This window comes from Misgurnus anguillicaudatus, chromosome 7 (assembly GCF_027580225.2).
Source record: "Misgurnus anguillicaudatus chromosome 7, ASM2758022v2, whole genome shotgun sequence".
In the NCBI taxonomy this organism is placed as follows: Eukaryota; Metazoa; Chordata; class Actinopteri; order Cypriniformes; family Cobitidae; genus Misgurnus; species Misgurnus anguillicaudatus.
Window position 1 is genome coordinate 12,425,722 of NC_073343.2, and position 72,089 is coordinate 12,497,810.

General features: G+C 42.2%; 1 protein-coding gene and 1 long non-coding RNA gene across 2 annotated transcripts; one reads left to right on the top strand and one right to left on the bottom strand.

The window, feature by feature from the left end:
* Positions 1-10,762: 10,762 nt before the first annotated feature.
* On the bottom strand, positions 10,763-16,389 carry LOC141365268 (uncharacterized). The gene is made up of 2 exons (XR_012370480.1): positions 16,275-16,389; positions 10,763-13,598 (listed from the first exon to the last, which is right to left on the bottom strand). It is a non-coding gene; the product is annotated as an uncharacterized lncRNA (long non-coding RNA).
* A 16,818-nt stretch (positions 16,390-33,207) lies between these two features.
* LOC141365269 (uncharacterized) lies at positions 33,208-40,737 on the top strand. The gene is made up of 2 exons (XM_073869433.1): positions 33,208-37,518; positions 38,186-40,737. Exons 1-2 carry the CDS (start codon positions 37,163-37,165, stop codon positions 38,841-38,843), a joined length of 1,014 nt encoding a protein of 337 aa, XP_073725534.1. The 5' UTR covers positions 33,208-37,162; the 3' UTR covers positions 38,844-40,737.
* Positions 40,738-72,089: the final 31,352 nt, after the last annotated feature.

Genomic DNA, 72,089 nt, shown 5'->3' on the forward strand with positions numbered 1-72,089 from the left:
CAGACATAAGTAACCAAACTAAGTAATGGATGTGTGCGGAAAGGAAGCTCCTGCCGCCTCACAAACACCTATAATAATAGGAAATAGCTAGGCATTAGCTTGTGGTGTTGACTCGAGGACGTGAGAACCTGGAGTAGCATGAGCATCTAAACTATACAATTTTATGAATGTATGCGGAGAGGACCAGCCTGCCGCATCACAAACACTCTGTAACGGGGCACCTCTTACTAGAGCAGTAGAGGAGGCTACCCCTCTGGTGGAGTGGGCTCTCAGGCCTACTGGCGAAACTTGACCGCGCGCCTCATAGGCAAGAGTAATAGCATTCCTGACCCAATGTGATATAGACTGCTTGGTGGCCGCGGCACCTCTGTTGCGGCCCCCAAAACAGACAAACAATTGCTCTGACTTACGCCACTGGCTAGTGCGGTGGACGTAGGCCTGAAGAGCACGGACTGGACACAACTTATGGTATAACTCTTGCTCCGGTGTGGCAAACGGCGAAGGGCAGAAAGTCTCAAGGATGACCGAATGTGCAGTCGAAAAGGGAACCTTAGGCAAGTAATCAGGATAAGGATGCAAAATCACCTTCACCATACCTGGGGCAAAATCTAGGCAGGATGGCGAGACCACCAGAGCCTGCATATCCCCAATTCTCTTAAGAGAAGTTATCGCCATTAGAAAAACCATCTTTAGTGTCAGAAGTCTATCAGACGCTGACTCTAGAGGTTCAAAGGGGGTCTGAACCAGACCCTCAAGGACTATAGCCAGGTCCCAAGAAGGAATCTTAGTTCTTGTTGGAGGCCTCAATCGTTTTGCCCCTCGAATAAAGCGAGCGAGCAGTGGATGCCTCCCGAGCGGCGCCTCGTCCACTAAAGCATGGCAAGCCGACAAAGCGGCCACATATACTCTAAGAGTGGATGGGGATAAGCCCGCTGACAACTTTTCCTGCAGAAAACTCAGAACTGTAGCAATCTGGCAGTTAACAGGATCTGCATTATGTGCCGTGCACCATGCTTCAAAGACACCCCATTTAAGGGCATAACACTTCCTAGTGGTGGAGGCCCTAGCACTTAAAATGGTCTCAATAACATCAGGTGACAGCCCTGTGCCCCTCAGTTGGTACCCTTCAGGGGCCAAACATGAAGATTCCACAGGTCGGGCCTGGGATGAAATATCGTGCCCCCCGCCTGAGACAGAAGGTCCCTCCTCTCCGGAATCGCCCACGGCGAGCCGTTGAGGAGAGATATCATCTCCGAGAACCATACTCTGTTCGGCCAACGTGGTGCTATCAGTAAGAGGCAAGAGCCTTGTTGGCGAACTCTGGCTAGCACCTGTGGGAGCAGTGCAACTGGGGGGAACGCATAGAGGCGCTTGTTGGGCCATGTGTGCGCCATTGCGTCCAGACCCAGGGGGCTGGGGGACTCAGAGAGAAGTAGAGGGGACATTGCGCTGTCTGAAAAGAGGCGAAGAGGTCCACTTCCGCTCTGTAAAACCTGGTCCATATCTGAGAAACTATGTCTGGGTGGAGTCTCCATTCCCCAGTCAATAACGTCTGTCTGGACAGTAAATCCGCTTCCACATTCAGGTTCCCCGGTATGTACACTGCTCTGAGCGACAGGATCTTGTCCTGAGCCCAGAGAAAAATCTGCCTCGCTAACCTGTTCAAGTTGCGCGAGCGCAGACCTCCCTGGTGATTTATGTGCGAGACTGTTGCTGTGTTGTCCACCCGCACTAGGACATGACAGCCTCTCAGTTGAGGGAGAAAATATTTCAGGGCCAGAAATACAGCCATCAACTCCAGGCAATTGATGTGCCAACTGAGCTGATGACCCTCCCATTCCCCTTGAGCTGGACGACCATCTAAGATCGCACCCCAGCCTGTCAGGGAGGCGTCTGTCGTTAGCAGCCTGCAATGACAAGTCGCCCCTAGTGTGGGACCCAAGGCAAGAAACCGGGGTCTTATCCACATAGTCAGTGCACGAAGCCCGCGGCGCGTCACTTTTATTAGCCTTTGAGGGTTGGCCCTTGGATGAAACCCTTTGGCTCTGAGCCACAACTGAAATGGCCTCATGTGCAACAGCCCCAAAGGAATCACCGTGGATGCTGACGCCATGAGTCCTAAGATCCGTTGATACTGTTTTACAGTGAGGTCCTGGCCTAGCCTGAGTCTGCTCAGGGAATGTTGAATGGTCGCGATTCGTGCGGGAGACAGATGTGCCCGCATCGTAATCGAATCCCAAACTATCCCCAGATAAGTCGTTCTCTGGGCAGGAGAAAGAACGCTTTTCTTGGCGTTGAGCCTCAACCCTAGAGAAAGCAGGTGTGCTAACACAACATCCCTGTGTTGGAGCGCCACTTCTCATGATCTCGCTAGTATTAGCCAATCGTCTATGTAATTTAAAATGCGGATTCCCCGGAGTCTCAACGGAGCCAGTGCTGCATCCATGCATTTTGTGTATGTGCGGGGTGATAAGGCTAGGCCGAATGGAAGAACCCGAAACTGGTATGCTTCGCCTGCAAAAGCGAACCTCAGGAACTTCCTGTGTTGTGGCAATATTTCTATGTGAAAATATGCGTCCTTTAAGTCGATTGTGACAAACCAATCGTAATGTTGAATTTGTGCCACAACCGTCTTGACCGTTAACATCTTGAACTTGAGAGCTCTCACTGCTTCGTTTAAAGCTCGAAGATCTAAGATTGGACGCAACCCCCCATCCTTTTTGGGAACCAGGAAGTATCTGCTGTAATAACCTGACTCTCTCTCTGGGAGGGGAACGTGTTCTATGGCCCCTTTCATCAACAGAGATTGAATCTCTTGCAACAGTATTTGTGTTCGCTCCGGTCTCACGGAAGTGAATATCACGCCGTTGAAGCGCGGAGGACGACGAATAAACTGGATTCTGTATCCTAAGTGTACTGTGCTTATTACCCAACCAGAAATACCTGGCAGAAGTTTCCACGCTGCCAGACTTTCTGATAATGGTATTAGTTTCAATACTTTGTCTTGGGGGGATGTTAAAAGACCTGCTTTCTGATTGGGAATGGGAGAACAGGGGGCCTTTAACATTTGGCTGGAAACCGCCTCCCCCCGCAAGCCCAGAGGCGGCGGAGGTGGAGAGGTTTCGTAAGGGCAGCGAGACGGGGCGATCGGATGTAATATGACATGCCCCGACCCGCGAGTGAGCTCTAACGAGTGAATGCAACCGTCAGGACTGCTTTTTCCTGTTAATAACAGTCCTGAGGTCTGCTCTGGGGGGTTGCTGAGGGTGGCGAGTCGATCCCCAAGCTCTTCGCGGGGGAGCACGACTCGCCACGCTCTCTTTCTTTGCGTCCCTGGGTCTTGAGGGACCGGGAAGAGGTCGGGAGACCGTGACAGATAACCCCTCCCTTTGTGTGTGGCGAGGCAAAAACTGCGTAAAAGCCTCCTCATGCTTTTTAACTTCTGTAAATTTAGTGACCACAGAATCAACCGCATCGCCAAACAGACCAGATGGGGAAACAGGGGCATCTAAGAGAAACACTCTATCTTTCTCTTTTATTCCGGAAAGATTTAACCATAAGTGCCTCTCCGTGCTAACCAAAGCAGACATTGAACGGCCGATAACGCGAGCCGTTTGCTTGGTAGCGCGGAGAGACAGATCTGTAGCCCTGCGTAATTCATCGAATGCCTCTTTATCAATGGTCTCGCCCCCACTCTCAATCTTTTAATAAATCAGCCTGGTACGCCTGTAATACCGCCATCGTATGCAGCGCAGCACCAGCCTGACCTGCAGCTTGATAAGCTGTTCCTACTAATGATGAAGTTATTCTACACGGCTTCGTGGGCAGGATAGGTTTTTTTAAAGACGATGCCGAGCCAGGCGAGAGATAACTCGCGAGCGTCTCTTCAACCTGAGGCATCTCTGTATACCCGCGCGTCTTCGCACCCACGATAGTCGAATAAACCGATGTTGAAGGCACGAAAACACGCGAAGTGTATGGTCTCTTCCATGATTTATCTAGCTCACCGTGGAGATCTTCAAAGAAGGGGAGAGGCTCATGTTTCGTCCTCTCCCCTTTGTCAGTAGACAGAAACCTATCGCCTAATTTGCTCTGTTTGGGTGTCTCTGGCTCGCGAGGCCAGTCAATCTGTAATCTGGCCACCGCACGGGTTACCACCTCAAGAAGCTCCTCGACCGACCCATGATCGCGCGAGGAACGCTCGGAGGCTGGCTTATCAAAATCCGCAGAACCGAGAGAGAAATCATCATCATCATCGTTATCATCCCCCACATGAACCGAAGAGGCACCGGAGTGCGCTTCGGGATCATGTGAAGGAATAAATGGATCTGGTGACAAAGCAAAAGAAGAGGACTCGCCCGTCTCTTGCTCGTCAGCCAGATCCATCTGGGAGCCCCATGATTTTAAGTTTTTAGGTGCGGATATAAAGTAATCACGGCGAGCACGAAGCATCTTGATGGAAAATGACTCGCAATGCTCGCACTCATCTGTTTGTAAAGCCGTGACCGCATGCTCCTCCCCCAAACACACAAAGCAGTAAGCGTGTGTGTCGTCCTTAGCGATAGCGCGAGAACAAACACACAACTTAGACTGCTTGTGGCTCTTCTTACTCATCTTTTAGCTTAAACTCTTCTGATATCGGAAAGAGAGAAAAATCTGCACTCTATCTCGTTGGAAACTAACTCCTAACAAAGATCTCGAGTGGAGTTCAAAAGGTAAGAGAGATTTGTTCAATGTTATGCACACACACATCAGTAGCGGTCTGAAAACAAAGGACCTGATGATACAGATGGTGCTCAGTTATTTGTAGCCTAGCATCGGGTGCACTTTGATGTCGTCATCAACCGAGGCTATAATACCTCCGGGTCAATTTTATTGATGTGTTTGCACACTATATTCAGCGGGTCAACAATAAAGGTGTTTCCCCATAGCGCTTAGCAGCGCAGCATTGAGAGTAGCTTTTGAAAGGGAACACAGTTATAATGGTGAGACCATGCACAGAACAATGTTAATAGACCACTGACATATATCATGCCGTAATTCTTGCCGTTGTTTTAAATAGGCTACATACTAATGATTGCTGGTTGCCAACAAAATAAATGTGCCTGTCTTATCAAAAATTGTGTCAAATTTATTTTTGTTCATATCTTTAATTTAATTGAATAAGGTCACGTCAAAGATTGAAATCATAATGAAATGAATGGCTAAAATCACACTTTGATGCTCATTATCTCTGAATTTGATGTTGAAACTGTAGTATGGTTATTACAGACGGGGTCACATATAAAAAAAAATGTTGTCATAATTGTGCTGCTTTTTCTCAGATATTTAGACATTTGTATCCATTTATAATTGAACTATTGTTAGAAAATGGCTGGATGAATGAATGCAGTGTGGATACCTGTATATTATAGACGGTTTCATCGACGCATGTGATACACGTCTGGATCCGAACTTCCGGTTTCGTTTTTTTTAATGGTCTGACTAGTTGCTAAACTGATCTCTTGAACAAATGCCTCATTGAAAATAACAAATGTTTTGGTTTCCTAGGTAATCTATGTGTTTTTTTTGCTTGTTATATAAATACGTTTAAAGTACTTTGTTCTTATTTATTATTAGCGAAGTTTACCGGAAATTACGTCCGGACCGCGACAGCTGCTTGTTTATGTTGTTACTGCTGAAACCGTATATAGACAGATATTTAAACAATATCCACTTCAAGTGTATAGTCAAAATAGTATTGAAATATTTGCCTGCAAACTTAATTTTTAACAAGTGTTACAACTACCCCCCTGCCTGTTACAATTATGCCCACCTATGGGGTAAGTTGTAACGTTTGCACTTCTGTCACGTTTGGTGTAATTGTCCAAGAATGGTAAGTACTAGAAACAAACTTCAAATGTTCATTTATAGAAGAGATGTGTGTTGCTTGTGTAAAAATATAATAATCCCCTACTGTTTCTGGGTTCACGCCTCTGCTCATTTCAAGTGAGACTATAATAATTACAACAGCCATTAAGCTAAGCTTTTATAAACTCACAGAGTACACTACATTATCCAGGCTTACCCAGCATCCCAAACCTGAATATTTTAAATAGTCATAAAAGACAAAACACTGTCTGGTCATCTGGGATTTGGTTTGGAGATCATAATTTTTTCCATAGTTTTGAAGCACAGTGCGAGTGAATATTAGTATTTCTTGTTGTTTGCATAAAGTACATGCCGACTTTTTGGGACTTAAGCTTATTCATCGTATCCCGCAGAGTTAGATAAGTCCATACATATCTTTTCATACTGAGAACTATATACTCAGTTTTATAACAACAAAATTCTCAGAAGGCGAAGTTGCTACTTAGGCAGAGTAATTTGCTCGCAGCACCCGAGAAGCCCCGTGGTGAGGAGCAGAGAGTTTGCACAAGTGTTGCACTAATCACTCCACCAAGTAGAAGTGCTTCACCTTTTGAAAATTTTGTTCCCATTAGGTATACGGTTAAAAGATGGCTGTGTACAGTATATGACCTTGTAATTTGTACACGCTGTGACCACACAAATCACAACATACAAATAGGAAAATGTTGCGAGGAAACATTGGGAGTAGAGCCCGACCGATATATCGGCAGGCCGATAATATTATTAATATTAGGCATTTTCCAAACTACATTCATAATGGCCGATAAATGAATATTTAAAAAAATAATAAAATAAATACAAAAACACGGACAAAACAGCCTTCAACCATGTCACTAGACTTAATTCTGTCACTCGACTCAATATTAATGACATCGAAATATCACCCCAGAGCGATGCCGTTTCAGACCATTGCCTTGTGTCATACACAATACTTCTAGATAGGACCGTTCAGTCTACAACATGCTACAGATTAGCCAGAACAATAATTTCCACCACTAAAGATAGCTTTATTAGCACTCTTCCAGACCTGTCTCAAATGAAACATGTAGCAGATAACCGTGAAGATCTGGATATTATAATAGAAAACCTGAACAACGTCTGCTCTAGCACGTTGGATTCCGTTGCTCCCATTCGAAAAAAGAGAATCAAAGAAAAACCGCCAGCTCCATGGTATGACCATCATACTGCAGCCCTTAAAAAAGTAGCTAGAAAAATGGAAAGAAACTACAGAAGCACAAAGTTAGAGGTATGGCATTCAGCATGGAAAGAGAGTGTTCAACACTACAGACAGGCTATTAAAACTGCCAGATCTACCTATCTCAGTACGCTTATTAAAGAAAATCATAACAACCCTCGTTTCCTATTTAGCACAGTTGCGAAACTGACTAGAAACAAAGAACAAACAGAAACCAATAGTAAACTCCAACACAATAGTGATGACTTCATGAACTTCTTTACTAACAAAATTATGTTTATTAGAGAAAAAATAGAAACTACGCAAGCAGCCACCACTCTACCCAATAGTACATTTTCCACTAGATTACCAAACGAACATCATGAGTCATTTAAACCTACTACAATAGAAGAGCTCTCTAAACTAGTAACGTCATCCAAATCATCGTCCTGTATACTAGACCCCGTTCCCACAAAATTACTAAAAGAGGTATTTCATGTAGTGTCAGACACGGTACTTAATATTTTTAACTCATCTCTAGAATTAGGATACGTTCCAACAGCTTTCAAACTAGCAGTTATTAGACCGCTCATTAAAAAACCAAACCTTGACCAGGGAGATCTTAATAACTTCAGACCAATCTCAAATCTACCTTTTCTTTCTAAAATATTAGAAAAAGTAGTGGCAAGCCAGCTACGCACATTCGTAGAAAATAATAATACATATGAAAAGTTCCAATCAGGATTCAGGCCCCACCATAGCACAGAGACAGCGCTGCTTAGACTTACAAATGACCTCCTATTAACATCTGATCGTGGTGAAATCTCAATACTTATATTACTAGACCTTAGTGCAGCCTTTGACACAATAGATCACAGAATCTTACTCAATAGACTAGAAAACTATGTTGGCATCAGTGGTCAGGCGGTAGCCTGGTTTAGATCGTATCTAACCAATCGATATCACTTTGTTTATGTAAATGAGGAAGAGTCATATCACTCCCCCGTTAAATACGGCGTACCTCAGGGATCAGTTCTAGGCCCTATCCTATTCTTGTTATATATGTTACCTCTAGGAGACATTATCAGGAAACATAACCTAAGTTTTCACTGCTATGCTGATGATACCCAGCTTTACATCTCGTCGCATCCTAGCGAAACCCACCAGTTTTCTAAGCTAACAGACTGCATTAGTAATATTAGGGACTGGATGGCTACCAGTTAAATATCTCATACAATTTAAAATATTACTGATCACCTACAAAGCCTTAAATGGCCTAGCGCCCTCGTATATTAAAGAACTACAATCAGAATACAATCCATCACGTAAACTGCGCTCACAAAATTCTGGTCACTTAATTATCCCTTGAATATCAAAAGTGTCTAAAGGTGGTAGATCATTTTCCTACTTAGCCCCTAAGCTCTGAAATGATTTACCAAGTAATGTTCGAGTATCAGACACAGTCGATCAATTTAAATCTAAACTTAAGACATTCTTCTTTAACAAAACATTCACATAAAATGTCCAGTAAATGTACTTTTCCTGCAGTAGTTAGTTTGTCTAGAACAAAGCACTCACATACCTCATATGGGTAATATACTATTGCCGCAATAGTTAGCCTGTCTGGAACCGAGCTAACTTAAACCACTATAATGTTTGACACTTGCATTACATGCGAAAGGCCCCTACGCTAATAGAACTCTGTTTTGTCTCCCTGTCTCGTCCTCGACCCTGAGGACAATGAGACAAACAGACCCAGTTCCTGTTGCTGTGAAGGTCATCGCACCACTGATCTACTGGCTGTCCTTCAACGTGATGACCAGCCGATGCTCTGACCAACGACCACCGGCTAAACCAGTTTAATCCGCTTACCCGCCTATCTATATCTATATCTATATCTATATCTATCTATATCTATATCTATATATATCTATATCTATATCTATATCTATCTATATATATATATATATATATATCTATATCTATATCTATATATGAAGAGTTTGGTTCCAAAACGCGATAAACGCCATTTTTGAAAAAAATGAGTTACTGCCAAGATCAGTATTATATCAGGTCAGTAGTTAAAAGTAAATTCTTAATTTTACGCAAAATCCAATATCCGCCGTGTTATTCTGTCATCTTTTCTCCCTTTTTTCCCAATATGCGATAAGCGCCACTCCACCTTTTTTACAGAACGCAATAAATCCTGAGTACATGGAGTCCTAGTTTTCCTCATCTACTTTGTACTTCGTGATCAACAAACAAAACAAAATAATACTTTAATTGCATTCATAAACCTGTGGTGGTTTTCTGTGACGGGAAAGAAACGTAAGCCATCAACATCTAATAATTTCCCTGAGAGGCACTCGGGAGACGGATGCTTGTTCTCCCGACAGCATCAAGCTTCTCATGCTAACACATTGACCCCAGAGGATCTTATGAAAAACTTTCCATAATTTTACTCAAAGTCAACGAAAATCGAGCAGGACCAAAACATTTTACAGATGATCGCTGGGAAAAACGTTAAGCGAGGACGTCAAGTATAACCGCAGAAATGACAGTGTTCTTAATATGACAAAGTAAGTATTTTGATTAATGACATTAATGTTTATATTTTTAATTAGTGTGTACAACTAGTCAATTAAATGAATGTAACATGGCAAAGATGAATGCACATTTATATAGGCTATTGATTCAATAGATTTTTAACATTTTGAATAAAAACTTGTCATGGATTTATTGCATTTTGTGGAAAAAATAATTCGTTTTTATAATAAATCTTTGAAAATCAGCTTATGGATTTGAATTTTTTATGTTTATATAACCTAAAGATGCTATGTGAAAGTTTGTAACAGAAAAAAGTTGTTTTCATTTTGTCGCTTTCTTGGTATAGAAAACACGTTTTTACCAAAATTTGTCAAAATGGATCTATTGCGTTTTGGAACCAAACTCTTCATATATATATATATATATATATATATATATATATATATATATATATATATATATATATATATATATATATATATATATATATATATATATATATATATATATATTAATTCCTCCCAAGTGTTTTTGTCCTTCTAGGAGTTTTTCCCATTGGGTTTTTTCCTAGGGGGGTTTTTCTTCCCAGGGAGATTCAGCCAACTTTGGCTTAACTTATCACTTTACTGTATACGTTACATTATTAATATGCTCGCTTGTATGGTTTAACCTTAGCCCCTATCTCTACTTCTTATATTATCTATTGATTTTCTGTGTTCTCCTCTACATCTTCTCATGTAAAGCTGCACAGCAAAAACGTCAGTGTTAATTCAACTCCCATAGTGTTAAATTTAACACTTTTCCAGAGTTTATATAATCGACACCAGTTCAGAGTTAAAATAACACTTTGGATGGTGTTAATATTTTAACACCATAATAGTGTTACAAATTTAACACTCAGAGTGTAGTTTCTTAACACATTTAAGAGTTCTTTTTACACTAAACATGAGTTATTCCTTTTCACTCGGGGTGTTAATTCCTAATATTCACAGTGTTATTTTATGACACTTTAAAGTGTATTTTTAACTCAATATAGTGTTACCCCCTTACTCTTAAAGTGTATTCATGACAATTGTGTTACATTCAATGTTCTGAAAATGCTTTTTCACTACAAGAAAAAAGAAACTTACGAAGAATTCATCGTTTTTAATAAAAGCAAATATCCAAGCACCACACAACTTTAACTCTATGCACATTTACAGAGAAAATAATGGTACAATATAAAGACTTTCATCTCCACCATAAGCACTTTGTAAGTCAAAAGGCTTGTAAATTTGAAGACAGTCTGCTTTTATCACATCTTTTTCATCACATTCAAACACATTGTAGGCATGAAAGTGCTCACTGAAATGGTCAACCATAAGCTTGTTCACTATGAAGTAGATCACACTATTGACTAAAAGCATTTTTTTAATTCTGCAAAACACAGGCATTTCCTGTTCTGTACCATTGCAAATTACTAACCCGGGTCTGTACTCTACCCCACTGATCTTTACCCAGTTAGTAGAGAAAATGTCTTTTGCTACAGCGGGCAGGGCTTGGGCAAACATTTCACCATTTTCATCATTGTCCACATTAAATTTTTTCAAAGGTCCGTACTCAACATGGTTTAAACGAGATGTTTCCCAATTGGATGCTATGGACATTTGATGTTTTTTGGCAAGTGATACTGTGATGTTCTTGAAGTTTTTAAGTGTGCTTTTGAAAACCCTGTGTTTTGCCTCAAATCTCATACTCCACATATGTATTAACGGTCCAATTTTTCGAATACAAGACGGGTAATGTAGCATAAAATGATGTTTAGGAATCAGGTTTCTACTTGGATACAAGTGTTTGAACAAGTCATGATGTTCCATTATTAAATGCTTCAAATGCACAGTCATGCCTAGTGTAATAGATGGAGAGAATATGATGTTAATTATTTGCAATAAGAGCAACAGCAAAGTCCAGTTCTGGTTTCCTTCTGGCACAATGTCACCAAAAATCAAAGGAATGTTTCTTACCAGACAAAGAGTCTGAATAGAGTTGAGTCCAATATTATTGCCTATACTGTCCAAGTTGACCCTTGTCGGACGATTTTTGCGCTCCAAGTAGCCATAGTCAAAAGCATAGATTCGTGACAGAAGACCAGGTTTTGACAAAACATTTTCAGAGAGATATTCAAACAGTAACTTTATCTCATACTGAGCCACCCCTTCAAGTATGTCATGCATAATGTCCAAAGAAAAGTTGTGGCAAACATGGAAGTAGTTTAGGCTGTTAAGAGTTGAATTCTTCTTTAGACCAAACACACACATCTTTTGTGGATCTGATTGCAACTCACTACAGTGCATTTCAAAAAGCTCTTTTCCACGCAAGACTATCTTTGGGTCATCCTCTTTGTAAACATTTTGAGAATCATCTTTTTCAATCAAACACAAACGACAGAAGTGACGTCCACTGAAAGACTCTGTAAAACCCATTATTCCATGCATCCCCAAGTTGTCCCCAGTTATCTGACATATAGTGCCATAGACCTTTTCAGATGAGAAAGGCAAATCAATGCCATGACTCTCCAATATTTTGATGTCATCAATCAAAGGCTGTAAAATAGGATCAAAGCCATATTTTTTCACATCTTCCGTGTGAAACAATGCAACCAAATGAATGTTCATCAATATGGAGTTTAACTTTGGAGGCAGATTTCGGAGGACAAAATAGAGAGCACCAACTTTGTGAACACCACGTTTTGAACCCAGTGGGTTAGCAGTCTCAAAGTCATCATAGTAAAGTTGAATATGCAAAGAAGTCTGAGTTTTTGAGAACAATGGATGTGACTTAAAATAACTTCCATCACAAAAGTCTTCATATCTGTCTTTTGATACACATGGTTTTGAAAGTAGTTCACAAATATAAGAATTGCGGCAGATAAATTTAATGGTTTCCAAAATTGGAATGTAAACAAAAGTGTCTTTCACTGGGACCTGATCATAAGTACCTGTATTTTTGTTTCGCCTTGTATCAAATCGAACTCCTAAATTTTTTTCCACTGGCTCCACAATTCCCCATTTTTTGTTGAAATACTTCATTCTTTTAGTTTCAGTATTAAAACTTACAAATGGGTTTTCAAAATTCTCAAAACTCTTTTCCAGTGTAGATCTTACAGGGTTATCTGTTGGCACAGCGGACAGAATTTCGTGCTTAACTTGGGAGTGCAGTCCACCAGCAAGTTCTTCCAAATCACTAACAATTGATGAAACTATACTATTTGCCATACCACTACCATGGAGTTTGGCAATAATTGTTGCACAGATATCTTTTGTGTTTTCTGTGAAACTTTGACCAGATCCATTGTTGTCAAAAAACCCAGCATCAAGGCTCTGCATAACACTTGTTCCTGCAACTTCTGTACTATTTTGTAAACTGTGAAAATCAGCCTGAAATGACTCTGAGGTTTCTGCATCACCACTTTGACAATAACACTTATGAACACTAACTAAATGGTTTTTTAAACCTGAAAATGTTGAAAACTGACGCCTACAATCATCTTGTGCACAAACTAACTTAAACTTGGTGCCTGGATAGAAACTGTGGCCGATTCGCAAATGAGTTATTAGTCCCTGGCTGGTAGCATGCAATGCATGACAAATGAAACATTTGAACATATTCATATGTCATTTAAAAGTTTGGCCCGCAACTCACGAACTCTTGGAGACTCATCTGTTGTGGTAACATCAATGTTGAAGACAGTTGTCTGCAGAAAAGTGTAGAAATGGACCAAGGACTCGTCATAAGACAAGTTAAAAACGTAGTGGGATTTAAACAGTTCATCAAAAGCACCCAATGAGCTGGTGGCTTGGCAGAGGATGAGCTGTTTGTCAACGGCGATGTAGAAGGTATCAATCGTCTTCCGAGTTCGGCCAACTGCAAGGATGTACGGTTGTTTACCCTCTCTTTCCTGCACATATTCATTGATGCTGCAGCATGACTAAAAGAAAAAGAAAAAAATTATTATAAATGTGTACATCTTCAAGAGAATCTGGTACTTGCTGGTCCATGTTAATGTAATAGACTTTGTAAACTGTCCCTGTGATTTAAGATCATTTGCATCACTGGAAAAAACATTCCTCCCAAATAATTGGGACATACTGGTCAGTAATACCACTTCATTTGGAAGGAACTAGACTTGCTGCGATAGTCGGTGTTACCGGTGTTCAGCCGCAACACCGGTTACGTGCACTTGACCACCACAGCCCCGACCATCGTTTTGATGTTGTATACTAATAAAAATAATTTAGTTCAGTTAGAACTTACACTACAATTAAAAACTGTACATGTCTGCTCCATGCAGTGTAAGCTGAACGAGAGTCGCAGCACATATCAACAGCAGGAGTCAGATTTTACCTCACGGTCTGACAAGACAATGGTGGAAGATTTGGTTTAAAGCAAACATTAAAGTGCATATTTAGGCGAGTTTGTCTTTATACTTAAGAATAATAATTAACCCAACACTCAAGCAATTGTTGCCCCCTAATTGGCGCTAATTTAAAAGTGAAAGTAAAATGGTTACTGCCATTCATAATGGTGCGTTACCACTGGAGGAAACCGCTTTTAGCGATGCACTTAAAGGACAAGTTCGGTATTTTACACTTAAAGAGACACTTCACCCATTTGCATTAATCTTTGTATAGTTAGAACCCAAGTCATGTTTTTGAATGGTCATGCATCATTTCCTCAGTTGGCACTGATGCAGGAGAAATACAAATTTCAGTGTTGCACTTCCTTTTTTCAATTATGTAAAAATCATCATTTTGCATCATTGAAAGAAGGAAGTGCTATATCTTTGTTGAGGGAGTGAGACTACAAACACCCCTTTTCTCTGTCAAAAAGGCACCAAATTCAAAATGTATGTTACATTTCCACTAGTGCTGTGTTCAAAATATCGATACGACGATACATTGTCATGGACGCATGACGATGCGCGCATCGATACAGCACCTTCCGTATCGATTCAGATGCACTTTTGAAAGTAACGTGACGAAACGCTGTTGATCCATATGGAAAGGACGCATGTGTCCCGTGGAGTACGTAGAGTTAAGGTAGCGGGGTATAGTTTCACTTTGCGTGTCTGTCTGGCTGGCGCACGTGTCTGCATAGCGAGCCGCGTACTCGCACTCTCTCTCTTTCTCGCTCGCGCGCATATTTAAAATCAATGAGTTTAGTATGAAAGCGCAGATATCTTAACCTATACTACAGCAAAGGGCTTTATTAGCCACTCTCTTATAAAACAGTACTAACCCATTTGAGAAGAACAAAGATTTGCATGTGAAAAGTGTACGTCTAGAGATACAAAGCTACTTCAAACTATAGCTGTCACATTAATAATCTGATTTCTACTAAATAGTATTAACTCTGACTGGATGTTTATAGATATGTTCAAAGATATAAAATAATTAAATGAGAGACAAATATAATGCCTAGAGTAAGGCACTACCTTTGTAAAACTGCTTTAAAAAACATAAGTACTAACTCTGGGATTTTAAGCATTTCTATGTGACCCCAAAAGCTAATAAATAAATGGCAAAAACACAACTGTTACAACACTGCTTATTCAATGTACAATAAACAGATAATAATAATAATTATGTTACAAAAGTCTGAACAAAAAAATGTAATTCAAAGTAGTCTTGTATCGTGATGCACATCGTATCGGGACCCTTGTATCGGGATACGTATCGTATCGGGGAATTGTTGGCGATACACAGCCCTAATTTCCACTACAAATATGACACACTTTCAATAAAGATAAATGTTTCTATGGGTGAAATGCTCCTTTAAAGTCCTGTTTTCAGAATCTGAAATTTCGACATATGCGGCTGCCCCGAGAATTTTCGTGTGTTTGCCGTTTCACCTCCCACCTCTATAATGGGTTTATAGGTGCACTGAAACTATCCTTCCTAAAATGCATTAAACTTCCATTTACAAAGACGTGAAACTCACCGAGTGGTCAGGGGTGTTCACTGATATGCTCACACAAAAATCGCTGCAAAAGATGCTTTTCAACAGGTTTTATCGTAGTTTTTGTCCAACTCCATTGACTTGTATTAGATGTGCTGTGAGGTACGGTATTACTCTGCGCCAGGAACCTTCTTTGTATTCTTGCAATTGGCAAAGGTGGATTATCGCCACCAACTGGGCTGTAGTGTCTATTATTCAAGCTCTCAGCGGAAGAATATACGGGTGTGAGGGGTTTGGAAAAATAGGTCCACAAGTTTACATCGAATGCTAAAACACTTGTTGAAAAGCATCTTTTGCAGCGATTTTTGTGTGAGCATATCAGTAAACACCCCTGACCATTCGGTGAGTTTTACGTCTTTGTAAACGAAAGTTTAATGCATTTTAGGAAGGATTGTTTCAGTGCACATACACAGCCATTATAGAGGTGGGAGGTGAAACAGCAAACACCCAAAAATCCTCGGGGCAGCCGCATATGTCGAAATTTCAGTAAAAATCATTCTATTTTATCATAAACGATCTGAAAACAGGGCTTTAAGTGTAAAATACTGAACTTGTCCTTTAAAAGCAACATATAGAAAGGAAAATCTATCAAGTGCATATAACTAAAAAATTGCCTGGAATTTACAATTGAGGCATAATAGTGTACCTTATGAAAATGCACCATTTTGTCCACTGCATCACTTGGACTTATTTTGGTCCTCTTCCGTCCAGCTGTGGGTGGCAAGAGATGGAGAAGCAGCAGCATAGAAGCGATGTCACTGCTTTGCAAAAATTAACACTTGTGAAAAGCGGTATATAAATAAAATTGAATTGAATTGAATTGAATTGAATTGAATTGAAGGTCATGAGTGTTGCCATTGTATAGTTTGTCCACCAGAGGGCATTGTATAAACTCCCTGTTGGCAACACTCATGTATAACACCTCACACATCCTGCTGATCCAGCCAGAGTAGGGCAGAGACGACAGCGGTTTAGTTGATGGTGAGTTGGTCACGAGACATACATTGCTTGAATAACAATTAAAAGAACATCCCCATCAGTTCTCTTAACTCAAATAAGCATGACAGAATTTGTGACTATCATGTCCAGTTTTGCTGCTGTTAAATAAGCCGAGAGTGAAGCGGAATTAACTAGTAATGTTACGTTGTTACAGTGTAGTTGACTGACTGTCCTTTTAACTTTTGACAATGTGAATGAAGTATTTCTTTAATAGCGTGACAGTTAAAGCAATGAGATGTATCATCTCTCCTTAGCCTGTTATATTGAAAATTTATGTTTTACAATTTGCAGTGTGACGTTATCCTTTGCTAAATTATGTCTCGTCATAGACAAGCTAATGTCACTATCAGTGGAAGACCGCTAACATTAACGAGCTTGAAAACCACAACAAACTTATTCTGCCTAAATAAAGTAATGATTACTGTATTTATAACTATCTCTGGTTACAGTCCCTGCATTGTAAAATGAAAGTTAGACTTGCGGGGAGTGAACATTTAGACATAGAGAAAAAGTATCAAACGTAGCTTGTGCATAAAAGTAAGCTTTTCTTTTACACGTGTGTGAAATCCACTGACGCCAAGTGTGCATTGCAGACTGTCATTCAGCCGCAGCATTAACATGTCACATAATGGATTTAGATTGCTAAATAGTAGGTTTTAGAAGGCAGGCAGGAACTGATGATTGAAAATGGTTTGATGTAGCTTGATGGAAAGATTTTAAAAAGTGAAGGTAAAGGGATAAGCAAGCTGACATTGTAGTATACCGGAATATAAGACGAGGTGTTTTGTCCTAAAAATAGGTAAAAAAAATAGGGGGTCGTCTTATATTCGCGATATAGAAAAATTCACGGGGGAAAACACAACGGAATTCATCTAAAATAGTGTCTGAAAAGCAACCCATTAAGAAAAAAACAGCTCTCCCTTCCAATATGCATTTAAAATTAGAGCAGCAACATAAAATCTGTGTTTAACTGAATTAAAATGCCGCACGTTTACGGTTAACTAAAACTTGCCGAGCGAGAGAGAGAGAGAGAGAGAGAGAGAGAGAGAGAGAATTGAATTTTAACAAACTTTTATTACAAATACATTTCACAGTATTTTTACACTACAATGTACATAAATATTAAGATCAAGTTCAAAACCAACTCACAATAAGTGTGCAAAAACCAAATCACCTTCTTCAGATACAGAGCACAAAGCCTCATTGTAACACCAAATACCTTCAAAAGTGATAAGGTCATCCATAAGTTTGTAATATGCAAAATCAATCAATATTCTTGCTTTCACCATGTTTGAAACCATTGCAACTACATTCTGTCTCAAATTTTGTTCAACTTTCTTCTTCCTACTTATGTACACAGCCAATTTTGCTTGGCCTAGAACAAAATTCAACAACTGGCATACAAATCTTTTCCTCATCACATATTTAAAACCCAAAATAAAAGACACCGTAGTAAAATTTTCATTGCATCTTTGAAAAATATTTCCTAAAAACAGAAATAAAACCTCCAATCTTACAAATGCATGAAAAATGGAGCAAGAAAAGAAATCTTCACACAGTTCATCAACAGTCTTTAAAAACACTCCAGAAACCTCTTCCAGATTGACTGAAAGAAAAACAAACAAGGAAAAGAGTCTTTAGGCTCCGATTCACAGAGACCATCGCGATACTTGGACAACAAAGTTCTTTCCGTTGCACTAAGACTCGTGTGCCATTTCACCAATAACTGTGCAACTAGGCGGGTTGATCGAATTCCCAGATGCTGATGTAGCACCCTCACACCTGATGAGGGGAGATAATAATGTAAGAGAAAACACACAAGGCACGGAGCTGCTGCTTCACAAGGAGTCTGTGTATTTCTGATAAATCAATAAAACTTTTTCAAGTAATGCAACATGTGTCTCATGAATTATTTCACACAATACAAATAAACATGAATGAAATATAAGTGTTCACATTTTGTTATATAGCAAATGAATTAATCAATTCAAATAAACATGAATAAATTCACTAAAGGTAATCTGAAAATGACAGTGTTTCTTTAGCATCATTAGTCACATGGTATGTATTAGAAGAAAATAGAAACTTACATCAAACATTTCTCTATTGTTTACAACAAGAGAATCATATTTCTTTTACTCTATATTTAAACACATCTTTTCATCATATTGTTTTATCACACTGTTCATACAAGACAATTAACACTATAGATGAACATAAATGTATATAGTTATCTGATTTAAGTGTGTTTTACTATTAAAATACATTTGCAACAATCCATTTACAACTTCAATCTCTCTTTAAAACTTTATCATCTGTAATTATATAATGTAAAACTTCATATATATCAACATATAACATATTATTTTTAACACGTTATCTCAAAGACCACGTGAACACATTAGAATGGCGCACGTGTTCAATCTGAGTAATATACAAGTTGAACGGAGCAAACTTTTAAAGTGCTAAACACAATAACTTTACCAATTTGAGCAATATCACTTTTCTCTGTGATGTTTGAACATCTTAGACACACATTTTTGTAACAGTCATAGTCCATACCTGATGAGGGGAGATAATATATGAGGGTAAAATAACGTCAAAAAGATTTGCATGCACAGGATATTTGTGAGAGTGTACGTGACATTGCAAGCATAAAGTAGATTTGCGTGCGCAAAACCAATTTTGTGGAGGTGTGGATCAGGTTGCAAGCGTAAGAAAACAAGTTTTGCAACATAGTACTGTTAATCGTAAGTGTAATTCATTTCTTGTAAAACTGAAACCTCATATTTACACTAAATAAGTATGAACTGTATGCATCTGACCTCAGTTTTTCCGCGCTTACACTTTTTGCACGGTTTTTGCGCTGAAATACTGCCAAAAGCATTGCAAGTCTGCAAACAGTGGTGTGCAATGAAAAACACACATTCATGAACGGCAAATATGAATTAATCGCGCAGAATCTGTCTCTGTGTGTAAAATAAAACAGTTGTAAATGACTTGTTGCATATGGAGGAGGACTGTTTCCTGGGGTGGCCCGGCATCTGCTGGTCCCTCTGCGCTTGCAGTTTTGTCGCGGTTCTCTCGCTGATTTGAGTTTACAAGCGCGGGTGGGAAGGCGGGGCTATGAAATGAGGCACCTGATGGCTCATTGTTTTCTCTATTCTGATTGGTTCAATATAACGCCAGTTTTCTTCTCAACCCTTGCTTAGTCTTGCTTACTAGGAGACTGCTGCTAGTTTTTACCAAAGGGTATAGAAGCCCAAGAGGCGAAACTCAATAGAACGCTCCATAGCAACAGTTGCCCCATGACGTGACGGCGCGGCCGCCATTATGGACTGAAAACGTCTCGGTTACTATCGTAACCTCGGTTCCCTGAGAGACGGGAACAAGACATTGCGTCCACTGACGCTACGGGTTAACTCCTCCCACTTCACCAGACACTGAAATCTTATTGAACAACGCCATTGGAGGGCACTGGCCAATCGTCGCCAACCGCGTGACCACTAGAAGCGTATAAAAAGCGGTGTTAGAGCGACGAGCGCCAGTATTCTCGACTGAACGAAAATACAGATGGCTAACCGCGAACTCGGCGCGTAACGCAATGTCTGGTTCCCGTCTCTCAGGGAACCGAGGTTACGATAGTAACCGAGACGTTCCCTTTCGAGAGCGGTCTCTCGACATTGCGTCCGCTGACGCTATGGGAACAGTGTTCAAACACGGCGAGAGAGCGGGGAGCCAGCCCAGCAACGCTACGTAGTAAAAGAAGCAGCCAATAAAATTCTGAAACGCAGCGGCCATACCCCTAGGGGGGCGTGTCTGACCAATAAGGTAGCGATATTCCCGAGGTATGAAATTTGCATATCTCAACCTAAGGAACGTGAATCCTCATCACTACACTGCTAGGGTAGAAAGACAAGTAATTTGGGTGTAAATACGAAAAGTAAATAAAACGCGAGTAGTAAATAGCACGGCCTTGCCGGGCAAATTGCAGTTAATGTAGATTCACATCACAGAGTTAACAGCCTTAGCGGTAACGCCGTGTATGCGAGCGTCGTCTTTGCAAAGACGGGAGTGGAGAGAGATTTGGGTACATATCCAACCTTAGGTCTTAGGATAACATTACAGTCAGCCGGACCGAAACGCATGCAGTCCTCGTTGACAGCGAGCGCTTGTAAATCCCCAACGCGTTTCGTTGTAGCTAGGGCGAGAAGAAGGGCTGTTTTGATGGATAGATCTTTGATAGAGCTAGACTCCAGCGGTTCAAACGGTGCCCGAGAAAGCGCATTCAGCACTATGTCTAAATCCCATGGCGGTACCGAAGGGGTACGGCGTGGTCTTAATCTTCTCGCGCCTATTAGGAATCGAACGACGAGCGCGTTCCTCCCTATTGATTGTCCCTCCAAGGGGGGGCGTAACGCAGGAATAGCGGCCACATAGACTTTTAGCGTCGACGGCGAGCTGCCGGCGTCCATTCTATGTTGCAGGAAAAGTACAATATCCGACACAGGGCAATTAAACGGGTCAATGCTGTTACTATGACACCATCTTTCGAACACCTTCCACTTAAGGTCGTACAAGTGTCTTGTAGACGTAGCACGTGCCTCAGTCAGCGTGAACGCCGCTCGACGCGAGAGTTCGCTCGTGTTATCTACGATCCTCTCACCTTCCAAGCGTGTAGATTCCACAGTTCCGGGTTGGGGTGCCAGACTGAGCCCTCTACCTGAGACAGCAAATCCCTCCTCAAGGGAATCTGCCATGGGGGGCTTATTAGCATCTCTCTCAAGTCCGGATACCATGGTTGGTTCGGCCAGTCCGGCGCGACTAAAATCACCGTAGCTCCTTCTTCCCTGACAATACTAGCGGTATGAGCTCTATAGGAGGGAAGGCATACAGACTGACTTTTGGCCAGCGCAACGTCAATGCTTCCCCTTGCAGCAGGGCGTCCGTGAGCGAGAAGAACAGTGGGCAGTGCGTATTCTCGCTCGTCGCAAAAAGGTCTATCGAAGCTCTCCCAAACTGGTCCCAGATCAGCTGAACCGAGTCGGGATGAAGCCTCCATTCTCCGTGGGGAAGGCCGTTCCTCGATAACATATCCGCGCCCTTGTTCAAAGCGCCTGGAATATGCGCTGCTCTGATAGATAGCAAGTGCCGATCCGCCCATTGTAGGAGGCTGGCTGCCTGCTCGAATAGGGCTTTCGAAAGAATACCACCCTGGTGATTTATGTAAAAAACCACCGTCGTGTTGTCCGTCCGCACTAGAACATGTTGACACTCGAGTTGCGGTTGAAATGTCCTGAGCGCTAACATTACCGCTCTTAATTCCAGCCGGTTTATGTGCCAATCTCTCATCAGGTCTGACCACGTACCGGACGCGGGTGTGCCCTGGCAGACTGCTCCCCAACCTGATTTCGATGCATCCGTGGTGACCACTAAGCGAGAGGCTATCTGACCTAGGGGGGCTCCGATACTGTAAAGGGTTGGATCGTGCCATGGTTTCAGAGTGTTGACACAGCTGTGTGTCACGTGAATTCGCATGCACGTCGATGCCCACATATTCGGCGGGACTCGATCTTTTAGCCACATCTGTAATGGACACATGTGAAGCAATCCTAGATGACAAACCGGGGCGGCTGACGCCATTAGACCCAAAAGCCTCTGAAACTCCCTCAGGAGGACAACCCGGCCGGGTCTGAAGTGACGCAGCGTTAATGTTTCTACACGTTGTTGTGATAGATGAGCACGCATCGATGTAGAATCCAACCGAACGCCCAGGTATGAAATGGATTGACTCGGAACGAGTTTGCTTTTCTGAGCATTGATTTGCAGCCCTAACGACTCTAAGTGGGGAAGCAATGCTTTTATGTGACTGATCAACAGATCGTGCGATTGAGCCATAATCAGCCAGTCGTCCAGATAATTCATAATGCGCATCCCACTCGCTCTGAGGGGGGAGAGAGCTGCATCCATGCATTTCGTGAATGTACGTGGGGCTAAAGCTAGTCCGAACGGGAGAACGGAGTATTGATAGCTCGTGCCTTCGAACGCAAACCTCAGAAAACACCTGTGGCGGGGGGATATCTGAATGTGAAAGTAAGCGTCCTTTAGATCTATCGACGCGAACCAGTCCCCAGGGCGAATTTGCGTTAGGATCTGTCTCACGGTTATCATCTTGAATGCACGTCTGCGTAGCGCGCGATTGATGGGTCTCAGATCTAGAATCGGCCGTAATCCGCCGTCTTTCTTGGGTACTAGAAAGTACCGGCTGTAGAAACCGCTCTCTAACTCGCTGTGAGGGACTCGTTCTATCGCTCCTATTGCGAGTAGGTTTTGTACCTCTTGTCTCAGGATTGGGACATTTTGAGGTGCTGTTAATGACGATACCACACCTTTGAAACGGGGCGGTCTGCGTCTGAACTGTAGAGAGTAACCGTGCTCTATTATGCTCAATATCCACTCTGACACGCCGGGGATAGCTTTCCACACGTCTAGAAATTGGCTGAGCGGGCGAAGCGGGCGGTGCGTTAACGCGTGCAACGTGTTTTCTACATTCGCGCCGTCCCTTTGCAACGTTAGAGGTGTGGGCGGAGGAACGGTGCGTAGAAACTGGTTCTCATTTAACGGCTCGTTGGCGGTGTTTGAGTTTGATTGACAAGCACTCTGTATGTTTTGCAAACTCGCGCTGCCTTCCGGCAGGGCATCCGTCTCTGCATAAGGGCTGTGAGGAGGAAATAGCTCTTTTTGTGATGATGTTTGTATCTATATTACATTTGCATTCACACAAACAACATTTACATAACTGAACTTGTCGCCCACAGGAACAGAGGGGGGCAGAAGAACCCGTCGCATTGACGCTTGCCTCTCCACGAGCGGTCTCCTCCTCTCCGTCTTCTCGTCAGGAAGAGGACTTCCTCACCTGAGGCTGCCCGCCACCGCGTCGAGGGCTCCGACCACGTCCGTGACGTTTCCTCGGCTGGAACTGCCAATCCCTCTGTCTTGCGTCAGGCTCGGTACGAGCGGGTGCGGTGTAGCCAGCCTGAGGTTGTTTAGAAGGACGCTGCGCTGATCGCGGGGCAGAAGTAGAACGTGATCTGGTGGTCTCTTGGTAAGATGAGCGTCTGGGGAGCAGCTGGCTCATAGCTCTCGAGCGTTTCTGCGCCTCCGAAAAACGCTCAACAACGGACTCCACGGCGTCACCGAAGAGGCCGGCGGGAGTAATTGGAGCATTAAGTAAAGCCTTTCGCTCGTTGTCCTTCAGCTCAGCTAGGGTAAGCCACATGTGACGGTGAAGGACCACTAAAAATCCCATGGATTTTCCGATGGCTTGAGTGGAGAGCTTCGTGGCCATCAGCGCAAAGTCCGTGGCAGCGCAGAGGTTATGGACCGTATCCGCATCGACGGCGCAGTCCAGCGACTGTAAAATCTTCGCCTGGAAGACCTGGAGAATGGCCATAGCGTGGAGCGCTGCCACCGCCTCCCCGGATGACGAGTAGGCTTTTTCCGCCAGGTGGGCCGTCATCCGACACGGCTTCGACGGCAGTCCGCGATCAGCGCCGAGCGTTGCCGAAGCAGGACAGAGGTGCGCTGCCACGTTCTCCTCGACAGGGGGAATGCGCACGTAACCGTGGGCTTCACCCCCATCGACCTGGGAAAACATCCCCGGAGCATGGACGCGCGCCGACTGGGGCGCAGACCACGATTTAGAGACCTGATCGTGAACGTCAGGGAAGAAAGGTGTCTTCCTCCTCGGAGCGGCCTGCTGGCGGCCCGATTGGAGAAACCAGGAATCCAATTTGCACTTAGCCGGCTCGTCGGGTGAGGTCCAGCTAAGATCCAACTCCTTTGCCGCCAACTCCATAATTCTGGAGAGCTCCGATTGGATGTCCATGTGACTCGGACGCTCAGGCTCCGCCTCCGACCAGCTAGTCGACGCCGACAGGGACATGTTGTCGTCGTCCTCCTCCGTCACTCCAAAAGAGATGGCCACATGAGATGTAGAAGGGGGGCGGAAAGCATCCTTCGTGAAGACGATGGGAGGTTTTGGCGGGGGAACGCTGCAAACAGAGCTACCACCGTCATCGTAGGCGGCGGGCACATCCCCGGCGAGACTTCGAGCAACGGCTCTCCTATTCTTGAGCACTCGAATCGGGAGGTCGGCGCAGTGCTCGCATGTAGAATCCTCGAGCGCCGTCTCGGCGTGCGCCAACCCCAAACAGCCGATGCAGTGCTCATGGGAGTCCGGCTGCTCCAAAGGTCCCGCGCAGAGAAGACAGGTAGTCGATTTTGTAGTCTTGATAGAAGATATCATGCTGAGTGAAGAAGAGAATACTGGCGCTCGTCGCTCTAACACCGCTTTTTATACGCTTCTAGCGGTCACGCGGTCGGCGACGATTTGCCAGTGCCCTGCAATGGCGTTGTTCAATAAGATTTCAGTGTCTGGTGAAGTGGGAGGAGTTAACCCGTAGCGTCAGCGGACGCAATGTCGAGAGACCGCTCTCAAAAGGGAACTGAAGGAAAACGCCGAAAAATAATGAGTCAATGGCACTGAACCAACTTAACATAACAAAAACTTGGCATAACTTTTTTTTTTTCTGGTCGTCATATCTAAATACGAAAACAACGTTGTTATGCATGGCCTAATTATTCTTAGGAAAATAGTATTTTGGGACAAAATATTACTATAAAAGTACGATAAGACTACTATAGAAATACTATAGAGGCTCTAGGATATTTTAGAGGTATCACAGAACATAACATACTTCTGTGATGTTCTAATACCTCTATAATATTTTAAAGCTGCTATAGTATTTCTATAGTAGTCTTATCGTACTTCTATAGTATGTCCCAAATTACTATAGTATTCCTATAAGATTACTATTCTATTTTGTCCAAAAATACTATAAGATTCCTATAGTACTTTTTCGTAAGGGTAGGTCCCCCACCGAATCGGCTTCATTAGCCTACCACTTACGGTTTGCAAAGATACAATTATAAAATTACTGCAAACCTTTAATCTATCAATATTTATGTTCTATTGTGCATTTTCCTTGTTATATGAATAACAGAAATTCATGAAATAATATATAGGCAGACACACAGTAATAAGATATTTATTCAAATGTTGATTTTGAAATGAGTGAACATCACCATATATATGATTTGGAAAAATAAATAAATAAAATTATAAAAGAACATTTCTTAAGAGTTAATCTTTTACATAGAATATCACAAAAATATTAACAAGTTTCTGGTGGACTGATAATTTTTGCAATTTATTGCAGAACACTGCTTGCGTTTTAACCACTTGCTCATATTCACAGTTGTAAGGCGCGCTAACGATTTCAGCAGCTTACAGTCCATAATGGCGGCTGTGGCTCCGCAGCGCCATCTACAGACTGTTACCCATAACACAACAGAGTTTCGCCTCTTGGGCTTCTATACTCTTTGTTTTTACTTAGAACTTTCGTTTATACATTAGAGTAAAACTGCTCACATTAATATGGCTTCATTCATAACCGTAATGATTTTGTTACTTCTGTTGTTGTTTGATTTTTCTGTGATAGTAGGCCTATCTTACAGTAACTTGTTTAGGAAATACGTTAACTAGAATATAGTTTGAATTTGGAATTATATGCTACACTGTTCTACTAAAAATAATGAATACATCCACGTACTCCATCCTAGACCATAATAATATGGCAAGGAATGGAGTAGTCTACTATTTATAACATTAGTTAATAAGAAATGACTCAATGTAGCACCAAATACTCCATTCTGGTATATACTAAAGGCTGCCATGCTTTGTTGTTCTTTCTCTGTTTTCTTTGTTTCTATTTTGTTTGGGGCTGCTTTGGTGTGATGAATAATTGTTGGAAACGCTACATAACTAAAATTAATGAATACATCCATGTACTCCATCCTAGACCATAATAATATGGCATGGAATGGAGTAGCCTTCTATTTATAATATTACTTAATAAGAAATGACTCAGTGTAGCACCAAATACTTCATCCTAGTCTATATACCTAATACATAAACCTTTAAGCTGGCTGACATGTGTAGATTCAGAATTAAGCAGGTGTTGTGATGAACGAGGCGCCCGCCTCGTCCTCCGATCGCCACCAGAGGGAGCCATCCCCTGAGTTTTAATGCTCATTTCGGACTTCATTTCCCATGATTCCACATACTGGGACTGATTACACTCCACCTGTACCTCATCATGTACCCTACTTAAACTAGGACTTTCATTCAGTGCAAAGTCTTGATTTGCCACGGCTGTCATTTCTGAGCGTTTATCCTGTCTGTTTATATTCTGGTTTGTGACTTTGATCTGTTTACCCATTATTACGAGTGTTTGCTGCCTGCCTTGATTTCCTGCCTGTTTAACGACTACGAGTTTGCCTGTCCCTTGCATTATACTGTTGGTGTTTAACCTGTTCTGTTTTATACTGAGAGACAATAAAGACTGCAAATGGATCCTCAGCCTCACGGTGCATCATTACAGAAGACTTTGCCAAACAGTGATCCAGCGTCTGTCTCTCAGCTTACCATGGAACTCTCTGCTCAAGCGCAACAGTTAGCAGGCCATCAACAACAACTGGCACGACTTACCAACATCACGGAGGAATTAGTCACTGCTTTGCAGAGTTTAAGAGGTATTTCTCTCACAGCTAATCCTACCGCTGCCACTCCAGCTCCGCCTCCTCTCACTACAACCACTATGAATGCTAACCCTGGCTTAGCTCTCCCGGACAAGTTTAATGGTTATCCTGGAAAATGTAAGGGTTTTCTGATGCAATGCTCTCTCTTTGTCACACAACAACAATCACTCTATCCCACTGATGACAGTCGAATTGCTTTTGTTTGCTCCTTACTCACCGGTAAGGCGTTGGATTGGGCTACCGCTGTTTGGAAGGAAGATGGATCAATGTTTCTCTCATTTAACCATTTCCTTGCTCAGTTTCACAGCGTATTTGAACACAGCGTTGGAGGAGAGAGCGCAGAGGAGCGTTTACTACAAATTTTTCAAGGAAATCGTTCTGCTGCAGACTACGCATTAGCTTTCCGCACACTCGCGGCCCATGCAGGCTGGGAAGAGAAACCACTGAAGTTGATTTATCGCAAGGGACTTAACCGTGAGTTACAATCAGAGCTGGCTTGCCGTGATGAGGGGAGAGATTTATCTGCATTCATTGACCTGTCCATTCAGATTGATAATTTAATCAGAACCCGTCGTTCACCAGTACAGCCCCAACCGACAGAATCCACTGAACCTATGCAACTTGGGTATACTCATCTTACTCCTGAAGAGAGAGAGCGCCGTATTCACAACCAACTCTGCCTGTACTGTGGTAAACCTGGACATCTGCTATCCACCTGCCCCACCCGACCACCCAACAAACGTAATACTTTGGTGAGTTCCAATATTTTCACCTCACGTTCTCAAAATACCGTGCAAATCCATGTTCAATTAATGATACAGGGGAGACCAATTGAGACCCTGGCTCTCATTGACTCGGGTGCAGCAGGACATTTCATGTCTGAAAAGTTCGCTAAACTGCATGATGTTCCATTAACCGAATGTCTCTCTCACTTGGCAGTGGAGGCGATTGACGGTCGTCCCTTAGGAGAGGGGAGAGTTCAGTTCACCACAGATGATATCAGTTTACAGATAGGTTCGGATCACCAAGAAGTAATACGATTCCATATTATCTCCTCTCCATATCACTCTCTCATTCTGGGTCTGCCCTGGCTACAGCTTCACAATCCTGTAATCTCCTGGAAAGATCATCAGATTGTTCACTGGGATAGTTCCTGCTCTCTACACTGTCAACCCACTGAGGTACCACTCCAAGTATTTTCCACCATAACGACTCCACAGCCTTCTGAAATACCTGGTCTCCCTGAAGTTTATCATGATCTATCTGAAGGATTCAGCAAAGCTAAAGCTACCAGTTTACCACCACATTGTCCTAATGACTGCTCCATCGAACTTTTGCCCAACACCACGCCACCCAAGGGTCGAATTTTCCCCTTATCACAACCAGAATCCGAAGCTATGAAAAAAATACATTGAGGAGGAGCTGGAGAAGGGATTTATTCGACACTCTGTTTCACCTGCTTCATCTGGCTTCTTTTTTGTGAAGAAGAAGGACGGTGGACTACGTCCGTGCATTGATTACCGGGCTCTGAACAAAATTACAGTTAAGTTTCGATATCCTTTACCTCTTGTACCATCAGCCCTGGAGCAACTCAGAAAGGCGAGATACTTCACCAAATTGGATCTTCGAAACGCTTACAATCTCATTCGCATCAAGGAGGGCGATGAGTGGAAGACGGCTTTCTCTACACAGTCTGGACACTATGAATATTTGGTGATGCCCTTCTGGCTATCTAACAGTCCGTCAGTGTTTCAATCCTTCATAAACGATGTTTTCCGGGATATGCTGGATCGCTGGGTCATTGTGTATATCGACGACATTCTCATCCATTCAGAAACCCTTGAAGAACACATTCAACATGTGAGGGCAGTCTTGAAATGTCTGATCCAATATCAACTCTACGCCAAAGCTGAGAAATGTGAGTTCCACCAAACATCTACTTCCTTTTTAGGATACATCATCTCTGCAGAGGGGGTAGCTATGGATGACACCAAGGTACGTTCTCACCTGGCCTCAACCCAAAACCATTAAGGAGCTTCAACGTTTCCTTGGCTTTGCCAACTTTTATCGACGATTCATCAGAGACTACAGTACCATTGCCGCACCTTTAACCTCTATGACAAAGAAAGGCTCTACCCGCCTATCCTGGTCCTCCACAGCGCTAACGGCCTTTCAACGACTCAAAGAATCTTTCACCACAGCACCTATACTCCACCATCCTGATCCCACTCAACCTTTTACGGTGGAAGTTGATGCATCCAACACAGGAATCGGAGCCGTTCTGTCTCAACGTCAAGGTCTAAGTAATAAAATGTTTCCATGTGCATACTTCTCACGCAAATTCTCTCCAACAGAACGAAATTATGATGTAGGGGATCGAGAGTTATTGGCCATGAAAGCAGCCTTCGAATAATGGCGACATTGGTTGGAGGGCGCACAACATCCTTTTACAGTACTCACAGACCACAAGAACCTAGAATATCTGCGCTCCGCCAAACGTATGAACACCCGACAGGCCAGGTGGGCAATGTTCTTTACACGCTTCCAATTTACTGTCACTTACAGACCTGGTTCCAAAAATACCAAGGCAGATGCCCTATCTCGTCTCTATCCTGAACCCAGTGAACATACCGCCACAGAATCTATCATTCCTGAAACCCATATCATTGCTCCAATTCAGTGGGATATCATCACCGAAATCAATCAAGCCAATGCTCTTTCTCCACCTCCTGACGATTGTCCACCAACAAAAACGTATGTCCCAGAGGGTCTCCGACCAACCCTTATTGAACAGATTCACTCTTCACCCAGCACCGGTCATCCTGGCATCACAGGTACCATCCATCTTACACAAGAAACGTTCTGGTGGCCTACATTAAGTCACGATGTCTGTGAATTTGTCAAGAACTGTAACATTTGCAACATTTCCAAATCCTCCCATTAAGCTCCAGCAAGACTCTTACAACCCCTTCCAATTCCACAAAGACCCTGGTCTCACATAGCCATTGATTTCATCACCGATCTACCTAAATCCAACAACAACACTGTAATTCTCACTGTCGTTGACCGTTTCTCCAAAGCATGCCGTTTGATACCACTTCCCAAACTCCCCACTGCGTTTGAAACAGCTGAAACCTTATGTAACCAAGTCTTTAGATTTTATGGTCTACCCGAAGACATTGTTTCAGATCGAGGTCCTCAATTCACATCCAGAGTCTGGTCAGCATTCTTCAAACAACTTAACATCAATATCAGTCTAACTTCCGGCTACCATCCACAAGCCAATGGTCAGACAGAAAGGCTGAATCAAGAAATCACTCGCTTCCTCCGTTCATTCTGTCATCAAAATCAAGCAGACTGGAGTCGGTACCTCATGTGGGCGGAATATGCTCAGAACTCACTCGTCAAACCAGCTACAGGTATCTCCCCTTTCATGTGTATCCTTGGCTATCAACCTCCACTCTTTCCATGGTCAGGAAACCCTTCAGATCTGCCTGCTGTTAATGACTGGGTTCAGAGATGTGAGGAGACGTGGAACGAAGCTTATCATCATTTACAGAGAGCCATACGCAAGCAAAAACTTCAAGCTGATCGACGCCGCAGAGCTCATCTGGTCAGTGGGTCTGGTTATCCACCCGTGATATCCGCCTCCGTCTACCCTGCAAGAAACTCAGTCCCAGGTATGTGGGTCCATTCAAAATTATTAGACAAATAAACCCTGTTTCATATCGATTGGATTTACCTTCTACTTACCGAATCTCTCCCACTTTTCATGTTTCTCTGTTAAAACCCGCTGGTGGTCCGAGAGGAGATCAGGACGAGGCTGCCGGTCCATCGGGTCCACCGCCCCTGCTGGTCGGCGGCGAGGAGGCGTACCAGGTCCACGACATCCTCGATTCCAGATGCCGAGGGGGCTACCTAGAGTATCTGGTCGACTGGGAGGGGTATGGTCCAGAGGAACGCTCTTGGGTAAGGGCGAGGGACATCCTTGACCCTTCACTCACCGACGAGTTCCATCGGAATCATCCAGACAAGCCAGCTCCTCGACCTCGTGGAAGACCTCGGCGTTGCATGCATCCTCGCTTCGGGAGCCGCTCGCAGGGGGGGGGGCTCTGTGATGAACGAGGCGCCCGCCTCGTCCTCTGATCGCCACCAGAGGGAGCCATCCCCTGAGTTTTAATGCTCATTTCGGACTTCATTTCCCATGATTCCACATACCGGGACTGATTACACTCCACCTGTACCTCATCATGAACCCTACTTAAACTCCACTAGGACTTTCATTCAGTGCGAAGTCTTGATTTGCCACGGCTGTCATTTCTGAGCGTTTATCCTGTCTGTTTATATTCTGGTTTGTGACTTTGATCTGTTTACCTATTATTACGAGTGTTTGCTGCCTGCCTTGATTTCCTGCCTGTTTAACGACTACGAGTTTGCCTGTCCCTTGCATTATACTGTTGGTGTTTAACCTGTTCTGTTTTATACTGAGAGACAATAAAGACTGCAAATGAATCCTCAGCCTCACGGTGCATCATTACAGGTGTTTTGTAATATATAATATATAATAATGTAATATATATAAATAAAAGAATATATATAAAATATATAAAAGTGAATTTTAGTTATGTAGCGTTTTTAACAATTGTTTATCATACCAAAGCAGCTTCAAATAAAATAGAAAAAAAGGGAAAGAACAACAAAGCATGACAGTTTTTTAAGTCATTATAGTAGTATTCCTGTAGCCTCGTGGACGATACTGAGAGAACTCCTGGCGTTATATTGAACCAATCAAAATAGAGAAAACAATGAGTCATCAGGTGCCTCATTTCATAGCCCTGCCTTCCCACCCGCGCTTGTAAACTCAAATCAGTGAGAGAATCGTGACAAAACTGCAAGCGCAGAGGGACCAGTAGATGTCGGGTTATTTCAGGAAATAGTTTTCCTCCGTATGCAACAAGTCATTTACAACTGTTTTATTTTACACACAGAGACAGATTCTGCACGATTAATTCATATTTGCCGTTCAAGAAAGTGTGTTTTTCATTGCACACCACTGTTTGCAGACTTGCAATGCTTTTGGCAGTATTTCAGCGCAAAAACCGTGCCAAAAGTCTAAATGCGGAAAAACAGATCAGATGCATACAGTTCATACTTATTTAGTGTAAATATGAAATTTCAGTTTTACAAGACATGAATTACACTTACGATTAACAGTACAATGATGCAAAACTAGTTTTCTTACGCTTGCAACTTGATTTACACCTTCACAAAATTGGTTTTGCACACGCAAATTTATTTTATGCTTGCAATGTCACGTACACTCTCACAAATATGATCCTGCGCATGCAAATCTTTTTTGACGTTATTTTACCCTCATAATAATAATGTAAGAGAAAACACACAAGGCATGGAGCTGCTGCTTCACAAGGAGTCTGTGTATTTCTGAGCAGCGCGCCCGTTAGTGATGCGCGGGTCGTCTCGTAACCCGCGGGCCCCGCGGGTAACCCGCGGGTCGGGTTGGGGCGGGTAAAGAAATTGTAACTTTAATGCGGGGCGGGTTGGGGCGGGTCATTAAAAACAAAATTAAAAAACTGATATGTTGCCTCTAATTCCCTGTAGCATATATATTAAATATTTGGGAATATATATTTTGACATTTAATTATGTTCTTTGATAAGGTTAAATTACGTAGGCCTATATGGCAACGTAACTTCCGCAACGTAACTTGCGCAACGTAACTTGATATCCCCAAACCTTTGACGTCACGGAAGCGCCAAGGAGCTCCCGCTGGCTGCCAGCCACAACAACAAAAACAAACGGAGAATTAAAAGATGAAAGACGATCTGCAGGAGAAATTAAGGTAGGGAATTTGTGAATAGATAATACAAATGCTGCTTTTTTTGTGTGGTGATCTACTTTTAAAATGATAAAGCCGACAAGTTCTACATGTTAAAAACACTTTAAATGCGTGGACTATACTCCATATATCTCTACATTGGATTTAGGGATGTCACCATTACTCTATTTTCTTGAGGAGTTAAAAAAATCCTGGAGCACATGTCGAGTACTGTTTAAAATAGCGGAGATTTAGTGAAACAAACTAGGAAGAAAATTACAATAGTATCAGAAGCATACATCAGCACAACGCTGCCTCTCTCTCTCTCTCTCTCTCTCCCTCGTTCGCTCGCTCTCGCGTGCTTCAGCTCGTGCATGAAAGCAAGAAGAATGCGATGCAATTGCATGCTTGTAAATTTCGGAAGTTTACACGACTGAGCTGCAGCGGGCAGGCATAAGATTTTTAAAAACACATATGAGAAGAAAGGCACAGCAACTCAAAAAGACTTAAGTGTTTCACAATTACTCATAATGCCAATTTTCCCGTGGAGGCATGGAGCAGCATGAGAATACACAGTTAGCTTATGTGCAATCTACCGGCATTGCCTTTGCGATCGATGTATTGGACACCCCTGGTTTATCATTATCCTATCTCTATATTAATATGACCATGCTGGTTTCTATGGCTCATTGGTGTATGTTGTTGCCAGTTTACATGGCGATGTAATCTAATGGCTGTTTCCAAGCACTCTTAGGCTGAAATAAAGCCTCTTTTTATTTACATTACAAATGCCTAATATGTCTATTTTAATGGTCGCGGGCGCGGGGCGGTGCGGGTTGTAAAAATAGATACAGTGTTGCGGTGCGGGTTGGGGCGGGCCAAATATTTCATAAAAGCGGGACCCGCGCATCACTAGCGCCCGTCTCCCCCTACAGGTCAACACTTGCAAGGAAAAGCAATCAAACACTGCAATCATCGATCAAGGCAGAACAAGATAATAATAGTTTCCACAAAGTAATTAAAGGGAAATTCCGCCTTGAAATGATCCTAGGGTTAATAACAAACGTGTACCGAGTTCGACCGTTCACTGGAGTTTGTTTTCATGCTAGTCTAACGTGACCAGTGTTATTGCTAAACGCAAATTAGCATGTTATGGTAGCCTTCGGGGCATCAGTGCATTAAAAACGAAATCGCTATGTCTATACTACTAATAATGCTCAAAATAACCCCACACTTACACTGTAGCACAATGAGGGTCTCTATATGTAAACCAAAGCATTGAGAACTTTGCAAGTGTACAGGCAGTTTATTAAAAAGAAACACTTACCGTTCACGTCTGGATCACATATCCATGCGGGCGCCATCTTGGGAAAACTAAACTCTCGCGTGAAACGTTGTTGCCCGGAACAGGTGTTGTGCTTTCACGCGAGAGTTCAGTTTTCCCAAGATGGCGCCCGCATGGATATGTGATCCAGACGTGAACGGTAAGTGTTTCTTTTTAATAAACTGCCTGTACACTTGCAAAGTTCTCAATGCTTCGGTTTACATATAGAGACCCTCATTGTGCTACAGTGTAAGTGTGGGGTTATTTTGAGCATTATTAGTAGTATAGACATAGCGATTTCGTTTTTAATGCACTGATGCCCCGAAGGCTACCATAACATGCTAATTTGCGTTTAGCAATAACACTGGTCACGTTAGACTAGCATGAAAACAAACTCCAGTGAACGGTCGAACTCGGTGCACGTTTGTTGTTGACCCTGGGATCATTTCAGGGCGGAATTTCCCTTTAATTATTATTAATGTTCTTACTCTCAGACATTTTTCATTCAATATTCAGACATTGTTGCATAAAATTTATAATTTTGATCTCCAAAAAAAATGTATAACACCACATATATTTCAACATTTTTGTAACCACCACACTGAGCCGTATCTTCTCCATTCATAAAATCAAGTCCTGATATTTCCAGTAATTGTCCCAAAGTGGTAATTCTACTGTCAATAAGTGCTTTGTTAAGACCTGGATAAAGTCCACTTGCAGACAAATCCAGGCATGCTCCACGGACTAAAGGCTCTTCTAAAAGCCAATAAAGTGACTCAGAGTTCTCTGCCTTTTTGAAAACAAACAGACTCTACACCTTAAAAAGATTCTAATAAAACACTGGTAGTCCGGAGGTGTTTAATTTCATTGGATCAAGTAAAAAAAGAGTTTTGTCTAACCCCAACTTCTCAAGATTGTGTAAAATCACATATGCAACAGAACACCATTTAAATTCAACTGATAGTCCGATATCCGATCCAGCAAAAAAGGCCGGATCGGCCCGATACCGATCCAGAATATCGGATCGGTGCATCCCTATTTAGAACCCTGACTGTAAAGCATGCTAGGTCTTATGGCAGCCATATTTCAAGAGCCGGTTAAATCTTTGCGTGGCAGGGGCAGCTGCCTCGCTACCCGCCACACCTGCCTCGCTACCCGTCACTTTTTTACGTGCCTGCCAGTCGACACGTCACACGTGCCTCGCTACCCGTCACACTTTTACATGCCTGCCAGTCGACCCGTCACACCTGCCTCGCTACCCGTCACACTTTTACGTGCCTGCCAGTCGACCCGTCACACCTGTCTCGCTACCCGTCACACTTTTACGTCCCTGCCAGTGTACCCATCACACTATTTCACGCCTGCCTTTCTACCCGTCACATACTTATAAGACAGCCAGCATAGGCGGAGTTTGACGGTCACCTACCGGCAGACAGGGGAACCACAAACTTTAAGATTAGCAAGAGGGTGGGGCTTCCTTGTTACCAAATATGGTTTTAATGGATTAAAAGATATTTTAGCCTTCGTCCTCCCACTAAAATAATAAGGTAAACCAAATAAAATTTGAAAATATTAATTTTTATTACATTTAAAGCTCAAATTTATTATTTGCGCATGACATCAAGTACCGGGAGAGCGATATATTCAAAGGTCACAAGTCACACAGTCTACTTAGCAAAATTAAGCACATCTTTCACATTTTCGTTGAAAAATTTATCCTGCAACACGCCCTTTAAGTCAGTAAGGCCGTCCCAATTCGAATGATCAAATTAAAGATCAAATTTATACATATTATTATTGACGCATATACTACATGCAGTTTTATAAATTCCTGCCCAGAATTTTATTAAAATCATCGGAATAGTGACACTTATCAAAGCTTAATGCATACAGTGCTATTAAGGATAAAATTCATACACCTTATGGGTCATATAGCCTATATACAGTTTTATTAACTCCTGGCCAGTGTCAGGACTCTGCCATGAGAGTTTGTTTTATATTTATGTTTTATAGTGATGGCAGGGTTCTGACAGTCTCTTGTTTCATGTGGAGGCTCATGCCTTGTTTATTGTGGCATGTGCCTCTGGTGTCTCGTCTCTAGTCCCCGCCCCCCTTGTTCTCCCTGTTAATTATTCATTATTAGTTCATCCCTTGCACCTGTGTTGCCCTCGTTTAGTTTCCCTACTTAATCTCCTCTTGTCTCTTGTCTTGTGCTGGATCATTGTGTTGAAATCATGTCATGTTATGCAGTCTTTCGTGTTCATTCAGTTTAATGTTTTATCAGAGTGTTTATGTCAAGTCTGTGTTGTTAATAGGCTCTATGCAGTGGGGATTGTGACGTGTTTCCGACTACACTCTCTACTGGGCTAACAGTTTCCGGTTCCGTACATCAGACGGTTAGCGCGATTACCTTGTGTATGGCGCGAAACTTAACAGCGACAAACATTTCTGGTTGTTCTTATGTCTAGTTTTTGGCAGCTTAACCATGGAGAAAAAGGTTTTCCGATACCAAAAGCTAATGCGACCTAGTTCGGAACATTGTTGTGTGCCGTTATGCGTTGTGTCAGCAAGATACAACTCGACTGTGAGTTTCCATTAATTTCCAGTGGAAGAGGATCTCAGAAAAAAGTGGATCGCGCAGATCAGGAGAGATGACTTCCAAGTCAACAAATACACAAAGGTGTGTAGCGTTCATTTCAGACACAATGACTTTATGGAAGGGGCTCGTCTGAAACATCTGAAAAAAGGTGTTTTCCCTACACTGTTTGAGTGGAACCGTCAGGAGCAGCCGCCGAGGTTGAGTGTTTGGGAACATCGAAAGAGACCGCTTACCCCAGATCCTGAGTCGGACGTAGACCAAGAAGATTTGGACTTTGATGTGGAGAGGACTGGACATGATTATTGTTCAGTTCCTGAAGCTGCAGCTGTGGACATGGTTCTACATGAAAACGAGGAGTTAAAAAGGGAGCTAGAAGATGTACGGAAGCAGTTGGAGCAAACAAAGATCACACACCACTTTGGTCTCAGGAGATTTGCTGGGTCCGATGAGGACATACGGTTTTATACAAGGTAAGATTATATTGCCTGTGGTAAGCATTTGTAATAGCGTTGCCACTGTCCTGAAAACACTAGTCCACGTTTCTGATAAATATGATTGGAGTTATATACGCTAGCTACACGTAGCCTAGGGCTAGGCAGCCTAAAAGTGGGCTACACTGACCAAAATAATAACAACAACAACGTAGACTAACATAATTATAAGTATGAACACCAGCTGCTGAAATGATTAATCGTTATTAATCACATAAAAAAGTTTGTGTGTACATACACATGCATGTATATATTTAAGAAATAATTGCTTAAATATACTATATATATATGTATATATCCTATATATATGTATTTGTATTTGTATTATATATAAATATTTAATATATAAATAACAAATTTTTCTTAAATATACATGCGTGTGTGTGTTTTTATATATAGTAAATAATTATACACAGTACACACACACGTTATGTGTACACACAAAATTTATTTTGGATGCGATTAATCGTTTCACAGCCCTAAACAGCAACCAGAGTTAGTTTAATCATACATACCAAATTCCATAATTGTCATGACTCAGTATTGCAGTTCAGCATTACTATTTTTTAAACTTTAAACTTACTACAAAGCTATGTTTAAATATTTTATGCCATGTGAGAACCAATGCATGTTTCTTTCTTGACAGATTTGCAACATACAACCACCTGATGGCCTTCTGGGAACTGATTGAACCGGCAACTCACAGGATGATTCGTGTCACCAATTCCAAAGTCTTCAAGGAGCCTGGAAACACTCGGGCACTTCCTGCAATAGATGAGTTCTTCCTGTTCTTGATGCATCTTGCTTTGGGCCTAAAGCAAAGGGACCTTGGTCATCGGTTTCAAGTACATCAGACCACTGTAATCCGCATCATAACAACCTGGGCCAACTTCCTGTACTTTGTCCTGGGGTCAGTGTGCATTTGGATGCCAAAAGAGAAAGTACGAGCCCATCTGCCCGAAGAATTCCATCAATTTCGAGACACACAGGTTATCCTGGATTGTACTGAGATCCGCTGCCAAACACCTTCCTCTTTGCTACTACAAAGTGAGGTCTTTTCAAATTACAAGTCTCACTGTACCTTCAAAGCTTTAGTAGGAATGGCACCTCATGGTGCAATAACATTTGTTTCTGCACTGTATGCAGGGTCTATTAGTGACCGGGAGCTGTTCAAACAGTCAGGGATCATTAACCTTCTTACCCCTGACATGGCCATCATGGTGGATAAGGGCCTCTTAATTGATAGCCTAGTGCCATGTAAAATCCACCGGCCTGTTTTTCTGACCAATGGAAAACAAATGTAAGCTGATGAAGTGACGCACACTCAGTCTGTGGCTAGGCTCAGGGTACATGTTGAACGTCTTATCCGTCGTGTTAAAGAGCATAAGTTGTTTGACACTGTCATTCCCTTGTCCATTTCTGGTAGCATAAACCAACTGTTCACAGTGGGATGTTTGCTTGTGAATTACCAATGTGGACCACTTGTCAAGGCATGGAGCCATTGAGTCTAAAAACTCTCATCCTTGAAGATATGCTAAGGTTTGTATAAATATTGTACGTATACTTTTGTAAATACTATGGATTTCACACTGTTCTGCATTCATACCTCTGATCAACAGACAAAACTAAGACAGTGTTTCCTAATCAGTGTTGGGCAAGTTACTTCCAAAGTGTAATACATTATATATTACAAATTACTGTCATTTGAAAGTAATTAGTTACATTACAATATTACTGTCTCTGAACTGTAATGAGTTAAACTACTTTTGCGTTACTTTTGAGTTACTTTCATCAAAAGAACAGAAGTATGACTAGGCATTATAAAATGTTAAAATGTTGCTGCTTATAAATCTAGAAGTTATGTGTTGGCCCCCGAGCTTTGAATAGGCAAAGTGAAGATTTATGGCAAAATACAGTAACAATCACTGTCAGAATCAAAAACATAGACAAATGATCTGGTAAAAGTCTGGTAAATTATGGTACACATACCAAACACAATAGAGCCCACTATAATGCAACCTATAGCCTAATAACATGACAAGACACGCAACCTCTTTTCATTTCTATTCTTAAGTGATCACTTTTAATTCAGATTCACAGCACAAACCTGGCATGCACTGGGTTGACACAACTTATCAAAAAGTGCTATTGGAGGATCAGGCCTCAAGGAATACAGCTCATTTCAGTACAATATAAAGATTACATATAGGCTAACATATAATTGCGTAATAAAACACAGACAAACAGAAGAACACTGCTTTTTGCCAAACAATGAATATAGGCTCCCATACAAAGGCTGGTAAAAACTTTAAACAGTGATGTTTAAATGTACTAAATTATATCTAGATAACCATGTTTAAGTCTTCACTAATGTTATGTTGTAGTTTAGGTTGCTGTTTGTAATAAAACTGTAGATAGCATAGGAAAGCAATCTATTATGTATATGGACTGTAATCATAGCAAAGCTTACCTTCATTGCTGGTGTGATATGGATTTTACTGGCAACATTTGTAAAAGTCTCTTTACTTCTGAGGTTCAAGCAGCACAGGAGACCGATAGAAAAAACTTTCTGTTGCTTTTTACTTAGTGCTCTTATTCGCAAAATTATGCGTGTGCGGCGCTACCGGACCTGATTGCGACCACTTTAGTCAATGCTTACAGCCGCGGACTTCCACATGTCTATATTTGACGCGCACCGCGTCCAAATCTCATTTCAAATACAAAGTTAAAGTAAAAATGAACATGTTGAATACAGCACGTGGAAACAGACATACGCTGCGTCCCAAACCGCCTTCCATACTATATAGTAGGCAAAGAGTACGAGAAGTAGTGATTTTCGCCCACTATATAGTATAGAAATATGCGGTTTGGGACGCAGCCATAACTATTTTACACGCAGATTTTTCATGTGTGGATGCTGGTCGCGCGCATTGGTCAAAAATAAAAAATTAAAATAACACAGTCTAATTTTGAAATGCATTGTTGTAACGCGCTCGTTACTAAGACTGTAACGAGTAAAATATTACCAAAATTTTATTAGTAATGCGTTATATTACTGCGTTACAGCAAAAAATAATATATTACTGTAATATATTATATTTTGTAATGCGTTACTCCCAACACTGTTCCTAATACATATTTTATTATAATTTCATAAAACAGAACACAAAAAATACCATAAGAATCGAGAGAAATGTATTTACATGTGTAAGGTAAAATAATAGATAGGAATATTATATTGTGTATATATTGTATAAATATAGTGTATGTATGTATGTATGTATGTATGTAAGTAAATATTGTTTAGTGTAAATAACTATGAATAATACAATAAATATAATGCTGTATAAAGATATGTATATATACACATGTGTATTGTAATGTAATAGATATAGATTGTTATGTTTTATGTTGTATAAATATATGTACATGACTGTATATATGTATATATGACAGTCCCCCTCAGAATTCTGTGTGCCAGATTTTCAGCGGATGTATGACAGTGAACATGGCATGCCTCGTGAAAACGTGTAGATGTAACTCGCATCTTTCTCAGTCGATGCCATTCCTGGCATGAGCTCTGCTCCCGTGTTGCAGCTTTAATCCTGTGGGCCATGTGGAATGACACCTGTAGCGACTTTATATATACATGTTCCTCCTCTGATAACACATGGGCACATGTGGTTGGCTTAAGCCTATAGCCTTGGATGGGAAGGTTGGGCAGGGGCATCTGGGATGTTGATGATTTCTCGCATTTCTGGTGGTTTTTGCTGAAATGACAGCAAACTCCCGGCCTGGACAGCCCCAAAAGCTGACTGAACTAATGGGACTTCCGCTGTTGTGCCCATGGTGGTCACCAGAGGTGCAAGCAAAGGGGGAAAGTCCCTATATACTTCTGCCACTCTCAATGTGGCAAGATCTGGCATTTCCCCATCCAGTGCTTTGAAGAGAGAACTTGTGAAAATGTTGAAGTGAAAAGATGGGTAACGCTTTAGATTACAGCCCGGAAAGTACTGTGTAAGTACAGCGAATTTACAGCGTATGTTTCTGTAATTATTCTGTAATTAAGTTTACTTATGAAGTACGTACGTGTAATTATAAGGGAACAATGTATAATATTTGGGGAATAAAGGGGTAACAACCAGGAAAAATACAAATAATATATGCAGTAAAGTATTGCGTAAGTACAGCGAATTTACAGCATACATTTCTGTAATTATAGTGTACTTATAAAGTACATACGTGTCATTTTAAAGGTGCATTGTGTAATTTTTAGAAGGATCTCTTGAAAGAAATGCAAAATAATATATAAAACTATATGATCAGGGGTGTATAAAGACCTTTTAAAATGAACCGTTATGTTTTTATAACCTTAGAGTGAGACGTTTTTATCTACATTTTGTCCTATTTTCTTACCATTGTCGCTTTGGTTTAGGGTTAGATTTTCATAAAATTACATCCCTACCCAAACCCAACTCTAACCCCAATGCCAGGTGACAATTGATTAAAGTTTAGAAAATATAAAAGAATACATCAGAAAAAATTGTATAAACCAATACTTTCAGTGACAAAGTAACGCAAGCACCACATCTAACCCTAAACCGAAGCGACAATGGTTTGAAAATAGGAAAAAGCAGTTGAGTAACCAATCCGTGAGAATGCCACGGAAAAGAAAGTCCGTGGCAGGGCCACGGAAATATGCGGAGATGCGTGAGAATGTCACGGAAAAATTAGCAAAAAATTCCGTGACTATCCCACGGAACTTTGTGAGATCATGTTGGACTATGATTGAATGAAGACCCACAGTTTGCAGAATCAATGTATGACACCAGTGCAATCACCACACACCAGCTATATGTGGAGAGGAGTGTGATCGAGCCAATTCAGTGAATGTGTGTGTTCTCGCCAAATTACTCTCAAACATAAGATTGTTTTGCATGTTTAGGCTATGCCATATCACGTAGGCCTAATTGAATAGTTAATCCGAAGTTATGAATTCCTTACTGTATAATAATTTGTAATTTCGCACGTTTTTAGCATATAAGTCATACATACCATGTAATATTGAAATAGTTAGCCCTTAGTTATAAAATACTTTAATGCATATATTATTTGTATTTTTCCTGGTTGTTACCCCTTTCTTCCCCAAATATTATAAATTGTTCCCTTATAATTACATGTACGTACTTCATAAGTATACTATAATTACAGAAACATACGCTGTAAATTTGCTGTACTTACACAGTACTTTACTGCATATATTTTTTGTATTTTTCCTGGTTGTTACCCCTTTATTCCCCAAATATTATAAAATGTTCCCTTATAATTACACGTACATACTTCATAATTATACCATAATTACAGAAACATACGCTGTAAATTCGCTGTACTTATGCAGTACTTCCGGGCTGTAATCTAAAGCGTTACCAAAAGATGTAAAAAAAAAACAAAAAAAAACTGCAGCATACATACATATTAACCACATCAACACAACTTAAACTTAAGGTAATATAGTCTCACCTCACACAAACAGAGGTAGAATTTTGGGGTTTGCGGACCTCCATGTCTCCCACCGGACCTGGCCTAACATGCGACAGCAATGACATGGCATCACAATAGTTACATGGTACAATTCACATGACAGACAGATGACTTACCAAGGTCCTTGGCTTATGCCAGGTCTGCTCAGTTTCTGTGCAACTATGCACTGGGGGTACAGCAGGGATGCCTAATTGTGAAAAGTGTGCTGTTTGATATAGTAGTGCAACCAAATGGTTGCATAAGGCACACCCAGCTACAAAATGACAGGTTTCACGTCTTTTAACACCATCTAGGGAGAAATAGAAGCTTAGATGAGAAATACCTCTTAAGAGATAAACTGTTAACAAGAAAAAATAACTAATAAAAGCATACGGTTGTTTTGACTTGGTAAAGTTGTTTTTATATTTGCACATTCGCGCTTAAAATGTTTACCTCGCTTGGCAATTTTTTACTTTTTAGGAAAACTTGACTATGTGACATGGCGCTGTCCATGTATGTGGTACTGATGAGCCTACCTGTAATGATCCTCTGAATGTACAAAATACATTGATCTCTATATGTGCAGGCGGCTGAGAGACGGATCTGAAGGGACCAATCAATAAATCAAAAACACACACTTTAGTGTCACTAAATTCAGTTCACACATCACTACTGTCCTGATGATTATACTACAACACTTATTTTGGGTAAAAAAAATTGCATTATTTTTATGACTTGTTATTATGAAAAATAGTCAAAAACGTCACTGTAAATTATCTGTATTGTTGCCAAATTCTGATCACACATTGTTATGCAATTATACAATTGTATTGCATTTATCCAAAACGAAATCTTGTTATATAACGAGCAGGACAGCAGTGATAGTAGTATACTTTATTGTCCTCGAAAGGAAAATTGTTTTGGACTCCACAATTGCTGCATGACTACATAAAAACTACATACAATAGAATAAAAGGATAAAAAACAAATAATATATAAAATACAATTAAAAGAGAAAAGTTAAGATAGACATTTGTTAAAAAGACACACAGATACAGGTACGAAAGTGTTCTTGTATCGATTCAGCTTACACCTTGGGACTCTGTATCTTCTACCAGAGGGGAGCAGTTCATATTGTGTGTGTAAAAAATGACTCTGATCGCCAATGATCCTTTCTGTCTGGTTCAAAATACATTCCTCATATAAAACCTGGAGGTTACAGTCTCTCTCATGCCCGACAATTTTAGATGCTGTCAATATCAAGTGCATCAACTTTGATTTAAGTTTCACTGAAAGATTACCGTACCATACAGTGATCTCGTACCTAACAATACTTTCTAAAACAGCTTTATAAAACAGCCTCATGACATTATTGTTTACACCATACAGACGTAATCTGCGCAGGAAGTACAATCTTTGCTCTAGACGAGTACAAACCCATTCAATGTGTGTATTCCATGTAAGTGAGCTCTCTATATACACCCCCAGATACTTGTAGGTCTGCGACTGAGTAATATAATGGTCGTGTATAACCACTGGTTAATGGTCACCAATACATTTTGGGTCAAAAACAATTTCCTGTGTCTTTTTTGTGTTAATTACCAACTCATTTTTATCACACCAGTCAACAAACATACTTATTTCTCCTTGATAAATGGTGCTAACATTATCATGTTCGTAAAGTAAACTTAAAATGGCTGTGTCATCTGAATATTTAAATACATAATTCTGTGAGTGCCGGTTTGAGCATTCATTTGTAAAAAGTGTAAAAAGAATAGGTGAACTGACACATCCTTGAGGGACACCAGTACCGCTACTCTTTACCTGTGAAATGCAACCATTTACTTTTACACATTGAGTTCTCGCTGTTAAAAAAGAATAGTACCATTTGGTGATGAGTGGGTTGACACACAGCTGCTTCATTTTATCCATTAACAGTTGAGGTTGAATAGTGTTAAAAGCAGAGCTAAAATCAATAAACAGTAGCCGGGCGTAAGCTTTAGGGCTCTCTAAATGTTTTAAAATCAAGTGCATTATGCTATTGATAGCATCCTCAGTTCCTCTCCCTTGCCTATATGCAAACTGTAAGGGATCTAATTTATCTGCTACTCCTGCTTTTAACATAGACACAACACATCTTTCAAAACATTTCATGATCACAGATGTCAGAGCTATGGGTCTGAAATCATTATTGTCCAGTGGTGTAGCAATTTTGGGGACAGGTATAATTAGTGATTTTTTCCACAAGCTGGGAACAATGCCAGAGTCAAAAGATTGTTGGAATATCGGGTGCCACACTGGAGTCAGCTCATCTGCACAGTTCTTAATAACATAGGAAGAAATTCCGTCAGGTCCGGCTGATTTCTTAGGGCAAACATGTTTAAAATGAAAATTAATCTGCCTCGGATCAATCAATAACTTATCATTGGTGGTACCCCAAGAATACTCCATGGTGCTACTGGAGTTATGCCCACACTTCTCAAATCTAAGATAAAAGTCATTTAAATAATTTGCCATTTGTAAGTCATCAAGGGTCGGAACAGCTTTTCTAATAGGCTGCATATTAGTTATGGATTTCATGGAGTCCCACAGATGCTTAGGGTTGGACGTATAGCTTGTCCTCCAGGAATTCCTTATGTTTTTTCCTTGCATCCCTTAACAGACCATTCAACTCTTTCTGAATCGTGCTTAATCCAGGTCTGTCATGATTGTTAAAAGCACATTTCTTCCTGTTAATACAGTCTTTTATCTCCTTCGTAATGTAAGGTTTATTGTTGGCATATGTAATCACAGTCTTTTTGGGAATCACATTATCTGTACAAAATGTAATATAGTCCATTGTAACCACAGTAATTTCCTCAATATCCTCACTCTGAAAAACTTCCCAATCAGTGCAAAGAAAACAGCCTTTTAAGGCTTCAACGCTGTCCTTTGACCATACATTAACACTTTTCGTCACCGGTTTATGTCTTTTCAGCATAGTCTTGTACGTTGGGATTAAGAACACTGTATCGTGATCAGAGTTCGATAAGGGGGGCCTTATTCTAGACGTATACGCTTCTTTTATATTGCCATAGCATTTGTCTAAAACATTTTTCCCTCTTGTATTGACTCTCACATACTGTTCATAACCAGAAAGAACTGTCTCCAATTTACAGTGGTTAAAATCGCCGAGTACCAGAACCGGCGCTTCTGGTGTATGTTGGAGTTGTGTTTGTATACAGTCTCTTATTACGCCCGGAGCTTTGGCTGCATTGCCCGATGGTGGAATGTAAACAACACACATTAAAATATTCCCAAATTCTCTTGGGAGATAAAAAGGTCTTAAACTCAGACATAAAAGTTCAATATCCGAAGTGCATATTCTGGATTTAACTGTTGTTTGGCTGCACCATCAGTCATTTACAAACACACAGATGCCACCGCCCCTGCTCTTCCCCGAGGTGGCAGATCTATCAGCCCGAATAAGAGAAAACCCCTGTACCTCTACCAGCGAGCTGGGTATCTCCGGACGAAGCCAAGTTTCAGTAAGCGCCAGGAGACCCGCGTCGCGATACTCGAAACAGGCTCTGGCTTTAACACGCAATTCATCCATCTTTTGTTGTAGTGATCTAACGTTGCTCAGTATTATAGCGGGTAACGGAGGTCTGCTTCCTCGTCGTCGGAGACACCGTCTGACGCCACCTCTGTGCCCTCTTTTGTGCCGGCGACCGTTCGCTGTCGCCCGAGCTCTTAGACTTTCTGGGAGATCCGCTGGAATGTCATAATCCATAGAGCGAAACAAAAGTCATCTCTTGTGTATGTTAATATTGGATCGCTACTCCTACGTGCAGTATGGTGCGCGTAGCATATCGACATCAGGTGTGTCGTAATTAACAGCCCAATGAAGAGCTGTATGATCGACATTCCGGCGTTCACAAACTTTGGGATTGTCCGTACAAAAAGAGCTAAAAGTTGGTCAATCAGACCGATGTACCAATATAAATAACATAAAATCGCATAGAAGAAACGTGATGCACAGTATAGAAAATATAAAAAATGTCAGCAGCAACAGGTGTCCGTGTCGCCAGCAGTGCAGCGCCACCGGGGGTAAATCCTGAAGACAGCGACTATAAAAGAGAGCCATTTCTGTCCGTGTATAAACAGGAAGTTGAACAGGAAGTTGATAGCCTAGTACACGCGAACCCGGAACTGTTACGTGCATAGAGCCTATTCATGTTTAATGTTGTGTTGCCCCCTCGCGGGCTTTTTGTTTTCATGTTTTATATTTAATAAATGTTCCATGTTCCCTTTCAGTCGGTCAATACGACGTCACATCGTGACCGACGAATTGGGAACTCCCTTAGAGAGATCAATCTGCTTCGAGTACTACTAAAACGCCAATGAACTTGGCATTGAGATATTTGCATAATGCTGGCGCCGCCCCGCCAGGTGCCTTTATAAGCAGCAGGTGCAAATAGGGAAATTAGCTTTTTCGCTTCGAAAGCCGGCAGTATCTGCTACTGAGAAGCCACTCTACTCTGTTGGGATCGATTGCTGAAGTTGGTTGGACTAGCAGTACCACAGCGGACGCTTCGCAGTATTCCACGGCTCTGCATCTTTTTTGTTTTGAGTTTAGTGTGTGCGTTGCCTTTCCCTGTGCGCATCATCAACTGAGCATCTGAGTGAATTTCCCTAAAAGAGTGATACGGAGAGCTTTGTGCCTTGTTAAAGGCAGCCACTCTCTCGTATATCCAGAGATCAGCGTCCTTTTCAGGATGGCTTTTCGTCCGTGCGATCTTAGGTGCGGAAAGTATATGGGTCCGAAGGACGGTCACGAGCGTTGTCTCTCGTGCTTGGGCATCGAGCACGCGGAGGCAGCGTTTGCTGAGGGTAAGTGTTCTCACTGCGAGAACATGTCCCTTGTGGATTTGCGAAGAAGGTTGTCTTTCCTCTGGTAAAAACGCAACCCACGTCCTGCGAATGCTGAGCGCCGCCACGGTGTGGCTGTTAAGCTCTCAAAGGATGACCTTCGCATCACTGTGCTGAATCGGCCGGGGGATTTGTCCTCCAGCTCTCAGCCTCCTCATCCACAGCCGGTAGATGTGCCGATGGAGACTTCAGCGCCGTGTTCTACGATGTTTGTAGAATCTGTTGTGCCTCCCTCTGGATCCACGGAAACCACAGCATCCGAGGGTGGGCCCCCTCCCTCTGACGTGGACCCCGACGCCCTTCCTCCCTCCGGTCGGGTCGGGACGCCGGAGTTCGTTCCAGAGATGGTGGCCGTGCTCGCTCGAGTGGCGGAGACCGTAGGGTTAGAGTGGGTTAACCCCCCTCAGCCCGAACCGTCCCGTCTGGATGATTGGCTCTTTGGAGCTGCCCGGGTTTCACAACCCTCTCCGCCGGTACCATTCTTCCCCGAGGTGCACGAGGAGCTGACTAGAACCTGGAAGTCGCCGTTTTCAACCCGATTACGGCCGTTTCAGCCCCGTCCCCCTCACCTCCCTCACCAGCGGAGCCACTAAGGGTTATAAGGGGATCCCTCCCATGGAGCGTGCGGTCGCGATGCAGCTGTGTCCGGCCACTGCTCCCTCTTGGAAGGACCGCCCAACCCTCCCCTCCCGTGCTTGCAGACACACCTCCGGTTTAACGGGTGCTGCCCACCAGGCATGTGGAGAGGCGGCTTCAGCCCTTCACGCAATGGCGTTGCTGCAGGTCCACCAACCGAAGGCCTTGAGAGATCTACACGAGGGAGGACACGACTCGCCTGTCCTATCGGAGCTCCGGGCTGCCACTGATCTGGCTCTCCGCGCTACGAAGGTCACAGCGCAGGCGATTGGTCGTGCAATGTCCACGATGGTGGTCCAGGAACGCTACTTATGGCTATGTCTGGCGGACATGTCGGATGCGGAGAAGAACAAGTTCTTGGACGCTCAAGTGTCTCAGGCTGGTCTCTTCGGTGAGTCGGTGGAGTCTTTCGCCCAGCAGTTCTCCGCCGCCCAGAAGCAGACGGAGGCGATCACTCAGATCATGCCCCAGCGCAAGCGACCTGCATCTCGCCCTCCAGTGCCGCTGAGGAGACCAGACGACCGTCACCCTCAGCGGGCTCAGGTCAGTGTCACACACACACATACTGTAGATGCTTATGCTGTCACAGCAGACGCACCGGCAGTCCCACCTGTCTCACTTCACTGCCCCACCGCGGGTACACCGGTAGTGCTGTTAATTCATTTCGTGCGGTCCCTGGGGGTTTGGCTTCAGCTTCCCAGCCCGTCTCGTTGGGTTTTACGCACAATCCCCCTCGGTTACGAAATTCAATTCAACCGGCACACACCCAAATTCTCGGGCGTACGTTTTACCACGGTCAGTGGCGGTTCTAGACAAATTTCACTAGGGGGGCCAAGGAGGGGCCAGTGTTTTACCAGAGGGGCACATAAAAAAATGGCAAGAAATTATATTTAAAGATTATAGGGGTGGTTACAGGAATTAGTTTAAGACAGGACTAGGCCTTAGTTTAATTAGGAAATATAACTAGTTTTAACAAACATGCCTTACTAAATACATTACTTGTGTGCATTTTGAAGCAAAACAAAGTGCACTGATGTATTTTAAGATATGGAATTGCAAGTTGTTTTCAGTTTGGACAGCTCTTACATTTATTTTAGTCTAGGACTAGTCTAATCCCTTTCCGGGAAACTGCCTCATAAACTTTATTTTACTTTACAATCATATAAATATGTATTTAATACAAGAGTGAGTGCAGGTCCAAAAGGGGAGCTTGGCTCTTTTCCAAAGCCCCCAACCGAAAATCATGCCAGCCTACTTAATAAACTTTATGAAATGCAAACTTTTATAAAGGCAAATGTTTGTTTTAGTTTACATATAAACACACATTGCTAGACAGTTAGTGACCACAATCTAATCAGTATTTAAAATAATATTTATTTTAAATTGTAAACATTTTTATATGTAACATTTTATTACATTCCTCCAATTTTATGCACGTATATGTAAGAACATAATTACAGCGCTTTTTACAACGTGTAAACTTTAAAATGTTAGCAAGATGTAGGTTTTGCCGGTTGTTGATGAGTAACAGCTGTGAATGATCACAACGCGCTTAAGCAGCCACGTCACAGGAGAACAAGTGAACAGTGTCCCAATGTGACGTGAGCTTAGAGTCCTTACCAGTGCCCAAACCTGCATACACATTAGTGGTGGGCGATACTGCAAAATTTGGTATAGATTCGATACCAAATACATATAGGGTCAGTATTGCCGATTCCGATACCAATCCGAAAAAATACTTCTGTGTAGGGGAGAGCAGTATGTCATAATTTCTGAGGTGAATGAATGATCAATTCTTTAGGCTTTTTATTAAAGTATTGAAGTCCACAAAATTATTAGTTATTAGGAACTGTAGAATTAATTTGTTACAACCTTTTTTTTTTTTAAATAAAGAATAACAAAAATCTAAAAATTTTTCTGGTTTAAAAGCAAATGAAATAAAGTGCACACAATCATTACTTTTTACACGTATCAAGTTACAGTATTATTATTTAGTTATTTAGAGCCGTAAAATAGCTCCACACAACGCTTCTCTTCCTCTCGGCCATCCTGATCTCTCACTCAGTTCGCTGCTCCTCGGCGCGTTGTGTCAGTGAGTCACGTGACGACACAACAACGAATCACAGCAGAGCAGCAGGAGGGGGAGGAGTAGCAAAGTGGGCCAGGATGTGAAAGCAGCGTTTGCTCAGGATTGTAGCGGTAGAAGACACAAGCAAAGTATAATGAACGTAGAGGAGAGATATTTAAATTGAAGTATCGATTCAATTACAATTGTATCGATTTGATACCAATACCAGTGTTGGCATCAATACTATCGATATTTAGATCGATCCGCCCACCCCTAATACACATTCTCACCATCGGGAGATTGGGAACGAAATGAGACACTCGCCGAGCAGCAACCGCAGGCGGATACAGTGATTGGGTGCGCCGCTCTAATTTGCCGTGTAGAACGTTGCGTCGCATTAGTTCCGCTTTTGGCGCTCGCGTGTAAAATCAAAATAAATTTATACTTTTTTATTTGGTCAGCACGGGGTGGCCACAGGGGTGGCCAGGGACATCTCTACAGAGGCACGGGCCACCCTTGGCCTCCGTGTTGAACCGCCACTGACCACGGTGAAAGTGTCCGATGCACATGTACTGCATACAGAGGTCGAAGTCCTGCTGGCGAAGGACGCGATCGAGCCGGTCCCTCTTAGTAAGATGAAGTCGGGTTTCTAAAGCCCGTATTTCATAGTACCCAAGAAAGGCGGTGGGTTAAGACCGATTTAGGATTTGCGTGTCCTGAACAGATCTCTTCAGAAGAGGTCTTTCAGGATGATTACGCCGAAGCAAATATTCAAATCAATACGCCCCCAAGATTGGTTTGCAGCAATAGACCTGAAAGACGCGTACTTTCATGTGTCCATTCTCCCTCGTCAAAGACCGTTTCTCCGGTTTGCTTTCGAAGGTCGGGCATATCAGTACAAAGTTTTACCGTTCGGGCTGTCTCTCTCTCCCCGTGTGTTCACGAAAGTAGTGGAGGCGGCGTTAAAGCCCCTCAGAGAGAGCGGTGTTCGCATATTGGCTTACCTCGACGATTGGCTTATAATAGCGCATTCTCGGCGGACGCTGTGCGAGCACAGAGATCTAACGCTTCGGCATCTTCGGTTGGGCAACACCTAATACGTTCATTAGATTCTACAGTGTTCGTATCGAGCCTGTATCCTCTCGTGTTCTTTCCTCACCAGGGAGGGCACGGAGAGCAGACTCGCAGGTCGGCTTGCAGCCCCCGACTGTTGCTCCAAATTGAGTTTCAGTATGGAAGGCCATCAGAGCAAAAATGCGTAATGGTTTGAATTGCTCTTCCTCCGCTGCCTTGGCAGCCTTTGTTGCGGAGCATTGGCTGTCAGCCTTTCACTAGCTGTATCCTCGCGAACCTACGTGTTTGGCTCGGGCTCCACATTGTGTCCCACCGGGTTCCTTTGTGAGTATTATTCCGTGGGGTTAATCCTACCAGCCCACGTTTCCCTTAGCATAGCACTGCTTTGCTTACACAGCCACGGCTGTCCTTATTACTTTATTCGTCCACCATTAGCCCTTAAGAGGGGCGGTGGCTTCCGCAGCGTTCCTATCCCGCTCAGGTAGGGCGCTTCCCAGTCGCTGGCACTTCTGTGGGGTTAAAGGAACATCTAGTGCCCGGCCTTTCTGCCTTATCCTATTTCTCCATTTCCTTAAGGGAATTTGGAGGGTTTTTTGCAGACACTGGAAGAGGTCAGCCCCTATTGGCGTTTTGGTAGGGATTCCCAATTCGTCGGTCACGATGTGACGTCGTAGTGACCAACTGAAAGGGAACATCTCGGTTACGGATGTAACCCTCGTTCCCTGAAGGAGGGAACGGAGACGTCACGTCCCGTCGCCACAGGTGCTGCTCCGTGCTGTCGGCTGGTCACATTCTCCCGGCTTTCTCAGTGAAAATAAGCTAATTTCCCTATTTGCACCTGCTGCTTATAAAGGCACCTGGCGGGGCGGCGCCAGCATTATGCAAATATCTCAATGCCAAGTTCATTGGCGTTTTAGTAGTACTCGAAGCAGATTGGTCTCTCTAAGCGAGTTCCCAATTCGTCGGTCACGACATGACGTCTCCGTTCCATGAACAAGAGTGTGTGTGTCTCTCCGCATATGCCTTCTGAATGAATAAAAACTATTGAATTTCTTTTTTTATTAATAACCATTATTATACAGTAGCTTTTCACCATTAAAAGCATTATAATATTCCTTTTTGTTTTGTGTTTTTAAGCATTATTTTATTTCATGCTTGAATTCCATACGCCTGCCAAACAACCATTAATGTTTATAATAGCTTAGAACTTTATGTTTTTTTAACGCTTTCATGTTAACTGTTAAATGCATCGTATTTATAGCACTGTGCCATTTATGTAAGAAAATAAAAAGTATTACAACATCTTGCTGAGCTCATTATTATCTGTGCCCAACTAGCATTTGCGCAAACGTAGCAAAATTAGCAAAATTGTTTTAAAACTTTAACCTTCATCTAAAAGAATCAGATATTCATTTTAAAATTCAAATAACAGTGCTCTGTTATTAAAAAAAGAGATATTTGACAAACAGTTCAAAAGAAGCCAAATAAATGTAATGAAAAGGTAATAAGAAACATTTTTAGTGCAAAAGTTATTATGCACAACATTTTAGATAGCTGCAACTCATTGCATCCGTCTTTCTTTGTATGCATTTTAAATATTGCGTGCATTTTAAACATCTTCTTAACTGAAATGATAAGAAGTATATAGGAACAAAGTTCACAACAGTGCTAGCTGATATAAATAAAGAAAATCACGAAAACGTTTAAAATGTCTATCAAGTTTATAATTCGAAACACCTAGAAATGCGCTGCACATGCACGTTGTTAATTACCATTCACATGACCTGGTTACTTGGTTTATATATGGTTTATATATGTGTGGAATAATATACAACCAAAAAAATTTACAATCAAAAAGGGCTATAGCCTATTTGTTACATGCTTTTAAAATGTTGCCATCATAACATTATTTCTTTTTTATTTAACTTACAACTGCTGAGTATGAAAGTGACTGGTATAAAAGTGTGACGGGTACACTGGCAGGCGCGTAAAAGTGTGGCAGGTAGCGAGGCAGGCCGTAAAAGTGTGGCAGGTAACGAGGCAGGCACGTAAAAGTGTGGAAGTTTGTAAGACAGGCACGTAAAAGTGTGAAAGGTAGCGATGCAGGCACGTAAAATGGTGACAGTTAGTGAGGCAGGCACGTAAAATGGTGACAGGTAGCGAGGCAGGCACATAAAAGTGTGACGGGTACACTGGCAGCCACATAAAAGTGAAATGGGAACACTGACAGCCACATAAAAGTGAAACGGGAACACTGGCAGCCTCATAAAAGTGTGGCAGGTAGCGAGGCAGGCACGTAAAATGGTGACGGGTAGCGAGGCAGGCACATAAAAGTGTGACGGGTACACCGGCAGGCACGTAAAAGTGTGGCAGGTAGCGAGGCAGGCACGTAAAATGGTGACGGGTAGCAAGGCAGACACATAAAAGTGTGACGGGTACACCGGCAGGCACGTTAAAGTGTGGCAGGTAGTGAGGCAGGCATATAAAATGGTGACGGGTAGCAAGGCAGGCACATAAAAGTGTGACAGTACACCGGCCGGCACGTAAAAGTGTGGAAGGTAGCAAGGCAGGCACGTAAAATGGTGACGGGTAGCGAGGCAGGCACGTAAAATGGTGACGGGTAGCGAGGCAGGCACATAAAAGTGTGACGGGTACACCGGCAGGCACATAAAAGTGTGGCAGGTAGCGAGGCAGGCACGTAAAATGGTGACGGGTAGCGAGGCAGGCACATAAAAGTGTGACGGGTACACCGGCAGGCACATAAAAGTGTGGCAGGTAGCGAGGCAGGCACGTAAAATGGTGACGGGTAGCGAGGCAGGCACGTAAAATTGTGACGGGTAGCGAGGCAGGCACATAAAAGTGTGACGGGTACACCGGCAGGCACGTAAAAGTGTGGCAGGTAGCGAGGCTGGTGTGACGGGTCGACTGGCAGGTGCAAAAGAGTGTGACGGGTAGCGAGGCAGGTGTGGCGGGTAGTGAGGCAGCTGCTCCTGCCACGCAAAGATTTTATTCCTTCTGATGGCAGATGTATTTCTACAATTCCATGAAATGCATATCATAAATAGGATTACTACCTAGTGATCTGACTTAAGACAGAGTGCAACTGTCTGCACGTGCACGAGAGTGAGAGAGGCGCCAAGATGCAGCAGGTTATATTTAAAACAAAAATGATAGTTTGCTTCAGCTCGCATGAAACTCATAAAACTGAACAAATATGTAAGGATTACTACTTTAGTTTATGTTTAGACTTCAGACAGATGCGAGAGTGCGTGCACGTGAGACAGAGAGAAGCACAGCAGCTTATAACGTGCTGGATTTATTTCAGATGCTAGGAGTCCAAAACGCGCATTAAGTCCATGTGCATGCAAGAAGGAATCCTCTTTCTACAAGCTCTCTCGCGTAGTGAAGCCCACAAACCCCCATGCGAGGAAAATCACGCAATGTGCATGTTAATGCGAAACTATAAAAATAATAATAAATAATAATGGCATAGCATTTTTTTGTCTTAAAAAAATTTATTTGTGACCTTAGGATCGATAATTGTATTTGAATCGAGGATTTGGAGAATCGTGACACCCCTAATTGTTACTGATATGGATACAATACAATGTTTATTCTGAAAACAGAATATTTTGTCAATAAAGTCCAGGGACACCTCTGCTATATAAATAAAATTATTAAATTAAATTTCCAAAGTCTGCAAGTAGTTGTAGAGGGCGCTTCTTGTCAAAATTTTATTGATTTATGACCCCCTTGACAGGTGGGAGGGGCTATCAATCAAAATCTGTACAAGCTGTCCAGTTTTGAGTGTCGTATTTTATGGCTTTTAGACAGCGGCAATCCGGAGCTGTGGGTGTTTTACGATGTGTCAATCAGCGCGTTGTTTTTCCTGTGTGTGTGTGTTTTTTGTCACGCGTATGTATGTCGCATTTATGGATGTGAAAAAAAGTTTGATGTTCAGGCTGTACAGTTTTCTGGTATTTATGACGGAGCTTCTCCCTCCTGTGTGCTCTCCCCCTCCCGTCCGCGCTTCTCGCCCCCACTGCGTGTCTCACAGCGGGGGCCAATGTTCAGAGGTCCTATCTGTTTCTTTAGACGAAAACCTGTATATTTTAAACTAAATAAAACTTAAGCCGGTTCATGAGATCCGTGAGTCTTTTCATATCTGCCGTTTTAAAATAAACGTAATAAATCTAATTCTGTCCGCTTTGGCAAAATAAAGGTTTATTTTAGATTTAGGGATTTCTTGAACCAAGTTTCTGATTAAAACATGTGAATGCGTGCACCGACGGTGACAGAGAACTTACGCTGATGCGCACTTATATCTGACCTTAATAAACTTTTAAATGTTTTAAAGACATTTTTACCTCATCTTCGGGGTTTGTTTTTAATGAATGTCTACTTTAAACCATCTGTGAATATGTGTATATTATACAGCGAATCTTATTATGTCTGCTCTGACAAAAAAATAAAGTATTATTTTAGATTTTATGTGGAGCGGACACACGTATTTATGGCAAATACTGATTAATATAAACGTTTGTTTTGTCAAAAGTTTTCTTTATAGTCAACAATCAAGAATCAAATATTTTAGATGTATCTGGTTTAACCTAAATCTCTCTCTCTCTCTTCGTACTCAAGAGCATGAATCCTACCTTTCATAGAAATGAAACACTCGCTTCGCGTCAGTGGTCGCTTAAATATGACCAGGGGTTTCTTTCATAAGATTTGAACTGAGACGGGTCTGCATTTGCGCGCGCCTGTCTCGTCCGTCTCCATGGTTCTTTTTGCGCGTTCCCCCGCCCATCAATCATCCGTTGCGCGTCTTTATCATCTTGCTTTTTTAAATATTTTTTTACTCAGTAACGGATATGATTTAAAATGTAGCGAAGCACAATACTTTAAATAAAACATACTTAAGTAAAAGTAAAAGTACAGATTTTAAAAACTACTCAAAAAAGTAAAAGTACACAAAAAAACTACTCAATTACAGTAACGTGAGTAAATGTAATTCGTTACTTTCCACCTCTGGCAACGAACTATGCCAAAACCTCCTGGGGCTGCCAATACTACATTCTTTAGACTAAAGTCTATTTATTTTAAACTAAATAAAACTTGAATCGCTTCACGAGATCCGCAAATCTTTTCATGCATAGCATTCTGTTCACGTGCATTAAAGATCGATAACCGGTGGTGACAGAGAACGAAACGGGTGCGTGTACACATCTTCCGTTTTAAAATAAACTTAATAAATGTAATTCTGTCTGCTCTGGCAAAATAAAGGTTTATTTTAGATTTAGGGAATTCTTTAACCAAGTCTCTGATTAAAACGTGAATGCGCACACCAATGTTGACAGAGAACGTACGCTGATGCACACTTATATCTGGCGTTAAGAACCTTTTAAACGTTTTAAGACATTTAAGCCCATCTTCTGGTTTGAATTCATTAATGTCACCTAACCTCCAAGTATGTATGTGTATTTACGATAAATGTAACACGGTCCGCATTGTCAAAATAAAAGGTTTCTTGAACATGGTTTTTCCTGTGCGTGTTTTTTGACACGCGAATGCTTGTCATATTTATTGATGTAAAAAAAGTTTGTTGTTTTAGGCTGTCCAGTTTCTGGACTGTCAGTTTTTACGAGAGTCTCTCTCTCTCACCATCCGTTCCCACACAGCAGCCCCCAGCGCGTCTCTTCCCAGCCAACATTGCAAGGTGGGGCCCATGTGGGCCCCATATGGGCTTCCTATGTGGGCCCTATATGGGTTTGTCCATGGGTTCCACTATGGCCCCACGTGGGTTGCCCACATGAATTTGATATAGAAACTGAGTGGGGCTTATGTGGGGCCCAGCTGGGCAACACACATGGGGCCCATGTGGGCCCTATATGGGCCCCATGTGGGCTTCCAATGTGGGCTGTACATGGGTTTGTCCATGGGTTCCACTGTGGCCCCACCTGGGTTGCCCACATGAATTTGATATAGAAACTGAGTGGGGCTTATGTGGGGCAACGTGGCAACACACATAGGGCCCATATTGCACCCACGTAATGAAGCCCACGTTACATATCAGGGCCCAGAATGGATTTTTAATGGGTACTGGACTGGTCCCTTATTATGAAATAATTATACTTTTAATGCTTAATTGTAATTTACTTAAATAATATATTTGTTTTAAATTGAAAACCGATAAAAGCTAATCATTTCAGTTCGGTAAATATCAGATTTCAGCATAAATATTCAACAGTTCATTCATCTGTAACATCACAAAACATGAAGGAGGTGCAATATGAGAAATCAAATTAAAAAACTGTAAAGGTTCAATTTATCAAAATACTTTATTGTCAATTTATAACAATACAATGCTAAAATAATCATGAACATTTCAAAACTGCTAAGGCAGGTAATGACTAACAATTTAACATAACACTTAAAATAAGCATTGAAAGAAGTCAAACTCTTAAAATACTTTGAACTCAAAAACAACACAAACATTGCTCACTCTTCTGGATATGGTCTTCTGATCATCAATTAATCTTTGCTCAAACGTTTTATGAAGAACTTCCAAAGCATTCACAGCCAAACTCATTAAATGTCCTTGCACGTTTGCTTTGATTCATCCCTGTGCAGTCCGTGAACTTGAACCATAGTATTACATTTTCTAAAAACACAACTCAGGATAAATTACAAGTGTAACAGTTGTGAGAGACTCCTGCTGCTCCGATAGAAACCGTATCCTTGCGCCTGAGCGGAAATTCTTGTAGTTTAAATGTTTATCATCTTTATAGTTGTAATTTTAAAAGTCTGCCTATTTTAGCAAAGATTGTTTAAAATATGATATTATATTATGTGATAAAAATCACAATTAAAAACATTTGAAGCAGGACTACTTTGTCAAGCGTAATGTGTTGTAGCAGTGAGCAGGTCATAATGAGGTCTCCTTATATGAAACACATGACTCCACTAATCAGACTCCTTTCAGAATGTTTGAAACATTTCTTTAATTAACACACTTATCAAACTGATGAACTTTCTGACATTTCTTATTTTCACTCATGCTCAGCTGTGCAAATTAAAATTAATAATTGGCAGGTAAACATTACAAATATCACAAATAAATGTTAACAATAATGCATTTTTATTTAAAATGTTTTATACTGATCATATCCTATCTGTGATATTATTTGCTCTTTGTATAAAAGTGACTATAAACCAAAAGTAATAATTTTAAGAGTTTAAATGTATATAAAATGTATTTTAAGCATAAAATGGTTTGCCCACATAGGTGCCATGAGGGCCCCACATTATTATCCCACATGGGCAAACCTATATGGGGCCCACATAGGGAAACCCACATGGGACCCACATAGTCAACCCACATGGGACCCATATATATTGCCCATGTTAAGCCCATGGCCACATGAAACCCATGTTGCCCATACGGGACCCATGTGGGGCCCACATATCAATGTTAATTAAATGTAAAAAAATAATGCATTTTTATTTAAAATGTTTTATACTGATCAAATCATATCTGTTATATTGTTTAAAAGTGACAATCAACCAAAAGTTATTATTCTAAGATTGTAAATGTATAAAGATGTATTTCAAGCATAAAAATGTTTTGCCCACATAGGTGCCATGAGGGGCCCACATTATTATCCCCACATGGGCAAACCCATATGGGGCCCACATAGGAAACCCACATGGGACCCACATATATTGCCCATGTGAAGCCCATGCCCACATGTAACCCATGCTGCCCAGATGGGACCCACGTGGGGCCCACATGTCAATGTTGGCTGGGAAAATGTCAGACGTCAGATTTTTCTATTCCGCATAATGTAATAAAATGCGCGTTGTCAACTTGGCATTTCTGCATGTTAGACTGAGTGTGACAGAGAAACAGGAAATAATCCACCAACAAATGAAAGAGTTATTTCTGAAATTTCATAATTAGCACCAGTGAGGTGCAGGTCTCTCTCTCTTTCGCCAGCGTGCACGCTCGCTCCCTCTCTCTTTCGTGCGCGTGCTCGCTCTCTCTGTGCTTGTGCAGCTGAGAGTCTCTGGCATGCAGAAGTCTCTCCAAACGTGCGCAACGAAACTGTGCCGCCAAATAAAGAAAAAAGTTCCCGCACATAATGCTGTTAGTTGTTATAAAGTTTAAGTTTACTCGCGTTTATATCAGTGACGCGTGCCCAGCTGGAGCGATGTAGTTTGACGCGACGTTAGCTCACAGTACACACATCTGTTGGTTTAGAAAGACGAGAAAGAGACGCAAGTAAACGGTAAAGGTGCAAGTCTAGAAAGTAAAGAGCGACAAGACCATCTCAAATGATCATCCCCTGATAGCACCATTCATATTTATAATCTCGTTATCTAAAGATCTTTTATACAGGTATGTTCCCTGTGTGTTTTGTGCATATTCATGCTTATTCGTTTTACATGCTTATGTATGCATAAATACTAAATACAATGCATACTATATCTTCAATATCCTACAAAATAAATAACTGTTTAAAAAACAAAATTTAGTCTATAAAGACTTATCTTTTGTTATCATTAATGCATTTTCACTCTTAAAACTAACTTTAACGTATTTTATTTTTAAAACTGTGCTGAGCATTTGGTTAGTGAGTGGCAATTAATTTTCTGCAAATTTGTATATTCCAAGAACTATATAAACATAAAGCTTATAAACATATATACTTTCACACATTTTGGTTTCATTATCACCCCAAGTGGCTGTGTGTGGTTGTTAAATAAAGTGTCTTGTGTTTATGCTCAAGTGGGCTCAGTGATATGTTAATAATGATATTATGGTGTTTTCTGGGTCAAAGAGGGAAAACTCACGGTTGTATGTCTTGAAAGAAACTAATGCATTTTGTGATGTAGATTACCTAGATATTACACTTAAAAAAAAATGATACTATAAATTGAGGGTATGGGGGGCCTACAAAACCTCTCAGCCCCAGGGCCTCACATTAGGTTAAGGCGGCCCTGACGATGCTTAGAAAGTCAAAATGGCTGACTTCCTGTGGGGTTTAGAGCTTAGCTCCAAGAGACTTTTTTGTAGAACTTGGGGTGATAGATGATCATACCAAATTTTGTATCTGTACGTTTTTTTTTTTTTGTATCAGGGGGGCTGTTCTCTTGAAATTTTGCAGGTGGCGCTATCAAGCCATTTCTACATGGCCACTTCTAAGGCCGATACCACATGTAAATTTTCGTCACTTCTGACACATGTGCAAATTTTTATGAGTTTATAACCCATTTTTGTTCAATACATTTAATAGAATAACAACCTGAATAAGCTGTAGAAAGAACATGCAGAGTTTAACATTGTTTTTGGTAAGTTGTGCTAAACCTTGATTATTATTTCTTTAGACATTGTTTTTCGGTTAATTGTCCATGGATAAAAACCCACTTCTCCAAACTGTTGAAACCATAATTCATATTAAACTCAAAATATATCGAAAATAAATATTATTTAATGTTATTGTTGTTAGTATGTTTAATTGTTTTTTTTTCAAAATAATGCATAATTCCGTAAATAAATGCGCAAAAAGTATTGATACTCCCATCAATTCTTTCAATTTCTTCTGTTAATTTAAATAATAAAAAAGATAATAAGACTTTTTATACTGAGCTGTAGAAATTCGCTTACAGCAGCTCCAAATAAACACAGCATTCAACCAAACGCTGTCAGTAAGCGCTTACCTGTAATGCGCTCCTGACTCCTGGCTCTGACATTTCCTTGCACTAGAGATGTTGTTTCTTCGAGCAGGGGTTTAAAACCAGGGAGTGAGTTGGTACTGTTCCCTGGCACGCAACAAATATCAGAGCACCTGTGCATGACGCCCTTCGTATTTAAGAAGGTTGGGGCCGTGGTCGTGTATGTATTTAATTGAACATTTAGACACCAAGTACTGAAACTTAGTAGGTGATTAACAATAATCAGACACACGCACAAAATAAATTCAGCATATGTTTAATGGACTGTCCCTCCCCATTTTGCGAGAAGCTGTTTTTCTCCAGAAGGCCTTGAACATAGGATGAAAAACAGTAAATTATTACAAGGATTAGTGTGTAATTTATATCATATACCATATGCACTACTGTAACTTTCACAAGCAAAATAAATAATTAAAACAAAAAAGTGCTGTGATGACAATGATGACTTCAGCACCGCAGTAGGCAGACCTGCGGTGATGCGGTAATATGGTTCTCATCACAGCCCATGTGCGTAGCTCGTCTTTCACGCTTTACCTATGGTCAGAACTGTATGTTGTGTCTGTTGCAGTGTACAGAGTAAACACCAAGAGAGACTTGCATTTCACCGAAGCAAGTAAGTACTGATACTTATGGGGTGGTACAGACAACACAGAATGTGTACAGATAATGTTCATTTAAACAGTAAGTGAATGGTGACTGTGTGTGTCTGCAGCTCGTTTGACTTGACGCCTCACCGGATCTAATGTGTCAAAATACACATATATATAACAGCGGACCAGTTACTTTTTAGTGTTGTTTCTGTCACGGAGGGACTTTATATCAGCGGAACCAAAATGGCGGAACTAGTTCCGCCCGGACCAACTTCACCGTAACACCTGGCCGGTTCCGGCCAACTCCGGGCAAATAAATCAGGGATTAATGGGGCTCAGGTGTGCCGAGCGAGTGTGGCAATGAGTGATTGGACACTGGAGGAAAGGAGAGGCCCATAAATACGGCGCCCAGAATACCGGAAGGAGTTGTGGAAATCATTCATACTGTAGTGATGTGTTGTTGATTCTACTGTGCATGTTGAAGAGATCCTATATGTCGGAAGAAATGGAGGGATCCGTATAAACAAGGCTTTGGATGCTTGGGACATATCCACGGAAAAGGGAAGTTACAAGAAGTCAAAGGAACAGTGTGTTACGTTTGGAATTCGTCTTGCTATTGCTCTGTCATTTGCAACACCTCTAATCTTGTTATCTCAGTTCGTCTTTGTCTCCCGATTGAGTGTGTTAGCCACCCAGCTCGTTGTGAGGATCTATTGGCGTGCTGGAACTGGTTGAGAAGAGGAAGGAGGAGCTCTTGTAGTCTTGGCCTTGACGTTTACACTTGGTTGTCTTCTGCCCCAGTCATCCGACGATTCAGGACTCTGAATCCGGTCCAATGTGGTGACCCTGACCCTACGTCACTGTGAGTGTGTGGCGTGCGGTGGGTGATTATTTTTGAGAGTGTACACTTGGAATATTTGAGTGCTGTACATTGTCAGTGTTGTCAATTATCACTTCCTAGGCTGAAGAAAGAGCCCTGTTTACGAAGAGCAGAGTGGTGGCACTGGACAGCTGTCCTTTATACCTATACCACTGAGATCGATTAAACCCCCTTTCCGCCTGTGGTGGCACCTCAACCGTAGCAAGTAAGGCTTGGCTGCGAATATTGTAGTTAACATCTACAGAGGGAGAGCTTGTATTTACCTATGGTGGGGGAGAAGTGTACTTACTATTGTTTATAACCATAAACGTGTAGTGTATCCAGATGTCAGTCTATGTCCACATCTTCTGTCTAGCTGTCTGAAGGAGCGGAGATTCGAAGTGGCTGGCCCCGCGCTGGTGGTACGCTGTACTGTACGACCCCCCTACCTTAATCTATCTACCTCTGTGACCCTATCTAGTGGGTGTATTCGTCTGAACAACAAAGCAGCCTCCCCCTGTGCCTCCATCTGTCCCTTTTCTGCCTCGAGCTAAGAGGTGTTGTAAGCCTCCTTGCATGTTCATTGAAGTATTCTTATTGCTTAAGAGATTTGTGTGTCTTTGCTGCCAGTCTGAAGGTCCGAGCCAAGGACTCTGTGTCATTGTGGGATTGTTCTACCCTATGCTGTAAAGTCAGCGCCTAAGTGGTCATTGCAAGTCTGTCAGAGAGAGGAGGACTAGAAGATATTGTGTGCTTATACGTCTGCTCCAACCACCTATGTAATGAAGGGATAAAGCCTTGTTCATCTGCCCATTCACTCACCTTTATACCTCCCTGCACGCCCAAAGCCACAAGCTAAATGTATTTACCAGGGTACTTACGTGTATACATCCCAACGCTAAAAGCCCAGTGTACTCACTTGTAAACATCCCTGTACGCAAAAAATGCCAAAAGCCCAGTGTACTCACCTGTGTACATCCCTGTACGCCCAATGTTAAAAGCCCAGTGTACTCACCTGTGTACATCCCTGTACACCCAACGCTAAAAGCCCAGTGTCCTCACCTGTATACATCCCTGTACGCCCAAAGCTACGAGCCAAGTGCACTCACCTGTATACCTCCATGTACGCCCAAAGCTTCAAACCAAGTGTACTCACCTGTTTACCTCCCTGCACGCCCAAAGCCACAAGCCAGGATACTTACCCGTCTACTCACCAGTGTACTTACCGGTGTCTGGCCTTCTGAGTCCAGGAAAAGAGGTTGGAAATACTTACCCGCAGTTAACTTCTGAGGCACGAGGAGAAGGAGCTGGGAATACTGACCTGTAGTCCACTGGTGCACCACAAAGAGAGGAAGCCGGGAACATCACCTATAGTTCACGTGTGAAGGAGAAGGAGAGGAAGTCAGAAGGACTTACCTGCAGCCATGTGAGAGTCAGAAGCGACTCAGATACTTTCTCCAAGTTCCAGAAACCTGTTTCTTTTAAAAACCCTTCCCCTTCTCCTCCTTTTAATTAAATAAATATTGTTACATTTTATTCCCTCTTGTCTGTTTGGTCATTGGGGCATTTTGGGACCTCCTCGGGGTAAAAAATTGAGGAAGGGGCGTGACGCACGATAGGGGTGGTCCGCTCCGACCTGTGACATTTCCTCCTTTGAAATGTAAACATTGCATGCAAATCTCATCCACGCGTCAGCTCCTACAGTCTAAAATTGCTCACTGCTCAGCTCCATGCGACGCCAGATGCACATTTCACTGTGACAGCAAGACCCAGCACTCGTGGGCCAGTTCATTCATCCAAACAGATGCTAGGTTTGTCTAAATGAGTTTAAAAGTTGCTAATTGTAGCAAGAAAGTCGCTAAGTCGGCAACACAAACGCTAAGTTAGCAACACTGCTTCGGCCAATCCCCTTTTATTGAGCAAGTAAACTCAACCCACTGATTAACACTGAATATGCATACAAGTTGAAAATGAAAACCAATAAATTAAAGTGAACATAAAATTAAAATTGAAATTTAGATCGTGAGCATTAATAAAATGCATTTTTAAAATGTATGTTTTTATTATTTTTCACGTTTGCCTTTTAATAATAATATTGGCAGTCTTGCCACACATGGTTACAAAATTGTATTGAAAATGAAATGTCAAATCATAAATTGTATTTTATTTTTAAATTTGGCAGGAATGATGCTTTATCACTTTGAAAATGAAATAATTTAATTAAATATTTACATTTTTATTTTAGCATTTAATTTTCAAATTTGGGACATATTTTGCGATTTCATTTTTTATTTTATCATTTAATTAATTCATTTAAAATTGGCTGAAAATACCTTCCATACAAGTGCCACAGAAAGAGAAGGAAAATCTTCAGGACCCCACTGCAACACACAGCACAGAGAGCATTTGAAGTAGAAAGCCAAAATTTCAACCAGCAAAAACTCTCTTAGAAGTGGCATTGGATTGTTTTGTGCTGCCTGGGCCAATGCCTGTTAAGGCCATCTGCAAGCAAAGCAGCACCAGGTGAAGCAGAGCCCTGGCTCAGCAACAAGATCAGCAGAGACATGCTGAACACAGTGAAAACGCTGTGCATCATACAGATGAACCGAAGAACACTTGCAGACTTAAAATTAAACAGGCAAGGGGAAACACAACATCCTCTATTTCCCCTAACACACATGCCCAGCTCTTCAGCCAAGTTACAGGCTGCCGGAGAGGGGGGCAGGGGCCCACTGTTCAAATCTTTCTAGCCAACAATCACACTGTGGGGTGGGGATCCTTCTTGAGCATCCCTGCACAGACCTCAACAATGTTGGCCAAACCAATCTTTAGCCAAAACTCTGCAGGGGACCACACACATGCCCCCACCTGCAGAACATTGACTTTCAAACAAACACTGCCTGCAGCAGCCACAAGAGACAGACTGCATTCACTTATTGATCATATCCAGCTATACAATTTCTGCACCAACAGCCAGAGTGCATTACAAACTGTAAAGTAAAGTATCAGCAGCTACAACACGGCTGCTACCATTGACTCCGACAAGCTTAACTGCATTCCGGGGCGAGCTAAGAAAGAGAAGTGAGCAACACTTCAAACTTTTCTTTCTCCTAAGATCTGCTGCATTGCAACATGAGTAACCACATGAGTCAGTACTATGGCCTGTCTGCACAACAACGACCAGACAGCTGCAGAGCATACTGACAGAAAGGGTTGCCTCTAAAAAAGACTTTTAACGCTTTTTGTTCCCGACCACCACCCAGAATTGACTTTGGAGGATGTACACCACACCAAAGTGCCATGCCCTTCAGAAGAGAGCCCTAGGAGACATTATCAGGAAACATAACATAAGTTTTCACTGCTATGCGGATGATACCCAGCTTTACTTCTCCTCACATCCCAGCAAAACCCACACGTTTTCTAAGCTAACAGACTGCATTAGCGATGTTAGTGACTGGATGGCACATAACTTTCTTAAGCTCAACTCCAATAAGACAGAGATGCTTATTATTGAACCGAATCGCTACAAACATAATATGTCAGATTACAAGTTGCACATAGATGGCTGCTCTGCGGTGCCATCTTCCTTGGTTAGGAACTTAGGTGTGATGTTCGACAGCAACTTATCCTTCGATAGTCATATCGGCAACGTCTGCCGCACAGCATTCTTCCATCTTAGAAATATCTCAAAAATACGCCATATACTGTCTACATCTCACACAGAGAAGCTTATCCATGCTTTTATGACCTCTAGAATAGACTATTGTAACTCGCTACTTGGGGGATGCCATGTAAATCAGGTAAACAAGCTGCAGCTAGTTCAAAACGCTTCTGCAAGTGTGCTTACTCGCCCTAAGAAGTATGACCACATAAGTCCAATTCTGGCATCTTTACACTGGCTACCAGTTAATAATCACATACAATTTAAAATATCACTTATCACCTACAAAGCCTTAAATGGCCTAGCACCCTCATATCTTAGAGAATTACTATCAGAATACAATCCATCACGTGCACTGCGTTCGCAAAATTCTGGTCTCTTAGTTGTCCCTAAAATATCAAAAGTGTCTAAAGGTGGAAGATTCTTTTCCTACTTAGCCCCTAAGCTCTGGAATGATTTACCAACTGTTGTCCGAGAATCAGACACAGTAGATACCTTTAAAGCTAGACTTAAAACTTTTCTCTTTAACAAGGCATTCGCATAATTTGTTTTAGTAATGGTACTCATCTCACAATAGATAGCTTGTACAACCAATAAATAAATAAACTAAATCCTCATTTTCGCCAACACTTCAAAGCATGGTAAATGCTATTAATATTCTTAAGAAAAATGTTTAATCTCTCCTTACTCGTTTACATATGTGCAGCAAACCATGAGCCGGGCATAAACTTTCAAAAACAAATGTCACGTATAAAATAGAAAAGGCTACATATAAGGAAAAGAAACGCTACTCTGTGCACATACAAACCACAATACAAGGCCAAAACTTCAAAACTAGACCAATAAAACCCCGAAATCGGGCCATTAATTGCCAAGCGCAGAGGAGTGATTGAAAATTATGTATGGCATTATGTTATCACTTGCTCGGCCCTCCTCCTGAGGTTTCTGAGGCGAGTAGGGGAGTACTGTGAAGCCCAGACAGGCATCAGGGAGATGGCTGGCGCAGTCACGTCCCCATCTCCCCTTTACTCCCTTGCTCGTCCGGATTTCAATAAAGCTCGGTGGGTATAGATTTGTGGTGTTAAGCCCACTAGTCGGGGGCGGGACTTCAGTCCTTGAAAGGGTGTCACTGCATCCATTTCCAAAAACATTCGCCCCCCCGTGCATTTTTCTCGTTCTCCCTAAACCAAACTGTGCAGAGTCTGTCACTGGGATGACGTTGTATTTTCAATACGTATATGTACATGTGTGTGTATGTGTGTATATATATTTATATGTTTGTGTATATGTACATGTGTATACATATGAATGGCCCCTACGCTAATTGGGTTTTGTTTTTCTTTCTTCATGTCTCGTCCTTGTCTCCGAGGACAATGAGACAAACAGACCCAGTTCCGGTAAATGTGAAAGTCGGCACACCTCTGACCCACCGGCAGACCTTCAACGTGATGCCCAGCTGATGCATGACCAACGACCACCGGCAGAACCAGCTTAACCTCCGCCTAATCTCCTTAATCGTTTCAATGTATATATAAATATATCTCCCAAAGGTTTTTCCCTCCTAGGACTTTTTTTTACTTCCCCGGCTGAGCCTGGGTTTTTTTTTCTCCTAGGGGGTTTTTCAACCCGGGGAGGCAGCCTTCTTGGGCTTAACTTAGCACCCTCTTCTTTACGTTACATTAGCAATACGCACGCTTATAATGTTGATTCATAGCCGCAGCAAATTTAGCTGCTTGTGCTATTGTGTATTATGTTGTGCTATCTGTCGTTTTTCTGTGCTTTCCACTGCTTCTATTAATGTAAAGCTACTTTGAAACAATCACCAATTGTGAAAAGCGCTATATAAATAAAATTGAATTGAATTGAAAAAAGAGTGTCACCGTCAACCAGGAATGGTTAAGCCCAACCGGTCAACGAAGAAATCTACCTCAACACCCTGAATGAGACCTATCCTGAGAGCAGAACAGTTTAGCTAAATCCGAGGCATCCAGACTGCATTCCAGCTTAGCAGACAGAACGGGCCAAACTGAGGTATGACTGGAACAAAGTGACTAACAGCACCATGAGCCTTGTACATCCTGTGCACAACACACTATCACCCATCAGCAGGGACCTGCTTGACACACTCTGAGCCCTATGGACTTTAAGCAGTCGAGAATTCGGCCACAAGCATGTCAATTTCCAGTCAACCAGTTCTTTAAAATGCAGTGCCAAGACACCAAGGTCAGGGATAACCCATCACCTGGTCACGAAAACCTAGTCTCAAGGTCAAACCAGCTAAAGCCCAGCTTACACTGTTAACACTCACAATCAACAACACACCAGACATTTTTTTTTGTCAAGTACACACTGTGCCTGTTGGACTATTGCCTGTCAAAGCAGGTCACACTAGAGGCCTATGCACTGGTAAATTTAAAGATTGCAATTCCTTTGTCCACACGGGGTCACCATTCAGCCCACAACGTGGCCAAGCCCTCAACCACCCACCTTCATGGAAACATGCGAAGCTTGGACCCACCACTGAAGGTCATGCACCCTCACTTGACTGTCACCACATGCAGGATACATCTTGCACAAATGCATGAACATTTACCAAAGACTTTTGACAATGGCCTTAAAAAGAGCCAGACAGTGGATGATCACTCTTAAGAGATGGACCACACCTTGCACCTACTAACAACCGCTAGTGCCTTACTCATCACAAAGACAATGATGCAAGGGTAATGTAACTAATGTGAATGGACAAACACAACATAACACCACATTACCTTAATCCAGTGGCATCCAGGCCATACTAAGCATCACCCAAGCCAGAACAGAAGCTTAATGGGTGTGTGCAATTACTCATTAAAAGCAATGAGAACAGAGACTCTGCACAGCCATTAACACCTGAAAGTGGACTGCTTAGTCATGTTAATGAACATGCAGAACAGTGCCAGAAACCAACTCAAATGGCATTGAATCCAGCTTTTCTAAGACAACACAAGACAGTGAAGAACCTACCAATGTCTCAGAACTCAGATAAGAAGTCTCCTGTGCAGCAACCAAAACACTTTATCCAGAACTGTTCCACCACTGCACAGCCCAAAACTTCCCTTCTGGAAAAGGACCACCACTTCATGTGGAACGCTCAGGACCATGTCTAGTTTACCCTGACCCAAAGGAGTTCTACTCAAGCTGGATTCACCATCACTGTTTCAGAACTGGTCTGTACAAACAGCAAGACCAGAACAAAGGGGGCTGCTCACACCAGCTAAACACTGCCCCCAGAACTGAGACACTCAGGTGATAAGAGAGCCCTGCTCTTCACTATATGAGCCATACAGCAAGTCTCCAATCACAATGGTGCACTGAATGACATTACAGAAACATGTCTGCAGGCTGTGGTGTTTTCCAGCAGCCAACACTCCCACACAGCAGGTCAATGCACATAAAGCCATGTGTTTGAAGGCTCTCCAGGGATGCAACACTGAGACACTGTGCGCCCAGAGCAGGTGACACCTGGGTAAGCAAACCTGATCCAATACAACACTTCCTGCTGGCACCCAAATCCATCACAGCACAAGACAGCTCTTCTGCTAATTCCTTAAACTGCATCGGCTCACAAGAATTACACAAAATAACTTTTCACCCGCACACAAACAAAACCACGACTTTGTGTCAGATGCCAGTGCCCTGGCTAGAAACAGGAGTCTAGAACTGTGAACAATGATCCAGCCGAGCATTAACACTTGTTCCTGGCATCATCCGGAACACTCATCAAGATGCTCATCTGTGAGAGAAGGTGAAAGAACATTTAAAACAGCAGTAACAACTAGGCTGACACACTCTCAATGCACTTTGTGGCATCCAGTGGTCACCAGCGACCCACCCGCTCAACCCCAGCATTGCTTAGCTAACAACAGCTAAAAAACTTTCACCACAGCAACAACTGCATCACAAACTCTCACACTGGCTCCACACACATTGTTTCGCTAGGTCCCCTACACCACACACCAAGCAATGCTAAAAATCTCCTCTAAACCCCACCATCTGCCCTATCACGATGTCTGACCTTGCTTCCACACTGAGCCCACAATGACGTACTGATGTCACACACATTACAGCTAAAACACACCACTCTCTACGTTGTCCCTGATGAGCCCACAGTGCCACAGCTTGTGGCTCCCCATTGCCGGGGGGGGGGGCAGGAGATGTATGCCCAAAGTGCACCATGTGCCAGTCTCCACTGCACCAGAGCCTCTAACATGACACCGAAAAGTGGCCTCCCAGCCGGCATGCAGCAACAGTGACATACCAAATCAACTCTGATGCATTCTATCTCCAAATTCCTAACCACACAGCTCTACCGCAATGCAGAGCAACCCCTCTTCCATGGTCAGACCTCAAAATAGACTGACTGTATGACCGGTGTAACAGTCAACGAGGAGCAGTAAAGACTTTTATAATCAAATGCAAATTCACCAAGTATGTAGAGTTCCATCCAGCACTCAACGACACAGAAAACAAATCACCACGGTTCTCCAGATACAGACCTCCATCAGTGAACAGGTGCGCACAACAGGTTCACACAACAGGTGCACACAACAGGTGCATTCAACTCATGGCTGAGGTTGGGCAGAAGATTTGGAAACCCCAGGCATACAAGCCTGAATCCATGCTCCAACCAATCTCATCCGGCCAAGTGAAACAAACCAAACAAACAGTGGTCAGTGTGCTAGAAACATGTCTATGAACAGAAAGCCTGAAGTGTAACTCCCCCTGGTGCTTGTCATCAGCATGACACAAGCCAACCAACCATTGTGTTTGACCTGAGGACTAAATGACATTTGACACCAATATGACACCTGCAATGCCAGCCAAGAGACTCCAACCTTGTCACATCCACAACACTCACCAGTACCTTAATGGATTAAACAGGAGCTGGACCCCAACATTTGCGTCTCCCAGCAACAGCTCCAAGTGAATCCTGAAGGACCACAGACAAGAGTATGGCAGCATATCCACGAGAGGAACATGATGTAACTGACATGCCCGGGTACCCTTCAAGCTCATTGCACCTGCTGTTTCATCCAGAAATTCTGCTGACACTGTGCTGTGCATCCATACAGAGATAGGAGACACCTTAGCTGAGTTGATGCAAAAACCTGCGAACAGGTTTACAGCTGGTCTCCCTTAGCTCTCAAGCAGGATGGAAAGAAAGCAAGGTACCCAAGCTAATATAATGCCTTGCGGAAGTGACAACATCTTCTGTATGCATCAATGCTGAGGACAATAATGAACCATCTGCAATCTCACCATCATGTTCCAACTGATCATTGCCACCGAATTTCACACCCAAATTTTGACAACGAAAGGGGGGACTAGTGTCATGACCAAGACCAGGACAGGCCGAGACTGAGACAAGACTTTAAAGGGTCGAGATCAAGTCGAGACCAAGACAGGCCGAGACCCAGTCAAGACCAAGACCAGTGCAAGTCACTGCATTAAAACACT

Coding starts and splice junctions, on each gene's coding strand:
- LOC141365269 (XM_073869433.1), top strand. CDS start 37,163: ATGGAAGGGGCTCGTCTGAAACATCTGAAAAAAGGTGTTTTCCCTACA. Junction 37,519..38,185: donor GACATACGGTTTTATACAAG/GTAAGATTATAT, acceptor CTTTCTTGACAG/ATTTGCAACATACAACCACC.